The following is a 72089-nucleotide window of genomic DNA, read 5'->3' as shown; positions in this document are numbered from 1 at the left end:
AATTACCTTGGCCAGATCCATTCTCAACCCACTGGAATTAGCCTTCTTCCAATTAAGTATTTTTACTCTAGATTGCTCCCTGTCCTTTTCCATAGCTAATCTAAACCTTATGATACTGTGATGACTGTTCCCTAAATGTTGCCCTACTGACACTTGCTCTACTTGACCCACATCATTCCCCAGAACCAAATCCAGCAATGCCTCCTTCCTCGTTGGACCAGAAACATACTGATCAAGAAAGTTCTCCTGAACACACTTTAGAAATTCTTCCACCTCTTTGCCCTTTACACTATTACTATCGCAGTCTATATTAGGATAGTTGAAGTCCACCATTATCACTATATAGTTCTTGCACCTCTCTGCAATGCCCTCCAGGACATCATCTCTCTCCAGCACTGTAACATTCCCCTTAATCAATACTGCCACACCATCACCTTTCGTTCCTCTCCTATCTTTCCTGAGCACCTTATATCCAAGAATATTTAATACCCACTCCTGCCCTTTTTTGAGTCAGGTCTCCGTTATTGACACATCATATTCCCATGTGTCTATTTTCGGCTGCAGCGCCCCGACCTTATTTACCACACTTTGTGCATTCACACACTTGTACTGTAAACCTGTCTTAGACATTCTTGTGTTCTCTCTTAGTCTGATCCTACCTAATACCGTACTATTTCTTAATCTAGTGCTATCTGTCTCTCCCAATCCTTTGTGCACCTTGTTTCTCCTTTCTAATGCTACATCCCGTACCAATTCCCCAGCCAAATTAGTTTAAAACCTTCCCAACAACACGAGCAACGCCCCCCACCCCGCGAGGATATTGCTCCCGGTTCTGTTGAGGTGCAATCCGACATATACTCGTGTTGTCATTATTCCCCACATTTCTTTCTGATAACAACAACGTGATGCGGTTCAGTTCACTTCCCTCACTCACCTAGTAAGGTTGCTAAAATCCCCACGATTCCAGTGCCCGATCCTAGCTCAATCAGTTTCTTCCCAGTAAAACTGATCTTCTCCTTCTCAAAGTACCGGCAAAGAGCAATCCCCTGAAAAGATGGAACACGTGCAGATTAGGATTATTTCAGCCGGAGAGTGCTGGGATTCCGGCGCCTGCTGTTAATGAAGTGTGTGATCTGGGCAAAAACTACTCCGTACAGAGATAAAGGAAGGTACCTGGGAAGGGTTGTCAGTCGGATACTCTCACCCACCTCCCAATGATTTCAGGTCAACACTGGCGGCTCTGATCACAGGCCGCGTACGCTTGCTCTCTCTTGCTGATGTTACGGGTCCCAGAAGCAATAAAACAAGTGAAGGATAATAACATAAACGAAGAAGCGATCTTACCTGCTACACCGCTTCGGCCCCGCCCACATAACACCCAGTCCCGCCAATTTCATCATCCAAATATCCCGAGTGCAGTCAAAGCTGCAGCAATGACTCAATGTGAAGATGCAGCACCGGTTGTGGTACCGAGTCTCAAAGAACTAGAAGGTCTCAGTTTTCAGTCCCGGTCGGCACTGCTTTACCCACCCTGGTGAACACCAGCCACTGACCTTGCTCTAAAGTGCGCGCACTGTGAGGGAAGAGTCGTTCTCAGCAACAGTGTCCGCGGCCTCTGTAGACTTTCCGCCTCAGGCCTCACACGCGTAGAATGGCCATTTATGGCGAGGAAGCAACGGGTGATTGCGGAGCAGCACAGGTCAAAAACTCCAGGAGGAGAAGGGGAAACTGGAGGGTGCAAATATAAAACACTCCAGCGGCACCAGTGAGGACAGATTATTTAATTAGCTACACTAAGCCGTCAACCCTTATTAAAACCAAGACTTGAGATCAAGGAAATGTACATTGCTCTGTGTCAAATGTGTGTGAGAAATGCAGGTTCCAGCCAGCCACACAGCGGACTGTGGACAGGATATACCAGATCGGTGATATATTCCCCAAACACCAGCATCTTGTTTCAGAAAATAAGGAAGATTCTAAACAGTAGCTTAGAACAGAGACCGAGTAAAATAAGCTGCATTTTTTCTGGTAAATACATGAGCTGTGACAGGCCGGCTTTGCCTCTATCCGATTAATCCGGTTGACTTACAGCTTCCCAGACATAAGCAGAAAATCCAAGATTAGCATTGACGAATCGAGAGATCTTGAAATTGTATCCGCAGAACTCGTATTTGTTCTCATATGTGATCCTAGTCGACTCGCAAGCCCCCTGCTTCGAGGCATCATCCCTGGAATGCTCCAGCCGCCTGACTGAGGCCATCCTTTCTAAGCTTCCTCTGGAATTCCCCTGATGGGTCCTCTGTGAGCTGCAATAGGATTCGCTCCAGGATTGAAACAGGGTGAAGATTCCTGTAAATGGTAGCACTTGCATTTATATATCGTCCCTCGAGTCCTCGGAACAACCCAAAGATCCTCACAGCCAATGAAATGTAGTCACTCCTGTTATGTCGGCACGCTCAACTACCAATTTTGCGAACAACATGTTTCCCCAAACAGCATGAGGTCAGTGCCCAGTCAGCGTGTTTTAGCGGTATTGGTTGAGAGAAGAACATTGGCTAAGACATTGGGAAATCTCTTCTTCAAGTAGTGGCATGGATTATTTTATATACACCAGAACAGATAGTTTAAGGGCTCATAAGAAAGGCGACGCTTTGAAACTGAAGAACTCTCTCTGTCCAGGAGCAAGGAGTTGACCTGGATTATTTGCTCAGGTCCGGCAGCGGGCCTGACATCCACGATTTTCTGTCAAAGTCCAGAATGCCGCCAATGAGCCAAGCTATGAACGTTGCTTGAATCACTTGTTACACCACTACTGCATTGTTTCTACCGTTATACAATTAAATTGCCCCTGATGGAAAATACTCTAAACTTTGATAGTGGTTTCCATAAAGCGGTAAGAACTTTAGTTCATATTGGAGTAGAAAGACACACGAGTAGTTCAGTTGCCTAATCCACGATGACATTCTGACTGGAATGTACTGAGGAAATTAGGAACCTAAGGATGGATGGAGACAACCGGGCCATTGCCTTCCATCTGGCCGGTTCCATTGCATAGGAAATATTATATCCCTACATACCTTACATACCACTCTTTCTCTTGAATGTGCTGATAAAATCAGGCCTCATTGCCTCACTTGGTAGACCATTCCATCTACTCACCCCCTTCTGCCTAAAATAGTTTCATTTAAACTGTCTTTTCAACCACCCTCTTCAGGCTCTGCTCTCTTGTTGGAAAATTTGGCCGTGTTATACGCATTGACGGTTATCTTGTTTATACCCATTAGGATTTGAAATACTCAATAAGACGCTCTCCACCCTCCCACCCCCAGCCATCCATTCAATGGTCACATTTATTTTTGAACAATAGGGCGCTTGCAGTGGATTTCACTTTCGGGCCACTCCCACATTTCAGCTGGTATCTCATCCCACTGTAGACAATGATAAACGGACTGTCACACAACTCATTTGGAAACAAAACAGAATCATAGGAAAGGTGATTTGTGGGAGAGAGCGCAGCCAGATATCCACCAATTATTACAATTTGCAGACGATATAACACCGTGTTGGGATGAATGTGCGCTGGTCTACTGCTCAGTTGGTGAATGTTTACTGTACGCGATAAACGTTAAAATGTGTTGAGATCGGGTCGTCCGAGATGGTTGTTTTTGTCTCTAAGAACTGGATATCCAGAGGTCCTGAATCAGGAAGCCGTGGCCAGCAGGAGACGATTATTCAGATGAGGGAGAGGGTGAGAGGGGGAGGACGTTTACATGTTTCCTTTGTAGGTCAGAGAGTCACTTTTTCGCCCAGCGCGAATTGTGGCGATTGAAATGTGTGTGACAATTACTGCAACCATAACAATTTGCACTTACATGGTGCTCCGTACGTTACATCCCTGAGTAAGGCGATAAAAACACAACATTTGTATTCTGCACTGCTCAGAGCTTTGCCCAGCAGGCAGAAGGCACAATGAGAACACATGAATCCCACATGGATTACAGCCAAGGTCACCCCTGGCATTTCATTAAAACATATGTTGTGCTACATTTATAATGATGATGGCAAAGGAAAGTACAGAACTCTGTGTCCTTAAATAAACTACTACATTTCATAGCATCATTTCCCAACCTCTTCTCTGTGCTATGGGCTAATTACTCCTCACTTTACCACTCCATTGCTGAAACATGAATTTAACAATTGCTCACGGGTGTCTTTACTGGGTAGAGGACTGGTGTCGAGAATCTCATAAACTGCAGGCCTCACACATCAACACATAGCAACACTTTGGGTTCCAATTACAGTGCTGGGGTTGCTTATGGTTGCAGTCACTGTACGTTCCATCCATAGTAACCCCTATTCCTGTCATTTCAGCATGGTGTGGAACAGGCTCAGGCCTCCAGCTGCCTGACTTGAAGGCCAGGAACAATGCCCTCCTGCTAAGTGCTGGGTCACTTGTGCTGACCATTACCTTCCACTGTTCAGTGTTGGCAGTGAACTTTGAGCTTCAGAGCAAACAGAGGTCTCTTGCTGGCTGCCGGAATTTTGTTGATAAGCGAGGTGAAGTCCTGAATCAGAGATTCCAAAGATAATGTATCGGCGGATCCAGCTATCACCTAAGCGGTTCCTGGAATTCCCTCAAGCTCATGTTGTCAAATGTCAAATGAATAAAACGACTGGCACAACTGCCAATGAGATTGTTAATGACTGATTTGAGTACCAGTCACCAAGAGCTGCATTGGTAGTTGTTTGAAAGGAGGTGCACTAAGGGTTGCGAGTCCCTGTATAGACAATAGTACCACTCACTTTGTCAAGATGGCACACTTGTCACTCCCATTGTTGATAGCCTTCCTCAGTTGGTTTGGTAATTCACACATCTATGATACTTGCATTACATCAGTACCTGCGGCAGACTCAGACAGAGCACATCATAGAACATAAGATATAAGTTATGCCATCGCCAAATCTCCCACCATCAACATCCTGTGGGTTATCATTGACTAGAAACTTAACTGGGCCAGCCACAAAAATACTGTGGCTACAAGAGCAGGTCAGAGGCTCGGTATTCTGTGGCAAGTGTCTCACCTCCTGACTCCCCAAAGCCTTTCCACCATCTGCAAGGCACAAGTCAGGAGTGTGATGGAATACTCTCCATTTGCCTGGATGAGTGCAGCTCCAACAACACTCAAAAAGTTCGACACCATCCAGGGCAAAGCAGCCCGCTTGATTGGCACCCCATCCATCAAGTTAAATGTTCACTCCCTGCACCACCTGCGCACTGTGGTTGCAGTATGTACTATCTACAAGATGCACTGCAACAACTCACCAAGGTTTCTTCGGCAGCCTCTCCCAAACCCACGACTTCTACCACCTAGAAGGACAAGGGCAGCAGGCGCATGGGAACACCACCACCTGCAAGTTCCCCTCCAAGTTACACACCATCCTGACTTGGAAATATATCGCCGTCCCTTCATTGTCGCTGGGTCAAAATCCAGGAACTCCTTCCCTAATAGCACTGTGGGAGTACCTTCACCACAAGGACCGCAGCGGTTCAAGAAGGTGGCTCACCACCACCAATCAAGGGCAATTAGGAATGGGCAATAAATGCTGGCCTTGCCAGCATTGCCCATATACCAGGAACGAATAAAAAAAATATCTCTTGCAAATGATTAACCGTCCCAGGCCCCATGCTAGTGGACAAGTATTGACCCAATATTTACATTTCAGATTGCAAGTTACGTAATCAGCTAATAATAAATCAATCTTCACAGATTCTCAATAACAAAAGAAGTTGAGCCAGCCATTCCGGTTTATTAGAGTGTAGACAACCTGTTCATTCACGAAATATGAGCAAGGACATAAAAGACTGGTGGCACAATTGATGTGAAATTAAAGACTGTTCAGTGAATTAATAGGGAAATCTGATAACGAAATGTTATAATTTCAATGTCATTCATGTTTAAATTCATAGTATTAAGTTAAGTGTAGCTCTCCAATATATTAAATTCACAATATAAAGCGGCTAGGACATCTAGACTAGATTCAGATGGAGAGTCCTTTCAACATGGAAGTTAGTTTAGAGACTCCAGTGAACACCCCATCTATTGTGATGAGGATTTTGCTTTTCATGTCAGCCCATAACGAGGTGTGTGCTGAGGCTACACTCTTGGCAGAGGGGCATCATTGCTCTGTTTGACCAGCCGACTGTTAATCCGTGAATTAAGCCATAAGTCCTGCCTTTCTACTTCCTTTCAATAGTCAGATTTTTTGAGAAAAGAGACATATGGTCAATGAGTCAGTCAGCTAAGTGGAAAGGAAGCCTGGCCTAGTGAGGCAATGCTTGGTCATCTCAAGCCCAGAGCTGGTTGAAGTCAGTCGGCTGAAAAGGAAAGGTAAAGAACACCCGCTCAGAGGGAAGCAGTAGCATTTTAGAAAATTCGTTTCCTTGTACTTTAGAAAGGTCCTGTAGTTAGATGGATGCAGATTACTGTGTATGTTGCCTTGCTGTCGGTAAAGTAAAACAACTTAATGATTTGCATCATGCCTCAGCTCAGCAAAGTGTTCCTCAGTCCACCTACTGAGATGTTAGAGAAGCACATGGACGGAATGAAATTCAAGATATTCAGTTCAGATCAGAAGGGGTGCATTGTTATGCTTTTCGGTTACGCTATTGAATATTTGGATATCATACAGTATGGCCACACTCCTGAACATAATATGCTGAGACCACTTATGAGAATGACCAGGACTGCTGTACCCAAAACGTGTAACAACTAGTGGTGGTGATGGGATCTGGCTTATACTGGTGATGAAGATGATTCAAAACTTCCAAAATTTAATAGTGAACTGAAGAATAACATTCAGATTAAAAATATGTCAAATCTAAAGAAGTCGAACTTGATCTCGTAAGATTAATTTTCAAACAAAAAGTGAAGAAGAGAGATTGTCAGCTGAATGAGCATTAGATTCAATTCCAGCTTGAGCGATTTATGCAAAAAGAAGAATAAGCTAATGGGAAGCAGAGAGGGAATCTTGCAAATTGGAGGCCAACGAGCATAAAGTGTGGTAGTATGAGGCTGGCAAGATGGAACGGCAGGGTGAGGTGAAAAAATATTCCAGTTGGAAATTTAAAACATTTAAAATATTTAGATTCCTGTCCCAGTTTTTCAGCTATCTCAAAGTTTGGACCGCTAATTTTTTCTATAATTTTTCTCTCATTTGCAAGTAACCATTTTCCAGATATGGAATTTAAAATGCAAGCCCTGATCGGACAAGGACAGACTGCACAAGTATCAGGCAGAAGACAAGGTGAAATAATTTCGCAGTGCTATTGGATGGACATAGAAATTAGCATTGGCAGGGTCTTTTAAATGAGAACCCGAAACAAAGGGCCTAGCATTTCATTTAATTAAACCTGATATCCAATTGTAATAAGCGAAATGACAAAGACTTCATTTGAGCTATGAAGGAATCGGGCATACAACGGTGCTGCTCACAAATATTATTTTGGTTTAGGAGAAAGAGAGTAGGGATACTGGGCAAATACTCTAAATGACAGGATGTGACTAGTGGTGTCCTGCAGCGATCTGTGTTGGGTCCTCAACTATTTACTGTATTGATTGAAGACTTAAATGATGGAATAGAAAGCCACATATCCAGATTTGCAGATGACACAAAGGTATACGGCGTTGTAGACAGTATAGATGGAAGCATAAAATTATAAAGTGAAATAGAATAAGTGAATGGGAAATACTGTAGCAAATTGATTTCAATATAGGCAAATGCGAGGTCATCCACTTTGGACCAAAAAAGGATAGAACAGGGTACTTTCTAAATGGTGAAAAGCTAGAAACAGTGGAGGTCCAAAGAGACTTGGGGGTCCAGGTACAAAGATAATTAAAATATCATGAACAGGTACAGGAAATTATCAAAAAGGCTAATGGAATGCTGGCCGTTATATCCAGAGGACTAGAATACAAGGGAGTGGAAGTTAGAAAGCCCTGGTTAGACCACACCTGGAGTACTGTGAGCAGTTCTGGGAACCACGCCTTAGAAAGGATATCTTGCCCTTGGAGGGAGTGCAGTGTAGGTTTACCAGAATGATACCCAGACTCCAAGAGTTATATGACGAGGAGAGATTACACAAACTAGGGTTAAATGCTAAGGTTAAGGGGTGATTTGATCGAAGTTTTCAAGATATTAAGGGGAACTGATAGGGTAGACAGAGATAAACTAATTCTGCTGGTTGGGGAGTCTAGGACACGGGAGCATAGTCTACAAATTAGAGCCAGGCCTTTCAGGAGTGAAATTAGGAAACACTTCTACACACAAAGGGTGCTAGAGGTTTGGAACTCTCCTCCGCAAACGGCAGTTAATGCTAGATCAATTGTCAATTTTAAATCTGAGATTGATAGATGTTTGTTAACCAAAGTTATTAAGGGATATGGGGCAAAAGCGAATATATAGAGTCAGGTCGCAGATAAGCCCCGATCTCATTGAATGGCAGAACAGGCTCGAGGGGCTGAATGGCCTCTTCCTGTTCCTACATTCTTATGTTCAACTAATGTAATTTTGCCTGCTTAGTTTGAGCCGGGATTGTGGACGTTTCCAATAAATACCCAAGTCAGTCAAAAACGTTCAGCAACCACGAAAAATCAAACATTTCATTAAATGCATTTCCCTCTATCACAGCTGCTCTGCAGCCAGAAGAAAGTTAATAGACGGATTTGTGTGAAGGAATTGCGAGTAGGTGAATTTGTTTCTGCAGTAATGGGCAGCAAACGCACTGTCAGAGGAACTGCAAGCAGTCTGCATCAGAAACAGTAAGGGTAGTGCTGTCTTTGCTTTTCTGACAGTGCGATGTGGACAGTGGGTGGAGGGGGGTGAAAACTGGGGTGTGGACAGTGGGGTGGGGACAGTGGGGTGTGGACAGGGGGTTGGGGACAGTGGGGTGGGGACAGTGGGATGGGGACAGTGGGGTGTGGACAGTGGGGTGGGGCAGTGGGATGGGGTCAGTGGGATGGGGACAGTGGGGTGTGGACAGTGGGGTGTGGACAGTGAGGTGTAACTGCAACCTGGTTAGCCACAGGCTTCTCAAATCAGTTCTACCTCAATATATTCAGTTGTTGACGGTACAGTGGCGAGATAAGTAATTCCCAATGCGGGTCATTCAGCTTCAGTAGAGCCTGATTGTTTCCCGCTAAAGCTATTGTTGCTTCTGCTATTCCACCTCCCATGACCAACTATATATTGGGAAGAAGAAAGCCATTGTCTTCAGTCCCCACCATCAACTTCATTCCCAAGCTACCGAGTCCATTTCTCATCCTGGTCACTTTCTGAGGCTGAACCAGATCGTCCACAATATTAGCATCACATTTGACTCATAGAGCAGCTTCTGACCACATACCTGCTCCATCACACAGACTGCCCACTTCCATCTCTGTAACATCGCCCATCTCTGATCCTGCATCAGCTCATCTCCAACTGAATATCGGGAAGACCAAAGTCATTGTTCCCACCGTCTCCACCCTCTCCCTAGCATCTTTCTGAGTACTCAACCTTGGTTTCATACTTTACCCTGAAATGAGCTTCCATCCACATATCCATGTTATAACTAAAACCGCCTATTTCCACCTCCATAACATCGACTGGCTCCGCCCCTGCCTCAGCTCATCTGCTGCTGAAACCCTCAACCATGCCTTGGTTACCTCTAGACCTGACTATTATAATGTACTCCTGACTGTCCTCCCTCGTTCTACCCTACATAAACTTGAGGTCATCCAAAACTTTGCTGCCTGTGTCCTAACTCGCACCAAGCCCTGTTCACCCATCACCCCTGTGCTCACTGACCTACATTGGCTCCCAGTTAAGCAACACCTCAATTTTAAAATGCGCATCTCTTTTTTCAAATCCCTGCATGGCCTCACCGCTCCCCATCTCTGTAATCTCCTCCAGCCCCACAGCCCTCTGATACATCTGCACTCATCTAATTCTGGCCTTTTGTGCATTCCTGATTTTAATTGCTAATCCATTGGCGACTGTGCCTTCAGCTGCCACAGCCCGAAGCTCTGGAATTCCCTCCTTAAACTTCTTCGCCTCTCTAACTCTCTTTACTCCTTTAAGACGCTCCTTAAAACCTACCACTTTGACCAAGCTTTTTGTCATCTGTCCTAATATCTCCTTATGTGGCTTAATGTCACATTCTGTTGTATAATACTCCTGTGAAGTGCCTTGGGACGTTTTACTACATTAAAGGCACTATATAAATACAGTTATAACAGCAAAATACTGCGGATTCTGGAAATCTGAAATAACAACAGAATAAGCTGGAAATACGCAGCAGGCCAGGCAGCATCCATGGAGAGAGAAACAGAGTTAATTTTTCAGGTCTGGGACACTTCATCAGAACTGGAAAAAGCTGGAAATGTAACAGATATTAAGCAGGTGCAGAGGTGGCGGGGGGGGGGCAGTTAGCAGGGGAGGAAGGAATTGAAAGAACATCCTGTACTTTTGTAAGAGGCAGGAAAGATAAAATGTTGCAAATGGGAGTGGCAAAAATCATACTGCATGAAAAATGGGGGCAGGGATAATTATCCAGGTGAAGCAGCGATTTGCTTGTACTTCTTAGAATGTAATGTGCTGTGTTTGCTGCTCGCGGTGCGGTCTCCTCTGCATTGGGGAGACCGAGCGCGGATTGGGCGGCCGCTTTCCGGGGTGCCTCCGTTCAGTCTGTGGGGGTGGCCCTGGGCTTCCAGTCACCTGTCAATTTAGTTCACCGCTTCACTCCCACTCTGATCTCTCTGTCCTCGGCCTATTACATTGTTCCAGTGCGGCTCGATGTGGGCTCGGGGAACAGCGCCTCGTCTTTCGATTGGGTGCTTTGCAGCCTGCCGGACTCAACATTGAGTTCAACAATTTCAGATAATTATCCCTGCCCCCATTTTTCATGCAGTATCCTTCCTCCCCTCCTAACTCCCCGCCCCCCCACCCCCCGTCTCTGCACCTGTTTAATATCTGTTACATCTCCAGCTTTTTCCAGTTCTGATGAAGGGTCGCAGACCTGAAACGTTAACTCTGTTTCTCTCTCCACGGATGCTGCCTGGCCTGCTGAGTATTTCCAGCTTTTTCTGTTGTTATATAAATAAAATTGTTGTTGTTGTTGCTAAAACACTTATCCTTTGCTACCTCTAGACTTGACTATTCTAATGCCTCGATTTTAAAATTTTCATCCTTTTAAAATCCCTCCATGGCATCACCCCTCCCCACCTCTGCAACCTCTTCCAGCCCTACAAACCTACGAAATCTCTGTGCTCTTTCATATCTGGCCTCTTCCGAATTCCCGATTTTAATCACCCCACCATTGGTGTCCCTACCTTCAGCTGCTTGGGTCCGAGGCTCTGGAATTTCTTCCCTAAACCTCTCTGCCTCACTCATCTCCTGTAATACGCTTCTCAAAAGAGGCCAGTGTCAGGAGGAGCAGAGAGCGGCAGTACAGTGAGTACTTAAACTCACATTCGTGGGCTTTTTTACAGAGGCCAGTGTCGGGAGAAGCAGAGAGCGGCGGTACAGTGAATACTTAAACTCACTTTCGTGGGCTCCTATACAGAGGCCAGTGTTGGGAGGAGCACAGAGCAGCAGTACAGTGAGTACTTAATCTCACTTTTGCGGGCTTTTTTAAAGAGGCCAGTGTCAGGAGGAGCAGTGAGCGATGGTACAGTGAGTACTTAAACTCACTTTCATGGGCTTTTTTTTACAGAGGCTTACCAATCTCACAGACTGGCAGCAGCATTCTGGAACCACGTCATGATTCAAAATGTGATGCGGGCAAGAGGATGCAGCTGATTGGGTGAGTACGGACAGGTGAGTCTGTATACTACTCTATAGTTTGACAGTTAAGATTAATAGTTTATAAAATTTAGAAGGTCTTAATTTTTGTGGTTATAGTTTCTAAGGTATCCGTTGTGTATCAGGGCGTGCTAGTAACCAAGGGCCCTTGAGTATATCATTTAATTGTAGTGTAATTAGTTGTATTGATTTGATTTAATTTAATTTAAATTAATTAAACGGTAAGTCATGGCAGGACAGCCCGGCCCCGTGGCATGCTCCTCCTGCGCTATGTAGGAAATCAGGGACACTTCCCGTGTCCCTGACGACCATGTGTGCAGGAAGTGTATCCAGCTGCAGCTACTGACAGACCACATTGCGGTGCTGGAGCTGCGAATGGATACATACTGGAGCATTCACAATGCTGAGGACATCGTGGATAGCACATTTAGGGAGTTGGTCACATCGCAGGTAAAGGCTGCACAGGCAGGAAGGGAATGGGTGACCACCAGGCAGAGCAGTAGGCGCAGGCAGGTAGTGCAGGGGTCCCCTGTGGCCATCCCACTCTCAAACAGATATAACACTTTGGATATTGTTGAGGGAGATGGCTTATCAGGGGAAGGCAGCAGCAGCCAACTTCCTGGCACCATGGGTGGTTCTGCTGCACAGGACGGGAGGAAAAAGATTGGGAGAGCTATATTGATAGGGGATTCTATTGTAAGGGGAATAGATAGACGTTTCTGTAGCCGGAAATGAGATTCTAGGATTGTATATTGCCTCCCTGGTGCAAGGGTCAAGGATGTCTCGGGGCAGCTGCAGGGCATTCTGGAGGGGGAGGTTGAACAACCAGATGTCGTGGTGCATATAGGTACCAACGATATAGGTAAAAAATGGGATGAGGTCCTTAAAGCTGAATATAGGAATTTAGGAGGTAAAGAAAAAAATAGGACCTCAAAGGTAGTAATCTCAGGATTGCTACCAGTGCCACATGCTAGTCAGAGTCGAAATAGAAGGATATTTCAGATGAAGATGTAGCTAGATAAATGGTGCAAGGGGGAGGGATTCAAATTGTTGGGACATTGGAACTGGTTCTGAGGGAGGTGGGACCAGTACAAACTGGATGGTTTGCACCTGGGCGGGACCGGGACCGATGTCCTAGGGGGAGTGTTTGCTAGTGCTGTTGAGGAGGGTTTAAACTAAAATGGCAGGGGGTTGGAAACCTGTGCAGGGAGACAGAGGAAAGGGAAGCAAGGATAGAAACAAAAGACAGGAAGGACAAAAGCAAAAGTGGAAGGCAGAGAAATCAAGGGTGTAAATCAAACAGGGCTGCAGTAAATAATAGTTCTAAAAGGACTAATTTGTTAAAAAAAACAAGCCTGAAGGCTTTGTGTCTTAATGCGAGGAGCATTCGTAATAACGTGGATGAATTAGCTGCGCAAATAGATGTAAACAGATATGATATAATTAGAATTACGGAGACATGGCTCCAGGGTGACCAAGGCTGGGAATACAACATCCAGGGATAGTCAATATTCAGAAAGGACAGGCATAAAGGAAAGGTAGGTGGGGTAGCATTGCTGGTTAAAGAGGAGATTAACACAATAGTAAGGAAGGATATTAGCTCTGATGATGTGGAATCTGTATGGGCAGAGCTGAGAAATACCAAGGGGCAGAAAACGTTAGTCAGAGTTGTGTACAGATCCCCAAACATTAATACTGAGGTTGGGGATGGCATTAAATGGGAAATTAGAGTGGCGTGCAATAAGGGCACAGCAGTTATCATGGGTGACTTTAATCTACATATAGATTGGGCTAACCAAATTAGTAACAATACTGTGGAGGAGGAATTCCTAGAGTGTATACGGGATGGTTTCCTGGACCAATATGTCGAGGAACCAACTAGAGATCAGGCCATCTTAGACTGGGTATTATGTAATGAGAAAGGATTAATTAGCAATGTTGTTGTGTGAGGCCCCTTGTGGAGGAGCGATCATAATATGATAGAATTCTTCATTAAGATGGAGAGTGAAGTAGTTGACTCAGAGACTAGGGTCCTGAATTTAAATAAAGGAAACTTTGAGCGTATGAGACGTGAGTTTGCTGGGATGGATTGGGGAACGTTACTTAAAGGGTTGGTGGTGGGTAGGCAATGTCAATCATTTAAAGATTGCATGGATGAACTACAGAATTTGTTCATCCCTGTTTGGCATAAACATAAAACAAAAAACTTGACTCAACCGTGGCTAACAAGGGAAATTAGGGATAGCATAAGATCCAAGCAGAGGACATATAAATTGGCCAGAAAAAGCAGCAAACCTGAGAATTGGGAGCGGTTTAGGATTCAGCAAAGGAGGTCAATTGCCTTAATTAAGAGGGGGAAATAGAATATGAGAATATGTAAAAGCTTCTATAGATACGTGCATAGAAAAAGGTTGGTGAAGTCAAGCATAGATCCCTTGCAGTCAGAATCAGGGGAATTTATAACGGGGAACAAAGAAATGGCACACCAATTAAATACATGCTTTGGTTCTGTCTTCACAAAGCAGGACACAAACAACCTTCCAGAGATATCGGGGAACATAGGGTCTAATGAGAGGGAGGAACTGATTGAAATCAGTATTTGTAGGGAAATGGTGTTAGGGAAAGTGATGGGATTGAAGGCCACAAAAATCCCCAGGGCCTGATAATCTACATCCTAGGGTAATTAAGGAAGTGGCTCTAGAAATACTAGAGGCATTGCTGGTCATCTTCCAAAATTCTATAGACTCTGGAATAGTTCCCATTGATTGGAGGTTAGCTAATGTAACCCCACTATTTAAAAAAAGGTGGTAGAGAGAAAACGGGGAATTTTAGGTAAGCCTGACATCTGTAGTGGGGAAAACGCTAGAGTCCATTATAAAAGATGTAATAGCAGAGCACTTGGAAAACAGTGACAGGATCGGACAAAGTCAACATGGATTTACAAAAGGTAAATGACGCTTGACTAATCTACTGCAATTTTTTGAGGATGTAACTGGTAGAATAGATAAGGGAGAACCAGTTGATGTGGTGTATTTGGACTTTCAGAAGGCTTTCCATAAGGTCCCGCATAAGAGATTGGCGTGCAAATTTAAAGCATATGGGATTGGGGGTAAGGTACTGACTTGGATAGAGAACTGGTTGGCAGACAGGAAGCAAAGTGTTGGAATAAATGGGTCTTTTCCCGAGTGGCAGGCAGTGTCTAGTGGGGTACCGCAGTGATCGGTGCTAGGACCCCAGCTATTCACAATATATATAAATGATCTAGATGGGGGAATAGATGTAACATCTCCAAGTTGCAGATGACACAAAGCTGGGTGGGCATGTGTGCTGCAAGGAGGATGCCGAGAAACTCCAATATGATTTGGACAGGTTGGGTGATTGGGCAGATGCATGGCAGATGCAGTATAATGTGGACAAATGCGAAGTTATCCACTTTGGTGGCAAAAACAGGAAGACAGATTATTATCTGAATGGCAATAGATTGGGAGAGGGGGAAGTACAACGAGACCTGGGTGTCTTTGTGCACCAGTCACTGAAGGTAAGCATGCAGGTGCAGCAGGCGGTTAAGAAGGCAAATGGTATGCTGGCCTTCATAGCGAGAGGATTCGAGTACAGGAGCAAGGATGGCTTGCTGCAGTTGCACAAGGCCCTGGTGAGACCACGCCTTGAGTATTGTGTGCAGTTTTGGTCACCTTATCTGAGGAAGGATGTTCTTGCCATGGAGGGAGTGCAGTGAAGATTCACCAGACTGATACCTGGGATGGTAGGAATAACGCGTGAAGAGAGATTGGGTTGATTAGGCTTATATTCGCTGGAGTTTAGTAGAATGAGAGGGGATCTCATTGAAATTCTAACAGGACTAGACAGACTAGATGCAGGAAGGATGTTCCCGATGGTAGGGGAGTTCAGAACCAGGGTTCACAGTCTAAGGGTAAGGGGAAAGCCATTTAGGATTAAGATGAGGAGGAATTTCTTCACCCAGAGAGTGGTGAACCTGTGGGATTCTCTACCACAGAAGGCAGTTGAGGCCAACTTATTAAATATAGTCAAGAAGGAGTTAGATATATTTCTTAAGGCTAAAAGGATCAAGGGATATGGAGAGAAAGCAGGGACAGGGTAATGAATTTGGATGATCAGCCATGATCTCATTAAATGGTGCAACAGGCTCGAGGGGCCAAATGGCCTACTCCTGCTCCTATCTTCTATGTTTCTATGTTACTTCCACCTGTGCTATTATCTCTTTCCGTGGCTTCTTGTAAAAATTTCTTTGATAATGCTCCTCTGAAGCACCTTGGGATACTTTACTACATTACAGGCCTAATATAAATGTACATTTTTGTTCTTGTTTGCCCGAGCAAATCAAATATGATGGTATAATGTTCGGTGACTGAATCAGTCCAGGAACATTAAAGGGAGAGAATACTCGGTGAGGAGGACAGAAACAAATATCTGAAAGAGAGGGTGGAAGAAGGAAGGCCGGCCAGGTGTGCATTAATATAGTCACGTCTAGAGGTAACAAAGGCATGGATGAGGTTTTCAGCAGCATATGAGCTGAGGCACGGGTGCAGTCGGGCAATGTTATGGAGGTGGAAATAGGCGATCTTAATGGTGGTGCTAAGAACCGAGAGGTTATATCTATCATGAAAGCTTGACCAGGCTGGGGTTCCAATCTCTAGAAATGAGAAGTCTGAGGGGTAACCTGATAGAAGTCTTTAAGATTATGGAAAGCTTTGATGGGATAGATCTGGGGAAGATGTTTCCATTCGTGGGGGAGACCAAAACTAGGGTCCTTAAATATAAGATGGTCAGTAATACATCTAATAGGGGAGCCATTGCAAGTGATTCTCTGGCTATGGCTCAGTTGGTAAGAGTAGACCAGGCGAGGGCAGTGACATTTAGCTGGACAATGGAAGAGAGGCATTGGAGCAGGATGATGTGATTGAACATGTAGCAAGGCAGAGAAAGATGATGCGGGATAGTGTACCCCGGTAACAATCACAGAGGATGACATTTGTGACTTTGACCAGGTCTGTTTCAGTGCTGCGGCAGGGTGGAAACATGATTGCAGAGCTTCAACCATGCATTTGTGGAAGAGGTAGGCAAGGGTTTTAGAGACAACAACACATTCAGGGACTTTGGAGAGGAAATGAAGGTTCGGGGTGAGGCGGTAGTTTGCAAGGACAGAGGCGTGAAGGTTGGTGTTTCAGATGAGAGGGTTGATGAAGGCCGACTTAAAAGGGAGGGGGACAGTACCTGAGGAGAGTTAACCATTTAGTTCCAAGTTCCTCTCCAAGTCTCACACCATCCTGACTTGGAACTATGTTGCTTTTCCTTCATTGGTGCTGGGTCAAACTTCTGGAACTCCCTCCCTAACAGCACCGTGGGAGTACCTTCACCTCATGGACTGCAGCGGTTCAAGAAGGTGGTTCACCAGCACCTTCTCAAGGGCAACTAGGAATGGGCAATAAATACTGGCCTTGCCAGCGACGCCCACATCCCATGAATGAATAAAAAATGTAGGCAAGCGTAGGGGACAGAAAGGGAGGTTGGGTGGTCAGCCATTTAGGGCAAGTAGGATTGAGAGTGCAGGAGGTGAATCTCATGCTCAAAATTAGCTCAGAGAGGGCATGAGGGGAGATAAGAGACAAACTAGTGAAATATGAATGGTCAGAGCTAGGGAAGGGGCTACCTTGGGGGAAGCTAGAGTTGGTAGGCAAGGGGAAGGGCGGGAAGCGGCATAGTAAGCTGAACAGATGCTCTCACTCTAGTGATATAGCAGTACATGAGCTCCTTGCACTTGTTGCTGGAGGTGAGGGTGAAGGGGTAGTGGAGAGGATGATTGATAGAGGCGAAAAGCAACAAGTTTTTATCTTTGTATGCCAGGATGATCAATTTTGGCAGAGATATTCAGGGCAATATAGTGCTTGATGTGGTCCTGCGATATCTTGCGATGTATGGCTCAACTGGATATACTTTCAAGTCTGTGCCCCTTGGACTTAAAAGAATGAAGATGGGGGCTTTACCAGGGGCAGGGACAAGAATGGGAGACAGTTAAGCTTGGGGACAAATACATCAAAGGCGGCAGTGAGGGAGTGATTGAGCAGATCGATAGCTGTAAAGGTAACTCCGCTTGCGAGCATAAAGTTTACACACTGGTTCAGCGAGGTTGGGATTTCGGGACCAAAGTTGTTTCTAACAACCGTCCTAGGGCAATCTTCAATTTTAGAACACTGACGTTAGGTTTCATCTCCTCTTAGACTGACTTAGGTTTCAAAAGTTCACAGGTCAGTTAAATAAGCAGGAACAGTAAACTGGCCCATTTAATCGAATAACCTCCCAGCCCAGTTAATGATCCTATTGGTATTTTCCCACTCGTAACCTGCTTCTGTCGTCAGAAATTGCATTGCAAACCTATAGCCTCCACCCCCCACACGGAGAGGCCCCTGTTGCACAGGAGGTCCCCAGTGTCCTTCTATGGATGCAGAGTATCACCTGTTGTCGTTTTCAGCTCAGAAATTTGTAACAAAATATTCGAATGTGTTTAAATGACACAGGATGCAGCTATTTTCGCTGATGGATCTGCGAGTTAATCCATAAGTAACTGACCCATATGAATCAGAAATGGCCCCTGTCTTTGGAGTGATTATGTGAAGAGCGAAGTCGGGGATAGGGAGAGATTATAAGGCCCCTGCCCCCCATAGACCGATATTGTTAGGTGAGAAGGTAAGTGATAGCATAATGTAAGGTGCCTGTGGGCTAAGGAGGGAAGATCCGCAATATTAGGAGGTTTTCCTTCAGACAAAGAGTGATCATTACAAAGAATAGTAGATGTGAAAATGCTGTAATTATTTAACAACCAATTTAATGCTGCAATGGGGCCAGACATTCGGGTAATTCTGGTCTTCCTGATCTGTAATTACCTTGGAATTACACTCCCCCCACTCCCGATGGATACCACTCTTGTATGGACTTGGGCGGAGAGCAAGTTCTTTAGCTCTCATGAATCTATTCAGTTCGACTTAGTTGAAGATGGAGCCGCAAAAATTGAATCAAATACGTACCTATTCGGCTGTCAGTCAAACATATGGGTCAAAAATCCCACAAGATACTTCTGGAAAAAAGTTAAACATTTATATTTTGGATCAATTGTGATACATTTTCCCTATAAAGAACTTGGCTATCTATTACATCCTGAATGAATCCATTTTGGCCGTTTCGTACAGACACATTCAACAAAACATAGAAACATAGAGATAGGAACAGGAGTAGGCCATTCGGCCCTTCGAGCCTGCTCCGCCATTCAATGAGATCATGGCTGATCTTCGTCTGAGATCATAGCTGATCTTACCAGTTCAGTACCCCGTCCCCGCCTTTTCTCCGTAACCCTTAATCCCCTTAGCCTTCAGAAATATATCCAATTCTCTCTTGAAAATATTTATTGAATTAGCCTTCACAGCCCTCTGTGGCAGGGAATTCCACAGGCTCACCACTCTTTGAGTGAAGAAATTCTTCCTCATCTCTGTTTTAAATGATTTGCCCGCTATTTTTAGACTGTGGCCCCTGGTTCTGTGCTCCCCGGCCATTGGAAACATTCTCTCTGAATTCAGCCTGTCCAGGCCTGCCATAATTTTATATGTTTCGATGAGATCCCCTCTCAATCTTCTAAACTCCAGTGAGTACAAGCCCAAACTATTTAATCTCTCTTCGTAGGTCATTCCCGCCATTCCAGGTATCAGCCTGGTGAATCGCCGTTGCACTCTTTCCATGGCAAGAACATCCTTCCGCAGATGGGGCGACCAAAACTGTACACAATACTCCAGATGCGGTCTCACCAGCACCTTGTACAGCTGTAGTAAGGTATCCCTATTCCTATACTCGAACCCCCTTGATATGAAGGCCAACATACCATTTGCCTTCTTGATCACCTGTTGCACCTGCATGCTCTCCTTCAGTGACTGGTGCACAAGAACACCCAGGTCCCTCTGCACTTCCCCATCTCCCAATCTATTGCCATTTAGATAATAATCTACCCTCCTGTTTTTACCCCCAAAGTGGATAACCTCGCATTTATCCACATTATAGTGCATCTGCCACGTATCTGCCCATTCCCCCAACCTGTCCAAATCGCACTGTAGCCTCCTGACATCCTCATCAGAGCCCACCCCTCCTCCTAGTTTAGTGTCGTCAGCGAATTTGGAAATATTGCATCCAATTCCCTGATCCAGATCATTTATATATATTGTGAACAGCTGGGGTCCCAGGACAGATCCTTGCGGCACCCCGCTGGTCACTGCCTGCCACTCCGAAAACGAGCCGTTTATTCCAACTCTCTGTTTTCTATCCGCCAGCCAGTTCTCTATCCACGTTAATACTTTGCCCCCAATCCCATGAGCCTTAATTTTGCATGATAATCTTTTGTGTGGAACCTTATCGAAGGCTTTCTGGAAGTCAAGGTACACCACATCCACTGGCTCTCCCCCATCTATTTTACCAGTTACTTCCTCAAAAAATTCCAGCAGATTAGTCAAACACGATTTACCCTTTGTAAATCCATGTTGACTCTGTCCGATCCTTTCCCCATTTGTCAAGTGCTCCGCTATTTTATCCTTAATAATGGACTCTAGCATTTTGCCCACAACCGATGTAAGGCTTACTGGTCTATAATTCCCTGCTTTCTCTCTACCCCCCTTTTTAAATATTGGGGTAACATTAGCTACCCTCCAATCCACGGGTACTGTTCCCGAGTCAATGGAGTTCCGGAAGATGATCCTTAGAGCATCTGCTATCTCCAGGGCCACCTCCTTAAGTACCCTAGGATGTAGTTTATCAGGCCCCGGGGATTTGTCGGCCTTCAGTCCCCTCAACTTACCCAACACCATATCCCTAGAGATACTAATTTCTGTCAGCTCCTCCCTCTCATTAGTCCCTATGTTTGCCGATATTCCTGGGAGGTTATTTGTGTCCTCCTTTGTGAATACAGAACCAAAGTATGAGTTTAATTGGTCTGCCATTTCCTTATTCTCCATTATATATTCTCCCGAATCGGACTGCAAGGGACCGACTTGGGATTTTACCAGTCTTTTCCTCCTGATATACCGATAAAAGCTTTTGCAGTCTGTCTTTATGTTTGCTGCAAGTTTACTTTCGTATTCTATTTTCCCCTTCCTGATTAATCCCTTTGTCCTCTTTTGCTGTATCTTGTACTGCCCCCAATCTTCCGGTCTGGTGCTTTTTTTTGCCAGTTGATATGCCCTTTTTTTTGATTTTATGCTGTCCCTAATTTCCCTCGTTATCCACGGTTGAGTCACCTTTTTAGGTTTATTTTTATGCCAAACCGGTATAAACATGTTCTGGAATTCTTCCATTCTATCTTTGAATGCTTGCCATTGTCTCTCCACTGTCAATCCCCCCAGAAACACCACCCAATCAATCTTACCCAATTCCCGTCTCATACCCTCGTAATTCCCTTTATTTAAGTTCTGGACCTTAGTCTCTGATTCAATTTCCTCACTCTCCATCTCGACTGAGAGCTCGATCATATTATGATCGCTCTGACCCAAGGGGCCTCGTACAAGAAGATTGCTGATAAGTCCCTTCTCATTGCACAATACCCAGTCTAAAATGGCCTGATCTCGAGTCGGCTCCTCGACATATTGGTCCAGATAACCGTCCCGAAAACATTCCAGGAATTCCTCCTCCTCAGAATTTTTACTAATTTGGGTAGTCCAATCAATATGTAAATTAAAGTCACCCATGATGACAGCTGTGCTCTTATCGCACGCTTCTCTAATTTCCCTTTTTATGCCTTCCCTCACCTCCATATTACTATTTGGAGGCCTATATATCACACCCACTAACGTTTTCCTCCCCTTGCTATTTCTCATTTCTACCCATACAGATTCCGTTTCATCCGAGTTAATATCCTTCCTTTCCATTGCATTAATCCCCTCCTTTACCAGCAATGCTACCCCACCTCCCCTACCTTTTTGCCGATCCTTCCTAAATATTGTATATCCCTGGATGTTAAGTTCCCAGCCTTGCCCACCCTGCAGCCACGTTTCTGTAATCCCAATCAAATCATACTTGTTTACCTCTATTTCCACAACTAATTCATCCACCTTGTTCCTAATGCTTCTAGCATTAAGATACAAAGCCTTCAGGCTTGCTTTTTTCACACTCTCATTATGAATTAGTTTGGCCCTTTGTGTTTCTCTCCTTTGCTTATTGCTTCTCACCTTTCTACCATCTATTTCTGACTTCATATGACTTCCCTCTTTTCCACTACCTAGGTTCCCATCCCCCTGCCAAATTCGTTTAAATCCTCCCGAACCGCCCTAGAAAATATTACCCCGAGGACATCGGCTCCCTCACAGTTCAGGTGTAGACCGTCCCCTTGGTACAGGTCACTCCTCCCCAAGAACTGGTTCCAATGCCTCGAGAATTTAAATCCCTCTCCCTTGCACCACTGCTCAAGCCACGTATTTAGCTTATCTATCTTACTCTCTCTAAACTTATTAGCTCGTGGCACTGGTAGCAATCCAGAGATTACTACCTTTGAGGTCCTACTTTTCAATTTAGCTCCTAACTCCCTAAATTCAGCTTGTAGGACCTCCTCCCTCTTTTTACCTACATCGTTGGTACCTACATGTACCACGACAACTGGCTGATCCCCCTCCCCCTTCAGAATGCTCTGCACCCGCTCCGAGACATCCTTGACCCGTGCACCAGGGGCCAAATAAACAGAGCAAATCGTGAAAGAGTTTTAATATAATGCAAGTACACAATGATGTCGCCTTGATTCCGACAGCAGAATTGCCGTCTGTTCTGTGCCTGCTGTGCATCGACCACCGGGATCATTTTCTCCCAGTGAACCTGGTTAAACCCAGGCGCAAGCGGACTTGATGCGTTCACTGTCGCATCAGGGAGCGAGAAGCAGGTTCATAACCTTTCTCTTCTCCAATTCCTGTTGATATTTGGAATGTATTCGCCTTGAGACAGACATCTCTAGGGTCTCGGAGTTTGTCTTTTCCAGTGCTTTCTGATGTTTCATTTGGCCCTGGAGTAATAATTATACATAAACTGACTGAAATAGAAAGACGCAGGAACAGTGGGGATGCCCGTGTGAACAAACTGCAGCACTGCAAAAACATTTATTATTCAAGAGTTATTATCTAGTTTCTTACTTTAACGTGAACACGTACTGGACAGGACGCAGTTCAATCTGTTACATACAGTTACTTTATTTCATTTCATCTACGCATTCATTTCAACATTACAACAGCACTCCATCAGTTGGAGTCAGTTTAAGGTGTTAGACAATTTACAACAGTATATATTATATACATTAGCTGCTTTCAACTTCAAATAACTGTACATGCTGGCCAGAGTTAGCTTTTGCCGTCTATACATTAACAGTAGTAACATTAAGTGTATAACCTGGATAACATTAATTGAAGCCAATTACCCTCCCCCTCCCTCCCCCTCCCTCCCCCCTCCCTCCCCCTCCCTCCCCCCTCCCTCCCCCTCCCACCCCCCCTCCCTCCCCCTCCCTCCCCCCTCCCTCCTCCCCCCTCCCCTCCTCCCTGCTCTCTCTCTTCCCCCCTGTCGCTCTCTCTCTTCCCCCCCAGTCGCTCTCACTCTTCCCCCCCAGTCGCACTCTCTCTTCCCCCCCAGTCACTCTCTCTCTTCCCCCCCAGTCGCTCTCTCTCTTCCCCCCAGCCGCTCTCTCTCTTCCCCCCAATCGCTCTCTCTCTTGCCCCCAGTCGCTCTCTCTCTTCCCCCCAGTTGCTTTCCCTCTTCCCCCCAGTCACTCTCTCTCTTCCCCCCAGTCGCTCTCTCTCTTCCCCCCAGTTGCTCTCTCTCTTCCCCCCAGTCGCTATCTCTCTCTCTTCCAACAACAACATGCCCTCAAAAGACCCTCGGCACTGCCGGGCACTTCAGCTAGTATTATATATATTAGCTGCTTTCAACTTCAAATTACTGTACGTGCCGGCCAGAGTTACCTTTTGCCGTCTATACATTAACAGTAGTAACATTAAGTGTATAACCTGGATAACATTAACTGAAGCCAATTAATCGAAGCTGGTTGATTAGATGGCAGATAAACAGTTGTATACAGATTATTCACCTTTGGAATATGAGGCTCATTAGTTCTCTGTTATTTTCTTTTCCGTTTAGCTGGGGTTTTATACTGTACAAAAAGGATAGCCTTCAGGGTGATATGATCAAAGTATTTTAAATGCTGAAAGGACTAGATAGTTTCCATTTGGATAGATTATTTGAATTCGATAGGTTAGGGGGAAAGATGGGACATAAGAACATAAGAAATAGGAGCAGGAGTAGGCTATTCGGCCTCTCGAGCTTTCTCCGCCATTCAATAAGATCATGGCTGATCTTCTACTTCATTTCCACTTTCCTGCATTATCCCCTCATCCCTTGCTTCGCTTAATATCCAAAAAATCTATCAAATTCTGTCTGAAATACACTCAACGACTGAGCCTCCACAGCCCTCTGGGGTGAGAATTCCATAGATTTACCACCCTCTGAGTGAAGAAATTTCTCCTCATCTCAGTCCTAAATGGACAACCCCTATATTTTGAGACTGTGACCCCTGGTTCTAGACTCCCCAGCCAGGGAAAACATCCTTCCTGCATCTACCCTGTATTGTATGTACCTTTAAGGGGAGAACTACTTTTACAGCTCCTGTATACTGTAGTACCGGCAGTGACCACACCTGTATATAAACCCTGAGTTGGGATCTGTACAGTTAGTTTAGAGTAACCCTCATCCAGTAAACACCTGTTGATTGTTCCCTGCAGTCTCTTGTCTAATTATTGAAGGACACACAACATCAAGATACACGGATCTAACATTGGCGATGAGAAGATTCAAACCTACCTGCAACTCTGCATCACCTCCCAGGGATTCGCTCCTGGAGAACAGTGAAAGAAGAAGGCCGAGTCCAGGAGCACGGGCGTTGACCATCCAGCAGAGACTTGAGCATCGCAGGGGAGGCTGTTGAGAGCTGGGCTTGGTTCTCCAGTCACGGTGGTCCAGCAAAACGGGCTGGCAACAGTTACGGCGCAGACCCTTCCCGGACAGCGGTGGCTAGAGCCGACCGACGGCACAGTAAATGTCCGAGCAGCATCGACGGAAGAAGAGAGAGGGTAGAGCACACAGGGCACAGCTGGTGATCAGGACCAAGTGGTGTCGACGGGAGAAGAGAGCGGGTAGAGTGCACAGGGCGTAGCCGGTGTTCAGGACAGAGCGGCATCAACGAGAGAGAGCAAAGCGCAGCCGGTGTTCAAGGGCCGAGCAGCGTCAATGAGAGAGAGAGGCGCGCAGGAAAATGCACAGAGCACAGTCGGTGTCCAAGGGCCGAGCAGCGTCAGTGGGGAAGAAAGGAAAGCGCGGGAGATGCCATTTTGAGCCGCAGCGGAGAAGAAGGGAGAGCGTGGGAGACGCCATTTTGAGCTGCAGCGGAAAAGAAGGGAGAGCGTGGGAGACGCCATTTTGAGCCAGTCTAAACACACCCAAAAATGCCGAAGAGTGGCAGTATCACAGCGTTCGACAATGAAGTCGAAGATTGGACGACATATGTCGAACGCATAGAAGTATACTGCAAGGCGAATGAAGTGCCAGATGACAAGAAAGCGCTGGTATTGTTGAATTCAATGGGTGAAAAAACGTATGGCTTACTAAGAAACCTAGGGCCAGAAATTCAGTGGGCTTTGCGCCCAGTTACCGCCCAAAGACGGCTTCTGTGCCAGTAGAGGAGTTTGCGCTGATATTCAGTGCTACGGTAATGGCGGCGGTAGCTGGTAGCGCTGCGCCGACACCGATGACGTCATCGGTGTGCGCAGTGCCCCGGTTCCGCCCCGCTACCGGCCCGACCCCCATATTTAGTTGCGGCCGCCTCTTCTGCAGCGGCCGCAAACAACGATGTGAAGACCGGGCCGTGCTGCAGCCTTAGTGGCGCTAGTTAAGGCGGAGGTGCGGCCGGCCGCTTTTTCGGCGGCCACCTGCCCGCACCTCCTTCCCCGGCCTCCTCCACCCCCCCCCCCGCAGCATTGCCAGCTGCTTTCCGGGAGCCCGGCACTTCTCCGTGGTGCCGGGCTCATTTGCCGGCACTAGCGAGCAGCGATCTCCGAGTTGCAGGCACCTCCCCCTTAAGAGAAGGAGGAGGCCTGCAGTACCGCAGCCTGCCGCTCCGCAGCGGGTGGCGCTGTGGCACCTACAGTGCTGAAATTCAGTTTCAGTGCCCCAAGCGGGGGCGGGCACACCCTGGAATAGCGCCCGGTTCTGACTTGGGGCGCAAAAACTGAATTTCTGGCGGGCGCAACTGGCTCCGCGCGCAGCGCTAACTTTTGGGCACTAGCCAGCTGGCGGGGCCAAAGTGAATTTCTAGCCCCTAGTAACCACAGAGAAGCCAGTAGAAAAGGATTTTGAAAACATAGTGTCAATCCTACAGGACCACTTAAATCCCACACCGCTGCTGATAGTGGAAAGATTTAAGTTTCACAAAAGGAACCAGCATAAAGATGAAAGTAATGCTGAGTTTTTAATGGAACTGCGCAAGCTATCGAAACACTGCCAGTTTGGAACAGGACTAGCAGATACTTAAGGGACAAGTTTGTGTGTGGGCTTCAAAGTGAAGGAACCCAGAAACGGCTTCTATCAGAAAAGGATCTTACGCTGGACAAGGCTTTCAGCATGGCAGTATCACACAAAGCAGCAGCACGGGGCACGGCAGAGATACAATGGAGACCGCAAGAATATGGCACAAATGAAATGTCATGCGGAACAGTGAAGTGCTATCGCTGCGGCAGAACAACACACGACCATAAGAATTGCTGGTTCAAGGACCAAGGGTGCAGACAGTGTGGAAAAGTAGGACACATAGCAAGAGTCTGCAGGTCGGAAAAGAAAACCAGCAGCAAGAAATCCCCACAGGAGAAGTACAAGAAGGTACATAAAGTGACGGAGAGTAGTGCAGATGAACAGAAAAGTGATACAGACTCTGGAAGCAAGGAGCTGGGTTGTCTGAAACTATATAATGTGATCAAAATGGAGGATCACCAAACTATCTGGGTCACGGCCAAGATAGCCGGAGTCCAAGTGAAAATGGAATTGGACACAGGATCAGCCCTAACAGTCATAAACCGAAGGGACTACAAGCGGCTATTCTCACATATACCCTTGAGAGATACAGAGATTGTCTTGAAGACGTACACGGGGCAAAAAGTCTACCCCAAAAGAAAAATAAGGGTGAACGTTATATGTAATGGCAAGGAAACACCAAAAATGGACCTATATGTATTGCCAGATGGAGGACCACCACTACTAGGACGTGAATGGATCCGGAAGATACAGCTAGATTGGCATTCCATACAAGCACTGACTGTACATGCCAAAAAGGATGACGACGTCACACCTGGACGACTGTCAAAAAATGCCAACTGACGCACAAGAAGTGTTCCAGGAGGGACTCGGAACACTAAAAGGCATAACAGCGACGATCAAAATAGAGGAAAATGCAAGCCCAAAGATTTTTAAGGCCAGACCGGTACCTTCTGCGATCCGCCCAGCTGTTGAAGCAGAGCTGGAAGGTTTGGAACGTTCAGGAGTACTGTCCAAAGTGGACTGGAGCGAGTGGGCTACACCCATCATTCCTGTAATGAAGAGGTCATTGAGTAATATGCCTGGGGAACCAAAGAAGGTTCGCATCTGTGGGGACTTTAAGGTGACAGTGAACCCAATCCTTCACACGGTACAATATCCGCTTCCGCGGATTGAAGATATGTTTGCCTCGCTATCTGGAGGGAAACGCTTCACTAAGATTGATCTGGCCCAGGCGTACCTGCAAATGGAGGTAGAAGAAGCCTCAAAACAGTACCTTACGATCAACACTCATAAAGTTCTCTACCAATACAACTGGCTGGTGTTCGGGGTAGCATCAGCTCCGGCTATTTGGCAAAGGGCAATGGATCAAGTCCTGCAAGGGATTCCAGGGACCCAGTGTTATTTGGACGACATCCTGGTCATGGGCGAAAATTACAGTGATCACCTCGCCAACCTGGAGCAGGTGCTCACTAGATTGAAGGGATGTGGGCTACGAGCTAATCGCCACAAATGTGAGTTTTTCCAGAAGCAGATCTCGTATTGTGGCCACGTTATTGATGAAAAGGGGTTACATAAGTCCCCTGAAAAGATTGAGGCAGTAGTCAAGGCTCCAGCACCGGAAAATGTGTCACAACTGAGGTCGTTCCTCGGGCTGGTGAAGTACTACCATAAGTTCTTGCCGAATTTGTCTACAGTACTACACCCACTGAACACCCTACTGCAAACGGGGGCACCATGGAAGTGGAATGACGAATGTAAACGAGCTTTCCAGAAGTGCAAAGAATTGATCACATCAAAAGAGGTGTTGGCTCATTTCAACCCAGCACTACCAATTCGGTTGGCGTGTGATGCATCACCCTATGGTATTGGAGCGCTGCTGTCGCACAAATTCCCGGACGGCTTGGAGAGGCCAGTAGCCTTTACGTCTCGGTCACTAACCTCAGCCGAGCGTAACTATGCCCAGATTGACAGGGAGGCCCTCAGCCTAGTGTGGGGAGTGAAAAAGTTCAACCACTATCTGCACGGGCAGAAGTTCACCTTGCTGATTGACCACCAACCACTTGTCTCCATCTTTAATCCAAAGAAGGGCGTTCCGGTGATGACTGCGCAACGGCTACAAAGATGGTCCATTTTTCTAGGGGCGAACCAATATGAAATCGAGTATAAGGGCATGAAACAGCATGGAAACGCTGATGGGCTATCACGCCTGCCACTGCCTACTGACAGGAAGAACCAGCAGTGGACCCTGTCGAAATATTTTATTCGACTATAATTGAACGCTTGCCAGTAACTAAAGCTGATATAGAGAAGGAGACCCGAAATGACCCAACACTGCCTCGGGTATATGACTTGATGGTGAAGGGATGGCCAACACATGGCGACTCACTGTTGCCAGCATTCTCATCCAGAAGAGAACAGCTGTAAGTATGCCAGGGGACCTTGATGTGTGGATCCCGAGTGGTAACTCCACACAAGTTAAGGGAAGGCCGATTTTAATAGGATAAGGCAGGATCTGGCCAAAATGGACTGGGATCAGCTACTTGTAGGAAAATCCGCATCGGAGCAATGGGAGGCTTTCAGAAGGGAGATTGAGATCATACAAGGGCAACATGTTCCCATAAATGTCAAGAGTGGTTCCAAAAACCACAGGGAACCGTGGATGTCAGGGGATATACGGGAATGGATTAGGAAAAAAAGGAGGGCTTTTGGTAGATACAAAAGGCTAAAGACGGAGGAAGCCCTAGAGGAGTACAAAAAGTGCAGGGGGATACTTAAAAAAGAAATTAGGAGATCAAGGAGGGGCCATGAAATAACACTGGCGAGCAAAATAAAGGAAAATCCGAAGATGTTTTATAAGTATATTAAGGGTAAAAGGATAACTAGGGAAAAAATAGGGCCCATTAGGGACAAAAGTGGCAATCTGTGTGTGGAGCCGGAAGATGTAGGAGGGGTTCTAAATGAATTTTTTGCATCTGTTTTCACTATGGAGAAGGACGATGTAGACATAGAAATAGGGCGGGGGGACTGTGATATGCTCGAACATATTAACATCGAGAGGGAGGAGGTATTGGCGGTTATAGCTGGCCTAAAAATGGATAAATCCCCAGGCCCGGATGAAATGTACCCCAGGCTGCTGTGTGAGGCAAAGGAGGAGATTGCGGGGGCTCTAACACATATATTCAGGACCTCTCTGGCCACAGGGGATGTGCCAGAGGACTGGAGAACCGCTAATGTAGTACCATTATTCAAGAAGGGTAGTAGGGAAAAACCGGGGAACTACAGGCCAGTGAGCCTAACATCAGTGGTAGGAAAATTACTGGAAAAAATCCTGAGGGACAAAATTTGTCTCCACTTGGAGAGGCAAGGATTAATCAGGGATAGTCAACATGGCTTTGTCAAGGGAAGATCATGTCTGACTAATTTGATTGAATTTTTTGAGGGGGTGACTAGGTGTGTGGATGAGGGTAACGCAGTGGATGTGGTATACATGGATTTCAGTAAGGCCTTCGATAAAGTCCCGCACAGGAGACTGGTCAAGAAGGTAAGAGCCCATGGAATCCAGGGTGCCTTGGCACATTGGATACAAAACTGGCTTAGTGGCAGAAGGCAGAGGGTGATGGTCGAAGGTTGTTTTTGTGACTGGAAACCTGTGGCCAGTGGGGTACCACAGGGATCGGTGCTGGGTCCCTTGCTGTTTGTGGTCTACATTAATGACTTGGATATGAATGTAAAGGGTATGATCAGTAAATTCGCGGATGATACTAAAATTGGTAGGGTGGTAAATAGCGAGGAGGGTAGCCTCAGTCTGCAGAACGATATAGATGGGTTGGTCAGATGGGCGGAACAGTGGCAAATGGAATTTAACCCGGAAAAGTGCGAGGTGATGCACTTTGGGGGGTCTAACAAGGCAAGGGAATACACAATGAAGGGAAAGACCCTAGGCAAGACGGAGGGTCAGAGGGATCTGGGTGTGCAGGTACACAGATCCCTGAAGGCGGCGGAACAGGTGGATAAGGTGGTAAAAAAGGCATATGGGATACTTGCCTTCATTAGCCGAGGCATTGAATATAAGAGCAAGGAGGTTATGATGGAGCTGTATAAAACACTGGTTAGGCCACAGCTGGAATACTGTGTGCAGTTCTGGTCGCCACACTACAGGAAAGATGTGATCGCGTTAGAGAGGGTGCAGAGGAGGTTCACCAGGATGTTACCAGGGCTGGAGCGCTTCAGCTATGAAGAGAGACTGGGCAGATTGGGTTTGTTTTCCTTGGAGCAGAGGAGGCTGAGGGGGGACATGATTGAGGTGTACAAAATTGTGAGGGGCATAGATAGGATGGATGCTGAGGAGCTTTTCCCCTTAGTAGAGGGGTCAATAACTAGGGGGCATAGATTCAAGGTAAAGGGCGGGAGGTTTAGAGGGGATTTGAGAAAGAACTTTTTCACCCAGAGGGTGGTTGGAGTCTGGAACTCACTGCCTGAAAGGGTTGTGGAGGCAGAAACCCTCACAACATTTAAGAAGCATTTGGATGAGCATTTGAAATGCCATAGCATACAAGGCTACGGGCCAAATGCTGGAATATGGGATTAGATTAGACAGGGCTTGATGGCCGGCATGGACACGATGGGCCGAAGGGCCTCTATCCGTGCTGTATTACTCTATGACTCTATGACTCTAAGGGAAAGAGTGCTCAATGAGCTTCACGAAGGCCATCTGGGAGGGGTGAAAATGAAAAGCCTTGCTCGGGCTTATGTGTGGTGGCCGGGGATCGATCAGCAAATTGAGGACCTGACAAAGAGCTGCTCAGGATGCCAGAAGGTCCAAAATGCACCACCACATGCCCCTCTACACCCATGGGAGTGGCCCTCATCTCCATGGCAACGGGTGCATATTGATTTTGCTGGTTCATTCATGGACTCAATGTTTTTAGTAGCCGTGGATGCAGACTCGAAATGGCCTGAGGTGATCAAAATGTCCTCCACCACCACGGAGAAAACTATTGCAGTCCTACGGACCATATTTGCCAGGAACGGCTTGCCAGAGCAGATTTGCTCTGATAACGGACCACAGTTTGTGTCCGAAGAGTTTCAAAGATTTATGAAAAGGAATGGGGTAAGGCATTACACATCCGCCCCGTATCATCCAGCCACAAATGGATTGGCTGAGAGGTTCGTACAAACCTTTAAAAAAGCAGTAAGGGCCATGTGCGATGACGACATTCCACTGCAGCATAAGGTGGACAATTTCCTGTTAGGCTACAGAAATGCAACATATGCAGTCACCAACCAGACCCCGGCCATGATGTTCTTTAACCGAAGGTTGAGATCTCATCTGGATTTGCTCAGACCAAATGTACGAAGAAATGTTGAGAATAAGCAATTCCAGCACATCAATGAGAAGCCGACAAGGAGCTTCAATGTAGGGCAACCAGTCTTGGCCCGCGACTACCGAACAGAGAAATGGCAACCAGGAACGATATGCACACGGCAGGGGCCACTAATGCACACAGTGGATGTTGGGGAGAGCATTGTGAGATGCCATGTTGACCAGATCCTAGAGTCACAGGAACGAGTCAACCCCATGTCTCGCGTACCTGGTGATGAACCCGACATACAGGTAGCATCTACCCCAGAAACAGTAGCATCGGAAGCTGATGAACCAACCGACGACAGGGGGCCAGAATCGCCTCCGCACCAAGTGCAAGACACTCAGGAAAGGCGCTATCCAGAAAGGATCAGGAAGCCTCCCCAAAGACTGAATTTATAAATAGACTATTTTCAGTTAATGTTGCATGTTAAAAGTGTTAATTGTAATTAGTTGATATTTAATTGTTAAATGAATGTTATGGTACTGTTAATCTAAAAGGGGAGGAATTGTAGTGTATGTACCTTTAAGAGGAGAACTACTTTTTACAGGTCCTGTATACTGTAGTACCGGCAGTGACCACACCTGTATATAAACCCTGAGTAGGGATCTGTACAGTTAGTTTAGAGTAACCCTCATCCAGTAAACACCTGTTGATTGTTTCCTGCAGTCTCTTGTCTAATTATTGAAGGACACACAACATCAAGATACACGGATCTAACATACCCAATCAAGCCCTGTAATAATTCTGTATGTATCAATGAGATCAACTCACATTCTTCTAAACTCTAGAGAATATAGAGATAGTCTACTCAATCTCTCCTCATAGGATAATCCCCCCATCCCAGGAACTAGTCTGGTTAAACGTCATTGCACTCCTTCTATGGCAAGTATATCCTTCCTTAGGTAAGGAGACCAAAACTGTACACAAAACTCCAGGTGTGGTCTCACCAGGGCCCTATTTAATTGCAGTAAGACGTCTTTACTCATAGGCCTAGAAATTTGGTGGCGCCCCATTTGGGGCGGCAGTCTCGCCAGGGTGCCGGAAGTACCGCCCCAGAAGGAATCATGAGCGCCCGCCGGAAATTCAGTTTGAGCACCCTAAGCGGAAGCGTGGTGCTACTCGAGGCGCCCCACATCCATCTTGGGGCGCTGCAACTGAAGTTCACAGTGCAACGTGTTGCAGTGCCACATGCTGCGGCACGGCGTGCTGCGGTACTGCAGGCCTTCCTACCCTTCTTAAAGGGGAGGGGCCTGCTGCAGCACGATCTGAGATCACAAGTGCTGGCAAAAGAGCCCAGCACTGAGGAGAAGTGCCGGGCTCTTGAGATACAGCCGGCAGAACACGGGGTGGGGGGGGTGGCTCAGGAGGCCGGGGACGGCTGCGCGAAGAGGTGCTGGCAGGCGGCCATCAAAAATAAAATGGGCACCCCGCACCTCAGCGCCTCTACCAACACAGGTAGGCCCCTCTGAACCGGTCGCAAATTGCGACCGGTGTTACAGTGGGGGGCGCTACCAAATTTTGCGATCGGGGCGGTAGCGGGGCACTGCGCACACCGATGACGTCATCGGTGGCGGTGCAGTGCTACCGGCTAATGCCGCCATTAGTGCCCGCTAAATTTCACGGGAGGCGTGGCCAGTGGCGCTCAATCCACTAAGTGCCCTCTTTGGGCGCTAACTGGTGGCGCAGCCCACCGAATTTCTAGGCTCAAATTCTCTTGTAATAAAGGCCAACATATCATTTGCTTTCCTAATTGTTTGCTGTACCTGTATGTTAACTGTCAGTGATTCGTGTACAAGGAAACCCAGGTCCCTCTGTGCACCAACATTTCCCAATCTTTCACCATTTAAAAATACTCTGCTTTTCTATTTTTCCTACCAAAGTGGTTAACATTTCACCGCATTATATTCCATTTGCCATGTTCTTCCCCACTCATTTAGCCTGTCTATATCCCCTTGAAGCCTCTTTGCATCCTCCTCACAACTTACATTCCCATCCAGCTTTGCATCATCAGCAAACTTGGATATATTATATTTGGTCCCCTCATCCAAATCATTGATATAGATTGTAAAAAGCTGAGGCCCAAGCATTGATCCTTGTGGTACCCCACTAGTTACAGCCTGCCAACCCGAAAATGACCCATTTATTGCCATTCTCTGTTTTCTGTCCGCTAACCAATTCTCAGTCTATGCTAGTATATTACCCGCAATCCCATGAGCCCTAATTTTGTTTAATAACCTCTTGTGTGGCACCTTATCGAATGCCTTCTGAAAATCTGAATACACCACATCTACTGGTTCCCCCTTATCTATTCTGCTAGTTAAAACCTCAAAAATCTCTAACAGATTTGTCAAACATGATTTCCTTTTTATAAATCCATGTTGACTCTGCCCAATCCTATTATTATTTTCTAAGTGACCTGTTACCACGTTTTTAATAATAGATTCTAGCATTTTCCCTACTACTGATGTCAGGCTAACTGGTCTGTAGTTCCCCATTTTCACTCTCCCTCCTTTCTTAAATAGTGGGGTTACATTTGCTACCTTCCAATCCATGGGAATCGTTCTAGAATCTATGGAATTTTCGAAGATGACAATCAATGCATCCACTATCCCTATAGCCACCTCTTTCAAAACCCTAGGAAGTAGGCCATCGGGCCCATGGGATTTATCGTCTATCAGTCCCATTAATTTCTCCAGTAATTTTGTTTATTAATACTAATTTCTTTCAGTTCCTCATTCTCACTAGACCCATGGTTCTCCACTAGTTTCAGGAGGTTTTTTTGCGTCTTCTTCTGTGAAGACAGACAAAAAGTATTTGGTTAATTTCCCTGCCATTTCATTATTCCCCATTAAAATTTCTCATGTCTCCGTCTGTAAGAACCGCACATTTACTTTCGCTAATCTTTGCCTTTTTACATACCTATGGAAGCGTTTATAGTCTGTTTTATGTCTCTCGCTAGTTTACTCTCATATTTCCCTTACTTTATCAATTTATTGGTCCTCATTTGCTGAATTCTAACATTCACCCAATCCTCGGGCTTTATGCTCTTTTTGTAACAGTATAAGCCTCTTCCTTTTATCTAATACCATCTTTAACTTATCTTGTTAGTCACAGTTGGACCTCTTCTTGTGGGTTTTTTGTGCCTTAAAGGAATGCATATTTGTTGCAAATTATATATTAATTCATTAAATGCTAGCCATTGCTTGTCTACCATCATACCTTTTAATGTCGTTTCCCAATCTACCTTAGCCAACTCACCCCTCATACCTACGTAGTTTGCTTTGTTTAGATTTAAGAGCCTCGTTTCGGATTTAACTAAATCACTTTCAAACTTAATATAAAATTCTACCATATTATGGCCACTCTTCCCTAAAGGCACCTTTACTGCAAGGTTATTACTTAACCCTTTTTCATTGCACAATACTAGATCTCAAATAACCTGTTCCCTAGTTGGTTCCTCAACATACTGATCTAGAAATCTATCTTGTATACATTCCATGAATACGTCCTGCACACTATTACTGCAAGTTTGGTTTGCCCAGTCCCCCATGATTACTGAATTACCCCTTGTTACTTGCGCTTTTAATGTCCTGATTTATACTCTGCCCTACATTACAACTACTGTTTGGGGGCCTATAAACAACTCCCAACAATGTTTTCAGCATCTTGCTGTTTCTTAGCTCCACCCAAACTGATTTTACTTCTTGATTTTTGTAGCTAAGATCCTTTCTCTCTACTGTCTTTATCCGATCCATTATTATCAGGGCTACCCCTCCTCCTGTTCCATCTTACCTATCTCTTCCATATATGAAGCAAGCATAGTATTAGATTGTTGGACGGGCGGTACTGAGGGAGTGCTGCACTGTTGGAGGGGCAGTACTGAGGTGATTGTTCTTATCTAAGTGGGTCTTTGAACTTTGAAATAATTTGCGGGTTCATGCAATGAGTGTGGATTGGCTGCAAACGTTCAAAGGTGGGGAGCATTGACAACCATGATGCTTAGTTGCAACATGACTGAATGGGCCAAGCTCAGTGAATGAGATAGACTTTTCCGTCAGTATTTTTGGTATGTTCGTACTTGATAAAGTGTCCAGCTTGAGCGCAGGGAGAGTTGCTCATTGGCCGTAACTGCTTCGGTCAGGTGGTGGTTGGACAGTCAGAAGCAGTTCATGGAAGAATCCAAGTGCATCACTCAGCTAACATTCTGAGACAAAGCTGGGAGCAGTCATTGGCTGGGAACAGGAGTAGTCATTCAGCATTCGCCAGATGGTTCAGACTCTCCGCCACACAGTTCATGGGACCACATTTGGCAGAACGGGTCAGAGGTACCAGGTGCAGGAGTCGGATTCATCTTGAGGAGAGTTTCGCACGGCTTGTGTACTATTAGGTCTAGAAGGATCGCAATTCATGATGGGTTAGCAATTTTGGGTTCATAATGCGTCACAATGATTCAAAGGGCTTGCACGCTATCTTGACACATGCTTTGCCTCGATAATAAAGGGGGGACATCGTCGGGGCTACAGGGAACACAGCATCTCCTGGTGCTGGTGCGGTGTGGACCATGCGGTATGAACATTGCGGTATGGGCAGTGGTTCTGGACTATAGGTGTGGAGAGTGGGGAGTGGACAATGGGTTGTGGAGAGCAGGTTTCGGACAGTGCGGTGTGGATGGTGGGGTGTTGACAGATGGATGTGCACAGTGCGTAGACAATGTGGTGTGGACAGTGGGAGGTGGAGAGTGCAGTGTGGACATTGGGGAGTGGATGTTGGCGTGCAGAGCGTGGCTTGCGGATAATTGGGTGTAGACCGCAGTGTCTGTAATGTACGCTTGCAGACAGTGGGGTTTATGCAATGCGATTTGGTGAGTGGGGCGTGGACTGTGGTATATGGGCAGTAAGGTATAGAGATTGCAGTTGGGAGTGGACAGCGCTATCTTCTTTGTTCGGTTAGTTGAAGGTCTTAACTTCCAGATAACATCTTTAACTCACTGATGTTGGTTGCTCTTTATATCTCCCCCCACTTTAACGGCACGTTGTGCATCTTCTATATAGTTAATATGTAGTTGTACTAATACGCAAAGCAACTAAAGGAAAGAATCCTTGTTTAATATCTTAAATCGCTAATCTAGTTTCTTAGAAATGTGAGTCAATCCACCAATCCTACCAAGCTGACAGTTTTAACTAAAGCAGCACATATAGATCTGGAAATTTTAGCGATCCGGCTAATTTCATCTCTGAAATCAACCTCAAATATATAAAGGAAGCAAGTTATATGTACTTGTTAATAAAACTGTGTTAAAGAATGAAGAGTCCCGACATTATTTGATCATGGGAAGAAATGACAAACATTGCACTCATTGTGCCAAGTGCATTTAAAATATAAATTTGCCTTACGTATCAATATCATATAAAGAATTTAAACCCAGTCCACCATTGAGTACAATCGTACGCCAGGCAGACCAGTAAGGTGATGGGCTCAATCTCTTGCCTGTGCAGATTGAATTCAGCTCAGGACTGACAGCCGGAGGAGTAATACAATGATAGTCACTGTAGGCTGTTGCTCAACTCAGACCTTCCCTGTTGGAATATTATTTCATTTGTTTTCACGATGATCATGACCCCAGCAAGGCCCAAGCTAATGGCCAAGAGACGCATAAAATTGCGCTGCTGGAGTCCGGAGGGCCTTAAGAGTCAATCACTTAGCGTGGGGCAGGAGTCACCTGCAGCAATAGTGGGACATTTGGCTGCAATCCTCAGTTTTCCTCATCATTTTACTGGTGTCAGTCCACAACTTACCAGATATATTGCAATTAATTGCATAATTTGCCATGCTGTAATTGGAACTGAAGACCCGTGTGTTGTTAAGCTCATTACCACTTTACCAGCGCATCGTGATAAGGGTCACCTACACGATCCCTCTATCCTTATGCAGGGCAAATAGACACTTGACCGAGATATCAGAAAGTATTCAGCGCCCAGGAAGTCATGTCACGTGGTAGAAAGGGAGAAATGGGACTGGTGCTTGAATTTAAAAAAGGAATATTGACTATTTCTCCTGAAATTTAAAATGCTAGTGAGAGGGGGGCTCTTTCAATCCCAGTGTTAGGTTCAGTGATCAGAAATTATATTTTTTCAGTTAGCAGCCCATCCCTAGCACTTGTACCAATTTTGGTCATTTTGTACATGCGTCTGCTGCCATTGACCTTCTAAGTGGTAGAGGTCGTGGGTTTGGAAGGTGCTGTTGAAGGAGCTTTGGCGAGTTTTTTGCACTGCAGCAACTCGCCAAAGCTCCTTCAACAGCACCTTCCAAACCCGCGACCTCTACCACTTAGAAGGACAAGGGCAGCAGACGCATGGGAACATCACCACATACAAGTTCCCCTCCAAGCCACACACCATCCTGACTTGGACCTGTATCGCCGTTCCTTCACTGTCGCTGGGCCAAAATCCTGGAACTCCCGTCCTAACAGCATTGTGGGTGTACCTACACCATATGGACTGCAGCGGTTCAAGAAGGCAGCTCACCACCATCTTCTCAAGGGCAATTAGGGATGCGCACTAAATGCAGGCCTAGCCAGCCAGCGATGCCCACATCCCATCAATGAATAATTTTAAAAAAATAATAATAATATCTTTGTCCTCTAACCTGCCAACAACCTGACAGTTAAAATACTGAGGTAGAAGCTCCTACTGGAAAGAAGGGGAGCCATTCCTCTTTCATATTTCTGAAGAGAGGTAAATTGTACCAACTTGGTTGGCGAGATGGCGCAATGTTTCTATGAGTGCCGGGTAGGTAACTGAGCTATATACAATGTTATAAATCTCATCATTCATCAAGAAAGTGCTCATGAAATAACGCTGGACGGCCAGCTGGTGGCGCCGTCCAAGGAGTATAAATACTCAGGCGTGGGCCCAGCTTGCCTGGGACATTTTGTAAGACAAGGAACTAGTGAAGTACAACTAGACCTCCATGTTCTGAAACAAGTTGATTAAAGCCTTGCTTTATGCTCAAACCAAGTGCGTAGTGAGTTTTATTACATCAATTTAATCAACTGTGTATCGGCTCCACACTCTGAGTGATTTCGGGAACAGCCAGCTACGACTTCAACTACAGAAGGGAACTCCGGCGTAGAAATCAATCCATCATGGACAAACTACTCAGACCCGCCTGTCTTAACGTGGACCCAACTTCAACTACAACTGCTAAGGTATGGAAACACTGGTATCGTACCTTCAGCAACTTCCTCAGGGTGTGCGGTGAGAATGTTCCTGATAAATTAGAGATACTTGTCAATTATGTATCTCCTCATCTGTTTGACTATTTTGAAGACTGTGTAGACTATGACTCCGATATCCTAATATTAAAGCGACTGTATGTTAAGGCGCGAAATGAAATTTTTGATCGGCATCTATTGGCCACAACTCAACAACAACCTGGGGAAGCACTTGACGAATTCCTTCAAAAACTTCACAGGCTCAGCACGGATTGTAACCTTAAAGCTGTCACAGCTGAGCAGTACCAGAAGGAGCTAATTTGCAATTCCTTTATTAATGGAATTACATCTCCCTTCATATGCCAGCATCTGTTGGAGAATAAAACCCTTGAGTTACAGGTTGCCTATGACCAGGCGTGTTCCCTGGCCTTAGCAAAGAGGAATGCAGATACCTATCTTTTACCTCGTGCACGGGCTGCTGCTATCACTTTTAATGACTCCTTCGATAGGTCTCGGGCGGAAGCCCTCGCCAATGATGACTCTAACTTAGCGGATGACAACCCTACCCTAGAAGCCTTCACTGAGGATGACCCCGCCCTAGCAGCATCTTGGCAATCTGGAAGGAAGTGTTTCTTCTGGGGAGGTGCGTTCCATTATAGGAAATTATGTCCTGCTAATAACGCAACCTGCAATAATTGCAGCAAGAAAGGTCACTTTTCTAAGGTATGCCAGTCAAGAGCCGCTGTTAGTAAGAAAGGCCACTTTTCTAAGGTATACTGGTCGAGAGCTCCTGTTAGTTTTGCAGCTACTATCTATAAAACTGCTCCTCCCCCAAGAACCACTACTAAGGTTACAGCTGTCAAGGGTAAAACTGCCCCTCCTCCCATCACTGCTGTTTTTCCCCAAAGTCTGTCCCATGCAGCCATGAAGGTTTTGGTAAATGGACACATTTTGAGTGCACTAATCAACTCATGCAGCTCTGACATCTTCATTAGTGAGCGGGCTGCCAGTAAGTTAAAACTGCGTATTTACCCCTCGGACAGGGACATTGCAATGTCTCTGACAACACTGACCACCAATTCTTCCAGCTTTTGTCTTGTCGACCTTATTCTCAATGGCCGCACTTATTTCTCCACCCGGCTCGGGGTGCTCAAGAACCTATGCAGTGATGTGCTCCTGGGACAGGATTTCCAGAAACAACACAAAATACTCACTTTCGAGTTTGGAGGGTCAAAGCCAGAGCTTACTATTTCCAAAGTACTGTTTTGTGCACTTTTGGTGGCTTCGCTCGATGAGCCCTCCTTATTTGCCAATATTTCCCCCCCCGATGTAAACCCATAGTCACTAAATCATGATGTTTCAGCCAAGGTGATCAATCCTTTATCGAGGCAGCCTTCTAGCTGATGGTATCATTGAGCCATGTTCATCTTCCTGCCGGGCTCAAGTCGTTGTTGTTAAAAATCCTCTGAAGCAACACAAGAAACGTCTTTGCATCGATTACTCACAAACTATTAACCAGTATACCGACCTGGCTGCCTACCCACTACCACGCATCGATGACATGGTCAATAACCTTGCCAACTACAAGGTATTTTCAACTTTTGATTTAAAGAGCGCATATCATCAAGTACCGTTAAAGGCCTCTGACAAAAAGTATACGGCCTTTGAGGCCAATGGTTGGCTTTACCAGTTTTGTCGCCTTCCATTTGGGGTCACCAATGGGGTGGCCATCTTTCAATGGGCAATGGATAGCCTAGTCAAACAGGAGAACTTAATGGACACTTTTCAATATCTGGATAATATCACCATTGCTGGTCATGACCAGAAGGAGCATGATGCCAACCTCCAGAAATGTTTTGACGTTCTCTGTCATCTCAACTTAACCTTAAATGAGTCCAAATCTGTGAAATCGGCACCATCAATCAACATCCTTGGCTACTGGGTGGGCAACGGTGTCATAAACCCGGATCTGGAGTGACTTCATCTGCTTCAGGAGTGCCCTCACCCTACGAATCTTGGCTCTCTTCGTCAGGCACTCGGCATGTTCGCCTATTATGCAAAATGGATACCCCACTTCTCTGACAAGATCCAGCCCCTGCTTCACGCAAAGTCATTTCCTTTAGAGGCAATGGCTATTTCAGCTTTCAACCTCCTCAAGCGACAACTGGAAAAAGCCACGCTTCGTTCCATTGATGAAAATCTGCCTTTCGTGGTTGAGTATGATGCATCGGAAGTGGCAATCTCTGCTACCCTGAATCAAGGTGGTCGACCCGTTGCATTTCTGTCCAGAACTTTGCAGGGTAGCGAGCTCCATTATCCTCCTGTCGAGAAGGAGGCTAAGGCCATCATCGAAGCGGTACGTAAATGGAGTAATTTTCTCGCTCGTCGCCATTTCACACTTATACCCTATCTGCGCTCTGTGGCCTTTATGCCGGATAACCAGAAATGCACTAAGATCAAGAATAACAAAATACAACTCTGGAGGATGGAATTGGCTGCCTTTGGATACACCATACATTATCGACCCAGCAAAGAGAATGAGGCCCTGGATACCCTCACACGGGCATTCTGCTCTTCTATGTCAACTTCGACTTGTGCGGATCTTCATACTGACTTATGCCATCCTGGTGTTAACCATATGTTGCACTTTGTGCGATCTGATAATCTCCAATTTTTTGCGGAAGATGTGAAAAGAACATGCTCCTCCTGTAGAATAAGTGTGGAATTAAAACCACAATTCTTCCGTCCATTGGATGGCTCCCTCATACATGCTATGCAGCCTATGCAGCGACTCAGCATTGACTTTCAAGGGCCATTGCCTTCTTCAACGCGAAACACCTACTTACTGACTATGGTGCGAGCAAGCACTGAGTGCGAGTCATCAAAGAGTGCTGTGAGTTTGGGTAAGTGTGAGTTAGGGTAAGTGCGGTGTTAGGTGCTCTTTTCAAACTTTAACTCTGTCGGTTGTAGTAAGTAAGACCATTCTGGTGCAGAGTGACTGTTGGTAAACCATTTAACTGGTGTAACTAGAGGGATTGATTTAATTTAAATCCAATTAATTAAAGGGGATACTAGCATCTAAAATCGGGCAGAGGGTGTCCATAACTAACAATAAAAAATTTAATTAATTACATAGAATGGAGCAGGTGATGTGTTACTGTTGCGAGATGTGGGAGCTGGTGAACCCCATTGAGGCTCACGGTGATTACATCTGTGACAAGTGTCTGCTGCTACAGGAACTCCAGCTCCGTGTTGATGAGCTGGAGTCTGAGCTTCAGACACTGCAACACATCAGGGAGGGGGAGAAGTACCTGGACTCTGTGTATCAGGAGGTGGTCACAACTATGAAGTTAATTAATTCAGATGTAGCCCATGGTCAGGGACAGGATGGTGTGACTACGAGTGAGGCAGGTACGGGGATCCAGGAGGTAGAGCTGGAGGAGCCGCAGCCCTTGCTCTTGTCCAACAGGTTCGAGGTTCTTACTCCCTGTGGGGACGGGAGCAGGGACTGCAGGGAGGATGAGCAACCTGGCCACAGCACCGTGGAACGGGGGGCCATTCAAGAGGGGGGAGTAAACAGAAATGTTGTAGTGGTAGGGGATATTATTATTTGGGGGATAGATAGAGTTCTCTGCAGCTGAGAGCGAGAGTCCCGAAGGCTGTGTTGCCTACCCGGTGCCAGGGTTAAGGACATCTCCTCTGGGCTGGAAAGAAACTTGCAGTGGGAGGGGGTGGATCCAGTTGTCGTGGTCCATGTTGGTACAAACGATGTAGATAGGGCTAGGAAGCCGGTTCTGTTAAAGGAGTATGAGCAGCTAGGGGTCAGATTAAAAAACAGAACCTCAAGGGATTATTACCTGAGCCACGAGCGAATTTGGCTAGGACAAATAAAATTAGAGATTAAATGCGTGGCTCAAAGACTGGTGTGGGAGAAATGGGTTTTGCTTCCTGGGACACTGGCACCAGTACTGGGGCAGGAGGGAGCTGTTCCATTGGGACAGGCTTCACTTGGCCAGTGCTGGGACTAGAGCCCTGGTGGATGATATAACTAGGGCTGTAGAGAGGGCTTTAAACTAACTAGTGGGGGGGAGGTTCCAAGAGAGCAAATAATAAAAATGACAACAGAGAAGGTCATAGACTTAGGTAGCAGTGGGGAAATTAAAAACCAGAGCGTGTCAGGAAGGGGCAGAAGGTATGGAGTAAAAGGTAAAGTAATCAAAAGGGCAAAAGCAGGAACTAAGTGTCACAAAACATATTTGAAAGTTCTCTGTCTGAATGCACATAGCATTCGTAACAAAATAGACGAGTTAATGGCAGAAATAACTACATATGGGTATGATTTCGTGGCCATTACAGAAACATGGCTGCAGGGTGACAATGCCTGGGAATTAAACATACCAGGTTATTTAATGATCAGGAAGGACAGGCAGGAAGGAAGGGGAGGTGGGATGGCTATGTTAATAAAGGAAGGAATCACTGTAATACAGAGAAATGATATTGGGTCAAAAGATCAGGATAATGAACAGTTTGGGTGGAGGTAAGGAATAATAAGGGGAAAAAAACACGAGTGGGCGTAGTCTATATGCTTCCGAACAGTTGCAACTCTGTTGGACGGAGTATCAGTCAGGAAATAGTTGAGGCTTGTAATAAGGGAACATCTATAATTATGGGGGATTTTAAATATCATATTAATTGGACAAATCAAATTGGGCAGGGCTGCCTTGAGGATGAGTTCATTGAGTGTATTAGGGATGGGTTTCTTGAGCAGTATGTAACTGAACCGACCAGGGGGCAAGCAACCTTAGATCTGGTCCAGTGTAACGAGACCGGATTAATTAAAATTGTCCTAGTAAAGGATCCCCTTGGAATGAGTGACCATAACATGGTTGAATTCCATATTTAATTCGAGGGTGAGAAGGTTGGATTTCAAACAAGCGTGCTAAGCTTGAATAAAGGAAACTATGAAGGTATGAGAGTGGAATTGAGTAGAGTGGATTGGGAAAATAGATTAAAGGGTAAGACGATACATGATCAGTGGTGTACATTTAAGGAGTTATTTTACAACTTCCAAAAAATATATATTCCACTGAGAAGAAAAGGGTGTAAAAGAAAAAACAGTCAAGAAATTAAGGATGGTATTCGACTAAAAACAAGGGCATGTAAGGTAGCCAAATCTAGTGGGGGGATAGAGGATTGGGAAAACTTTAAAAGACAGCAAAAAATAACAAAAAGATTGATTAAGAAAGGGAAAATAGATTATGAAAGTAAATTAGCAAAAATATAAAAACAGAGAGTAAGAGTTTTTATAGTTATATAAAAAGAAAAAGGGTGGCTAAAGTAAGTGTTGGTCCCTTAGAGGATGAGACCAGGAAATTAATGGTGGGTAATATGGAGATGGCAAAAACACTCAATGAATATTTTGTATCAGTCTTTACAGTAGAGGACACCAAGAATATCTCAGCACTGGACAAACAGGGGGCTATAGGGGGGGAGGAGCTAAACGCGATCAAAATCACTAAGGAAGTGGTACTCGGTAAAATAATGGGACTCAAGGCGGATAAATCACCTGGACCTGATGGCTTACATCCTAGGGTCTTGAGGGAAGTGGCGGTAGGAATTGTGGATGCATTGGTAATAATTTTCCAAAACTCCCTGGACTCAGCAAAGGTCCCGGCAGACTGGAAAACAGCTAATGCAGCACCCTTATTTAAAAAGGGCAGTAGACAGCAGGCTGGAAACTATAGACCGGCTAGCCTAACATCTGTGGTAGGTAAAATTTTGGAGTCCATTATTAAGGAGACAGTAACAGGACATTTGGATAATCATAATTTAATAGGACAAAGTCAGCATGGTTTTATGAAGGGAAAGTCATGTTTGACAAATTTGCTGGAGTTCTGTGAGGAAGTAACATATAGGGTGGATAAAGGGGAACCAGTGGACGTAGTGTATTTAGACTTTCAAAAGGCATTTGACAAGGTGCCACACAAAAGATTATTGCTTCAGGTAAAAAATCAGGGGATTGAGGGTAATATTCTAGCATGGATAGAGGATTGGCTATCTAACAGAAGGCAGAGAGTTGGGATAAATGGCTCATTCTCAGACTGGCAATCAGTAACTAGTATTGTTCCGCAGGGGTCAGTGCTGGGTCCCCAACTCTTTACAATCTATATTAACGATTTGGAGGAGGGGACCGAGTGTAACATATCAAAGTTTGCAGATGATACTAAGATGGGAGGGAAAGTAGTGAGTGAGGAGGACATAAAAAACCTGCAAGGGGACATAGACAGGCTAAGTAAGTGGGCAGAGATTTGGCAGATGGAATACAATACTGGAAAGTGTGAGGTTATGCACTTTGGCAGGAAAAATCGTAGAGCAAGTTATTATCTTAATGGCCAGAAACTGGAAAGTACTGAAGTACAAAGGGATCTGGGGGTCCTGGTGCACGAAACTCAAAAGGTTAGTATGCAGGTGCAGCAAGTGATTAAGAAGGCCAATGGAATGTTGGCTTTCATTGCTAGGGGGATAGAATATAAAAATAGGGAGGTATTGCTTCAGTTGTACAAGGTATTGGTGAGACCGCACCTGGAATACTGCATACAGTTTTGGTGTCCATACTTAAGAAAAGACATACTTGCTCTTGAGTCCGTACAAAGAAGTTTCACTCGGTTAATCCCGGGGATGAGGGGATGGACATATGAGGAGAGGTTGAGTAGATTGGGACTCTACTCATTGGAGTTCAGAAGAATGAGAGGTGATCTTATTAAAACATATAAGATTGTGAAGGGGTTGGGTCGGGTGGATGCGGGGAGGATGTTCCCGATGATGGGTGAAACTAGAACTAGGGGGCATAGTCTTAGAATAAGGGGCTGCTCTTTCAAAACTGAGATGAGGAGGAACTACTTCACTCAGAGGGTGGTAGGTCCATGGAATATGCTGCCCCAAAAAGCTGTAGAAGCTGCATCATTACATAAATTTAAAACAGAAATAGACAGTTTCCTAAAAGTAAAGGGAATTAAGGGTTACGGGGAGTGGGCAGGAATTTGGACATGAGTCTAGGTTCGGATCGGACATGGCCCTGTGGGTAGCGGAGCGGGCCCAGGGGCCGTGTAGCCTGATCCTGCTCCTATTTCGTGTGTCTAATTCTGTTAGATTCAGGAGATGGTTCTGTGATAGTAGATTGGCGGTTAGGATCAGATCAGCCATGATCTTATTGAATGGCGGAGCAGGCTCGAGGGGCCGATTGGCCTACTCCTGCTCCTATTTCTTATGTTCTTATGTTCTTATACTCATGCTTTCCCTTTGCTTTCCCCTGTCCCAATATGTTTACTTCCACAGTGATCAAATGCCTTGATCAAGTCTTTTCCCTTTGCGGTACGGCCAATTTCATTCACTCTGATCGGGCTCCCTCCTTCATGTCAAGTGAACTCAAAAGTTATCTCTCCCAATGGGGAATCACCACAAGTAAAATGACACCATACATTCCCATCGGTAATGGACAGGTTAGGAGATACAATGCTGTCATTTGGAACGCTGTTCATCTTGCGCTGAAGTCATGCAACCTACCAGACCAGCAGTGGGAAACTATGCTCCCTGACGTGTTGTATTCCATCAGGTCTCTCCTTTCTACATCTACCAATGTCACACCTCATGAGCGATTCTTCAGCTTCCAGCATCGCTCCACCCATGGGACGTCTCTACCATCATAGTTGGCAGCTCTCGGCTGCATGCTGCTCCGAAGATTCGTACGATCATCTCAAAATGATCCTCTCGTCGATGAGGTAGAACTTACGGACGTCAACCCCACATATGCGCACGTGTGGTACCCTGATGGCCAGGAGTCCACTGTTTTGCTCCGGGACCTGGCTCCCTGTCCGGCTGGTTCCACGGACCCAACCGATAGAGAGACCCACGGGGATGATGCGGACACACTGCGCTCCCCCAAAGATGACTCCCTACTGGGGACATCGAGAGATCTGCCAGCTGCCCCACCAGATCCACTCGGGGAGCTGAGCGCTCCCCATGGGATGGCCACCCGAGGCCAGGACGCTGTTCAATCCCCGGCTATCCAACAGGATGAAGCCAATTCTGCGCCTGTGGAGTCACAATCTCCCCAGCCTCCCTCGGGTCGATCAGAGCAACACGGGCCCTGTCGAACCACCAGTACAGGTCAAGCGGCCCAGGGACCAAGACATGGTCTGGGGAGACGTGCCTTCTAGCCATAAACAAAAATCTAAAAGACTGCAGCTATTCGTGGTCCGCCTAATCCATTAAGAGGAAGTCATCGGACTTCCAAATCTTTTAGGCAGGAAGAATGTTATAAATCTCATCATTCATCAAGAAACTACTCATGAAATAACACTGGACGGCCAGCTGGTGGCGCCGTCGATGCAGTATAAATACTCTGGCGTGGGCCCAGCTTCCAGGGACATTTTGTTAGACAAGGAACCAGTGAAGTACAACTAGACCTCTATGTTCTGAAACAAGTTGATTAAAGCTTTGCTTTATACTCAAACCAAGTGCGTAGTGAGTTTTATTACATCATACAATATCCGATCCCAGGATGTAGTTATAGTCGGTAGGAAAGTTAGTGTGCTATTCACCCCATGTCAGGGGGCAGACTTGTATACGTTGTACGCAGGCAGTGGGGATGTTGATGGAGATGTTGTTTTCTAGTTGCTTCAGGATGTTCGGTTTATAAGAACATAAGAACATAAGAACATAAGAAATAGGAGCAGAAGTAGGCTAATCAGCCCCTCGAGCCTGCTCCGCCATTCAATAAGATCATGGCTGATCTGATCCTAACCGCCAATCCACTATCACCGAACCATCTCATGAATCTAACAGAATTAGACACACGCAATAGGAGCAGGATCAGGCTACACGGCCCCTGGGCCCGCTCCGCTATCCACAGGGCCATGACCGATCCGAACCTTGACTCATGTCCAAATTCCTGCCCGCTCCCCGTAACCCTTAATTCCCTTTACTTCTAGGAAACTGTCTATTTCTGTTTTAAATTTATGTAATGATGTAGCTTCTACAGCTTTTTGGGGCAGCATATTCCATGGACCTACCACCCTCTGAGTGAAGTACTTCCTCCTCATCTCAGTTTTGAAAGAGCAGCCCCTTATTCTAAGACTATGCCCCCTAGTTCTAGTTTCACCCATCATCGGGAACATCTTCCCCGCATCCACCCGATCCAACCCCTTCACAATCTTATATGTTTCAATAAGATCGCCTCTCATTCTTCTGAACTCCAACGAGTAGAGTCCCAATCTACTCAACCTCTCCTCATATGTCCATCCCCTCATCCCCGGGATTAACCGAGTGAACCTTCTTTGTACTGACTCGAGAGCAAGTATGTCCTTTCTTAAGTATGGACACCAAAACGGTACGCAGTATTCCAGGTGCGGTCTCACCAATACCTTGTACAACTGAAGCAATACCTCCCTATTTTTATATTCTATCCCCCTAGCAATGAAAGCCAACATTCCATTGGCCTTCTTAATCACTTGCTGCACCTGCATACTAACCTTTTGAGTTTCGTGCACCAGGACCCCCAGATCCCTTTGTACTTCAGTACTTTCCAGTTTCTGGCCATTAAGATAATAACTTGCTCTACGATTTTTCCTGCCAAAGTGCATAACCTCACACTTTCCAGTATTGTATTCCATCTGCCAAATCTCTGCCCACTTACTTAGCCTGTCTATGTCCCCTTGCAGGTTTTTTATGTCCTCCTCACTCACTACTTTCCCTCCCATCTTAGTATCATCTGCAATCTTTGATATGTTACACTCGGTCCCCTCCTCCAAATCGTTAATATAGATTGTAAATAGTTGGGGACCCAGCACTGACCCCTGCGGAACAATACTAGTTACTGATTGCCAGTCTGAGAATGAACCATTTATCCCAACTCTCTGCCTTCTGTTAGATAGCCAATCCTCTATCCATGCCAGAATATTACCCCCAATCCCGTGATTTTTTATCTGAAGCAATAATCTTTTGTGTGGCACCTTGTCAAATGCCTTTTGAAAGTCTAAATACACTACATCCACTGGTTCCCCTTTATCCACCCTATATGTTACTTCCTCAAAGAACTCCAGCAAATTTGTCAAACATGACTTCCCCTTCATAAAACCATGCTGACTTTGTCCTATTAAATTATGATTATCCAAATGTCCTGTTACTGTCTCCTTAATAATGGACTCCAAAATTTTACCTACCACAGATGTTAGGCTAAGTTTCTTAATGGCAAGAAACTGGAAAGTACTGAAGTATAGGTTCCAGCCTTCTGTCTACTGCCCTTTTTAAGTAAGGGTGTTACATTAGCAGTTTTCCAGTCAGCCGGGACCTTTGCCGAGTCCAGGGAGTTTTGGAAAATTATTACCAATGCATCCACAATCCCTACCGTCACTTCCCTCAAGACCCTAGGATGTAAGCCATCAGGTCCAGGTGATTTATCCACCTTGAGTCCCATTATTTTACCGAGTACCACTTCTTTAGTGATTTTGATCGTGTTTAGCTCCTCCCCCCCCCTTTAGCCCCCTGTTTGTCCAGTGTTGGGATATTCTTACTGTCTTCTACTGTAAAGACTGATATAAAATATTCATTCAGTGTTTTTGCCATCTCCATATTTCCCGCCATTAATTTCCCAGTCTGATCCTCTAATGGACCAACATTTACTTTAGCCACCCTTTTTCTTTTTATATAACTATAAAAACTCTTACTATCTGTTTTTATATTTTTTGCTAATTTCCTTTCATAATCTATCTTCCCTTTCTTAATCAATCTTTTTGTTATTTTTTGTTGTCTTTTAAAGTTTTCCCAATCCTCTATCCTCCCACTAGATTTGGCTATCTTATATGCCCTTGTTTTTAGTCGAATACTATCCTTAATTTCTTTGCTTAGTCACGGATGGCTGACTTTTCTTTTACACCCTTTTCTTCTTAGTGGAATATATATTTTTTGGAAGTTGTAAAATAACTCCTTCAATGTACACCACTGATCATGTATCGTCTTACCCTTTAATCTATTTTCCCAATACACTCTACTCAATTCCGCTCTCATACCTTCATAGTCTCATTTGTTCAAGCTTAGCACGCTTGTTTGAGATCCAACCTTCTCACCCTTTAATTGAATATGGAATTCAACCATGTTATGGTCACTCATTCCAAGGGGATCCTTTACTAGGACATTTTTAATTAATCCTGTCTCGTTACACAGGACCAGATCCAAGGTTGCTTGCCCCCTGGTCGGTTCAGTTACATACTGCTCAAGAAACCCATCCCTAATACACTCAATGAACTCATCCTCAAGGCAGCCCTGCCCAATTTGATTTGCCCAATTAATATGGTAGTTAAAATCCCCCATAATGATAGATGTTCCCTTATTACAAGCCTCAACTATTTCCTGATTGATACTCCGTCCAACAGAGTTGCCACTGTTCGGAGGCCTATAGACTACGCCCACTAGTATTTTTTTCCCCTTATTATTCCTTACCTCCACCCAAACTATTTCATTATCCTGATCTTTTGACCCAATATCATTTCTCTGTATTACAGTGATTCCTTCCTTTATTAACATAGCCACCCCACCTCCCCTTCCTTCCTGCCTGTCCTTCCTGATCGTTAAATAACCTGGTATGTTTAATTCCCAGGCATTGTCACCCTGCAGCCATGTTTCTGTAATGGCCACAAGATCATACCCATATGTAGTTATTTGCGCCATTAACTGATCTATTTTGTTACGAATGCTACGTGCATTCAGATAGAGAACTTTCAAAGATGTTTTGTGACACTTAGTTCCTGCTTTTGCCCTTTTGATTACTTTACCTTTTACTCCATACCTTCTGCCCCTTCCTGACACGCTCTGGTTTTTAATTTCCCCACTGCTACCTAAGTCTATGACCTTCTCTGTTGTCATTTTTATTATTTGCTCTCTAGGAACCTCCCCCCCACTAGTTAGTTTAAAGCCCTCTCTACAGCCCTAGTTATATGATCCGCCAGGACTCTAGTCCCAGCACTGGCCAAGTGAAGCCCGTCCCAACGGAACAGCTCCCTCCTGCCCCAGTACTGGTGCCAGTGTCCCAGGAAGCAAAACCCATTTCTCCCACACCAGTCTTTGAGCCATGCATTTAACTCTCAAGATAGCATCTCCAACTGATGAGAGAAAAAAAGACAGGTCCATTTCAGTTTGCCCTCGACTACTGATCCTCTATTGTGATCACAGAGCAAAAATTAACGGCGTCGCTGTATGGCAATGTGGAGTAGGTGGTACCCCTTCAGAACATGTGTGTACAGAGGCTCAATTGTAGCAGCTCGACTGACTTGTTCACACCAACAACATGTAAACATTTCTTTAAATTTGAGGTCATATTCCTCGACGCTTTGATGCAATGGCTGACGTCACAAAAACATTCAGCTCAACTGGTTCTTTGATGTATTAGATTCAGAAAGCAGTTTACACATAGAATGCCCCAAATTGGTAGAAGCAAGTTACTGACACAATGCATTTTACTTCACAAGAATTACATTTTGCAGGGATAATTATAATCTTGCAAAAAAAAACAAATGCTGAGCCCTTGGACGCGGGGATTAATGTAGCCTAGTTATATCCAATGATTTGTATCAATCACACAGCAGCAAATGGATGGGGAAGGAATCTGTCTCTCAGATCATGCCAATGGGACCCGGACCTTCTCCTCAACAGTGTAATGCAGAATTCCCTGTATATCGTTCAGCAATGTTAGAGGAACTTGGAAATATTTACAAAGCACTGCTCAACCATTCGGTCCAATAATCTTCCATTAGTTCATTACAGTAGTTTACTTTATAATTCTCACCCTTGTGTTCTAGCGCCTCCATGGCTTCGCTGCTCACTATCTCTGTAACCCTCAAGAACTTTGCGTTCTTTCAACTCCTGGGGAGTGTGCCTCACTCCCTCCGCCATAGCATTGACCACCGTGCCTTCAAATGTCTAAGCCAAAAGCTTTGTATTTCCCTGTCTAAACCTCTCAACCTCTATCTCCTGCTTTAAGACGCTTCTTTAAAACTGCTTCTTTGACCAAGCTTTTCGTCGCCCATCCTAATATCGCCCTCTTCGTTTGAGTGTCAACCAACAACAACAACTTGCGTTTATATAGCGGTTTTAACGTAGTAAAACATCCCGAGACGCTTCACAGGAGTGTTCTAAGGGAGAAATTTGACACCGAGTCACATAAGGAGAAATTAGGGCAGGTGACCAATAGCTTGTTCAAAGAGGTAGGTTTTAAGGAGCGTCTTCAAGAAGGAAAGAGAGGTAGCGATGCGGAGAGGTTTAGGCAGGGAATGTCAGAACTTGGAGCCTAGGCAACAGACAACCTTTTTCGGATAATGCTCCCGTGAATCGCCTTAGGACGTTTCACCAGTTATAGGCGCTATATAAAGGCAAGTTGTTGATGTTGTTTGCCTTCTTGCTCCCAATTGTCAGAAGCTGAGCGTTGGATTCACAGAATCGAAAACACAATGACATTGTACCACCCTGATGTCTGTATCATACTTTCTGTCATGTATGGATGTCTGTCACCAGATGCCACTTGCATGCTCAGTACTTACTGAAGCTTCAATTGCCACGTGCTGACAGAGAACCAATTAAAGTTCACCTTTTTTGCCGGCAGGCTCCGTTCTTGACCCCTTTATTCGTTGTATAATCGGATGGTGTTGGCTGGATTTAAATGAGAATTCAAATACAGCAACAACCACAACGACAACAACAACTTGTACTGAAATAATGCTTTTACTGTAGTAAAACGTCCCAAGGCGCTTCATAAGGCCGTTACCAACAAAATTTGACACCGAGCCACATAAGGGGACATAAGGCCAGGCTTGGTCAAAGAGGTAGGTGTTAAAGAGCGTCTTAAAGGAGGGAAGAGAGGTAGAGGGGCGAAGAAGTTTAGTGAGGGAAACCTTTAAATTCTGTTGTAATTTTTAATCTACCTGCAATGACAGGTGAGTTGGCAGTCCGGTTCATTGGCAAACCGCGTCTGCTCAATGTCCAATCTGCGCACAGCAAGCTCACACTTACAGCGATAGGATAAATGAACAGGCAATCTGTTTTTGGTGGTAACCTTTACAGCAAGGAGGCTGAGTCCTCTCAATCCACGTTTACCAGCGGCGAGGGAGCTTAATCAAACCATGTATCACTCTCGAACTAGTAACACCCCTTTCCGATATAGACACGCCTGCTCATTATTGTCCATATTCCTTTTTGATATCAACAAAGTGATGTGGTTCAGTTCACTTCCCACCCTTTCACTTAGCAAGTAGGCTTTCTAAAATTCCCACGATTCCAGTGCCCGATCCCAACTCGATCACTTTCTTCCCATTAAAACTGATCTTTTCCTTCTCAAAGTACCGGCAAAGAGCAATTGCCTGAAAAGATGAAACACGTATAATTTAGGGTTAAATAAATCAGAACGTGCTGCGACTCTCCTGGATCCCGACGCCTGCTGTTAACGAAAGGTGTGAACTGGGAACAAATAAATCCTTACAGAGCTAATGATCGGCTCCTGGGAACAGTTCCCAATCGGACACTCTCACCCACCTCCCAGTGGATTCAGATCAGCTCTGGCGAGTCTGATCATACAGTGTTCTGGCTTTCACCTGCTGATGCAATGGGTCCCAGAAGTGATCTTACCTGCTGCCCACCGCTTCACCCCCACCCACAATCACTCCCAGTCTCACCAATTTCATCAGCCACATATCCCGAGTGCAGTCAAAGCTGCAGCAATGACTCAATGTGAAGATGCAGCACCGGTTGTGATACCGAATATCAAAGAACTAGAACGTCTCAGTTTTCAGTCCCGGTCGGTACTGCTTTACCCACCCTGGTGAACAGCAGCCACTGACCTTGCTCTAAAGTGCGTGCACTGTGAGTGAAGAGTCGTTCTCAGCAACAGTGTGTGCGGCCTCTGTAGACCTTCCGCCTCAGGCCTCACACGCGTAGAATGGTCATTTATGGCGAGAAAGCAGCGGGTGATTGTAGAGCAGCACAGGTCAAAAACTCCAGGAGGAGAGGGGGAAACTGGAGGGTGCAAATATAAAACACCCCACCGGCACCAGTGAGAGCAGGTCATTTAATTAGCTTCACTGAGTCTTCAACCCTTATTAAAACCAAGACTTGAGACAGAGAAATGTACATTGCTCTGTGTCAAATGTGTGTGAGAAATGCAGGTTCCAGCCAGCCACACAACGGACTGTGGACAGGATATATCAGATCGGTGATATATTCCCCAAACACCAGCATCTTGTTTCAGAAAATGAGGACAATTCTAAACTGTAGCTTAAAATAGAGACAGAGTAAAAGAAGCTGCATGTTTTCTAGTAAATACATAAGCTGCGACAGGCGGGCGTAGCCTCTATCCGATTAATCCATTTGACTTACAGCTTCCCAGTCATAAGCAGAATAGCCAAGATCAGCATTTATGAATCGAGCGATCTTGTAACCATATCCGGAGAACTCATATTGGTTTTCAAAGGCGACTGTAGTCGACTTGCCAGCCCCCGCATCGCCGCTGGAATTCTCCAGCCACCGGACAGTCGTCATCCTATCTAATCTTTCTCTGGAATTCCCCTGATGGTTCCTCTGTGAGCTGCAGTGGGATTCGCTCCCAGCGCAGGATGAAGATTCCTGGGAACGGTAGAACATGCATTTATATAGCGACCCTTGAGTCCTCTGGACGCCCCAAAGTTCCTCACAGCCAATGAAGTCACTCCTGCTACGTAGGCACACTCAACTAGCAATTTTGCGAACAGCAGGTTTTCCCAAACAACAATGAGTTAAATACCCAGTCAGCATGTTTTATTGGTGTTGGTTGAGGGAAGAATGTTGGTCAGGGTATCGGGAATTCTCTGCGCTTCAGCAAATATTGGCAGGTGCTCTGTACATCCGCCTGAACAGTCAATGGTGGTCATAGTTTAAGGTCCCATAAGAAAGGTGACACGTTTCAAACTGCGGCCCTTCTTCTGTCCAGGAGCAACGTGTTGACATGCTTTATTTGCTCAGATCTGCCAGTGAGACTGGGATCCAAGCTCTTCTAAGTCAAAGCCCAGAATGCCACCACTGAGCCAAGCTATCAATGCAGCTTGAATCATTTGTTACAGCAGTGCTGTATTATTTATACCATTATATGATTAAATTGCCTCTGATGGGAATATTCTAAACTTTGCTTCGGTTTCCATAAAACGGTAAGAAATTCAATTTGCATCGGATACAGAAAGGCACATGAGTGGTTCAGTTATGTAGCCTATGGTGACTGTTTTACTGGAATGTACGCAGAAACGTCGTAACATAAGGATGGATGGGCACAATAAACCAACTCCGTCCATCTGGCCGGTTCCAGTGTCTCGGAAATATCCCTTCATTCTTCACTACCACTTCATCAAATGACCTTTCTTGAATTTGTTGACACAATCACCCCGCTTTACCCCCCTTGGAAGACCATTCAATGTACTCATTACTTTCGCCGAAAGTACTTAGATCTAGAATGTGTTTTCAACGCCCCTCTTTAGCCTGTGCCCTTATGTCATTGTAAATCTATGACCATGTTATCTTCTAAGTAGCCGTTAGGTTTTGAAATACTCCAATAAGACCACCACCACAATCCATCCCTTCAATGGTCACTTTTATTTTTCAATAATTGGGCGATCGTAATGGATTTCACTTTCGACCCCTTCCCACATTTTAGCTGATATCTCATCCCATGGTGGACAATGATAAACGGACTATCCCAAAACGAAATTGGAAACAAAACAAGCATCACAAAGTGAACTTGTTACAACAGTACTACATTATTCCTAACGTTATGCAATTAAATTGCATCTGAAGGGAACTACTTTAAACTTTGCATTGGTTTCCATAAAACAGTAAGAAATTCAATTTATAGAAAGGAACATGAGTAGTTCAGTTATGAAATCCATGGTGACAGTTTGACTGGAATGTACACAGAAAAATAGGAACTTAAGTTTGGATATGCACAACAAACCAACCCCGTCCATTTCGCCGGTTCCAGTGTACAGGAAATGTTATATCCCTTCATAGCTCACAGGCCACTCTATCAAATTATTTCTCTTGAATTTGTTGACACAATTAGCCCGCGTTACCACCATTGGAAGACAATTCCATCTACTCAACGCCTTCTCCTAAAGTAGTTAGTCCTACACTGTCTGTTCAACACCACTCTTCAGACTGTGCCTTCTTGTAATTGCAAATCTATGACTCTGTTAAACGTATTGAAGTTTATCTTGTCTGTACCTTTAGATTATGAAATATTCCAATAACTCCGCTCCCGCCCCCACCCCACCACCCCAGCCATCCCTTCAATGGCCAATGATAGCGCGATCATAGTGGATTTCACTATTTGGCCGCTTCCCAAATTTCTGCTGGTTTTTCATCTCACTGTGGACAGTGATAAATGGACTGTTCCAAATCGAAATTGGAAACAAAACAGTAGCATCAGCAAGGCAACTTCGGAGAGAAGAGCTCAGCCAGATATTCAACAATTATTATGATTTATAGACGAAATAATATCCGCTTGGGATTAATGTGTGCTGGTATCTTGCACTGTTGGGAATGCATATTCTACCTGATGAACAACTAAGATGTGTTAACATCGGGCCTTCCAAGATGGTTATGTTATTGTCTACAAACTCTATCTGCATCACCTGAATCAGGAATCCGTGGCCAGCAGGGCTATGGGTCCCGACAACATCGAGGCTGAAGTGCTGCAAACTTCTGCTCCAGAACTAGCCGTTCCCCTAACCAAGCTGTTCCAGTACAGCTACAACACTGGCATCTACCTGATAAAGTGGAATTTGCTAAGGTATGTCCTGTCCACAAAAATTAGGACAAATCCAATCTGGCCAATTATCACCCATCAGCCAACTCTCAATTATCAGCAAAGTGATGGAAGGGGTCGTTGAAATTGCCAGCAAGTGGCATTTACTCTCCTATACACTGCTCACCAAAGCTCAGTTTGTGCTCCACCAAGGCCACTCAGCCACAGGCCTCATTGCAAACTTGGTCCAAAAAGTGGCAAAAGACCTGAATTCCAGAGGCGAGTTGAGTGTGACTGGTCTTGCCCTAAAAGCAGCACTTGACTGTGTGTAGCTTCAAGGAGCCTTAGCAAAATTGAAGAGACCGCACCTGGAATATGGGATACAGTTTTGGTGTCCATACTTAAGAAAAGACATACTTGCTCTCGAGTCAGTACAAAGAAGGTTCACTCGGTTAATCCCGGGGATGAGGGGATGGACATATGAGGAGAGGTTGAGTAGATTGGGACTCTACTCATTGGAGTTCAGAAGAATGAGAGGCGATCTTATTGAAACATATAAGATTGTGAAGGGGTTGGATCGGGTGGATGCGGGGAGGATGTTCCCGATGATGGGTGAAACTAGAACTAGGGGGCATAGTCTTAGAATAAGGGGCTGCTCTTTCAAAACTGGGATGAGGAGGAACTACTTCACTCAGAGGGTGGTAGGTCCATGGAACATGCTGCCCCAAAAAGCTGTAGAAGCTACATCATTACATAAATTTAAAACAGAAATAGACAGTTTCCTAGAAGTAAAGGAAATAAAGGGTTATGGGGAACGGGCAGGAATTTGGACATGAGTCTAGGTTCGGATCGGTCATGGCCCTGTGGGTAGCGGAGTGGGCCCAGGGGCCATGTAGCCTGATCCTGCTCCTATTTCGTGTGTCTAATTCTGTTAGATTCAGGAGATGGTTCAGTGATAGTAGATTGGCGGTTAGGATCAGATCAGCCATGATCTTATTGAATGGCGGAGCAGGCTCGAGGGGCCGATTGGCCTACTCCTGCTCCTATTTCTTATGTTCTTATGTTCTTAAAATGGGAATCAGGGGGGAAACTCTCCACTGACTTCAGTCATGTCAGCAGAAAGAAAGTTGTGGTTTTGGAAGCCATTCATCTCAGTCCAGAACGTCATGGCAGGAGTTTCTCAGGAGAGTGTCCTAGGTCCAACCACATTCAGCTGCTTCATCAATGACCTTCCCTCCATCACAAGTTCAAAAGAGGGGATGTTCGCTGATGGTTGCAAGATGTTCAGCTCCATTTGTAATTCCTCAGATAATGACACATATTGTGCCCACATGCACCAAGAACTGGACAACATTCAGGCTTGGGCTGATAAGTGGCAAGTAACATTCACGCCACACAAGTGCTAGGAAATCATTGGTTCAAAAAAGCGAGAGTATAACCAACTCCCCTTGACAGTCAATGGCATTGCCATCGTCCAATCCCCGACCATCAACATCCTGGCTGTCACCATTGACCAGCAACTTAACTGGACCAGCCACATCAATACTGTGGCTTCAAAAGCAAGTCAAATGCGGGCTATTCTGCAGTGGGCGACTCACCTCCTGACTCCCCAAACCCTGTCCACCATCTACAAGGCACAAGATTGCAGGGGCTCTGAGACAGATTTTGAGAATCTCTCCGGCCACAAGGGAGGTGCCAGAGGACTGGAGAACAGCTAATGTTGTACCATTATTTAAGAATCGTAGTACAGATAAACCAGGGAAGTACAGCCCAGTGAGCCTACCATCACTGGTAGGGAGGTTATTGGAAAAAATTCTGAGGGACAGAATCAGCCTCCACTTGGAGAGGCAAGGATTAATCAGCATGGTGTTGTCAGGGGGAGGTCATGTCTAACCAATTTGATTGAATTTTTAGAGGGGGTGACTAGGTGTGTGGATGAGTGTAGTGCAATTAATGTAGTCTACATGGACTTCAGTAAGGCTTTTGACAAAGTCCCGCATGGGAGACTGGTCAAGAAGGTAAGGCCACATGGTATCCAGGGCAATTTGGCACGTTGGATCCAAAATTGGCTTAGTGGTGGGAGGCAGAGGGTGATAGTCGAAGGGTGTTTTTGTGACTGGAAGCCTGTGTCCAGTGGTGTACCGCAGGGATCGGTGCTGGGTCCTTTGCTGTTTGTAGTGTACATTAATGATTTAGATAGGAATGTAGGAGGTATGATCAGTAAGTTTGCAGAAGACACGAAAATTGGTGGAGTGGTAAATAGCGAAGATGGAAGCCTCAGGCTACAGGACGATATAGACGGGTTGGTTAGATGGGCAGAACAGTGGCAAATTGAATTTAACCCTGAAAAGTGTGAGGTGATGCATTTTGGGATGGCTAACAAGGCAAGGACCAAAACACAATGAATGGTAGGACCCTAGGAAGGGCAGAGGATCAGAGGGACCTTGGTGTGCCTGTACATAGATCCCTGAAGGCAGCAGGACAGGTAGATAAGGTGGTTAAAAAGGCATATGGAATACTTGCCTTCATTAGCCGAGGCACATAATATAAGAGCAGGGAGGTTATGATGGAGCTGTACAAAACGCTAGTTAGGCCACAGCTGGATTACTGTGTGCAGTTCTGGTCGCCACACTATAGGAAGGATGTGATTGCATTGGAGAGGGAGCAGAGGAGATTCACCAGGATGTTACCAGGGCTGGAGCACTTCAGCTATGAAGAGAGACTGGACAGGCTGGGGTTGTTTTCCTTAGAACAGAGAAAGCTGAGGGGGGACCAGATTGAGGTGTACAAAATTATGAGGGGCATAAGTAGAGTAGGTAGAAAGGAACTTTTCCCATTAGTAGAGGGGTCAATAACCAGGGGGCATAGTTTCAAGGTAAGGGGCAGGAGGTTTAGAGGGGATTTGAGGAAAAACTTTTTCACCCAGAGGGTGGCTGGAATCTGGAACTCGCTGCCAGAAAGGGTGGTAGAGGCAGGAACCCTCACAACATTCAAGATGCATTTAGATGAAACACCATAGCATACAAGGCTACGGACCAAGTGCTGGAAAATGGGATTAGAATAGACAGGGCTTGATGGCTGGCATGGACACGATGGGCCAAACGGCCTCTTTCTGTGCTGTATAACTCTATGACTCTTTGACTCTAAGTCAGGAGTTTGATATAATAATCTCCACTTGCCTAGATGAGTGCAGCTCCAACTACTCTCAAGAAGCTCGACACCACCCAGGACAAAGCAAACCACTTGATTGGCACTCCCGCTATCACCTTAAGCAATCACCACCTCCACCACTGGCGCACCATGGTTGCAGTTTGTACTATCTACAAGATGCACTGCAGCAAATCGCCAAGGCTTCTTCAACAGCACCTGCCAAACCCGCGACCTCTACCACCTAGAAGGACAAGTGCAGCAAGCGCATGAGAACACCACCACCTCCAAGTTCCCCTCCAAGTCACACACCATCCTCACTGGAAATATAACGCCGTTCCTTCATAGTTGCTGGGTCAAAATCCTGGAACTCCTTCCCTCACAGCACTGTGAGAGCACCTTCAGCACACAGACTGCAACAGTTCAAGAGGGCGGCTCACCACCACCTTCTCAATGACAGTTAGAGATGGGCAATACATGCTGGCTTGCCAGCGAAGCCCACATCCCGTGAATAAATTAAAAATGATGATTATTCAGATGGGGGAGGAGGTGAGAGGCAAAGGACCTTGCCATGTGTCCTTTGTATCAGGGCGGTCAGAGAGGCACATTTTCGCTCAGTGCAAATTGTAACGATTGAACAGTTAATTAAAGGGTATTTTGTGCTGTATTTATATTGATGATGACAAAGGAAAGTACAGAACTTAGTGTTCTTAAATAAACGAATAAATTTGACTAAATTATTTCCCAACTTTGTTGCATGTACAATGTGCTAACTACTCCTCATTGTACTACTCCATTGATGGAACATGCAGTTACCCATTGTTCACGTGTCTTTTTACTAGTTGACGGACTGGTGTCAAGGCTCTGATAAACTGTAGGCCTCACAACACTTCAGGTTGCAGTAACAGTGCTGGGGTTGCTTCAGCCGCAGTCACTGTGGGTTTGATACATTCCAACCGCTATTCCGTTATTTGGGGGTTGTGTGGAGGGGGCTCAGGCTCTGAAAGCCAAGCACAAGATCCTCCTGCTGAGCACCACTTCATTTCTGCTGACCATAACCTTCCTGTAATCAAACCTGACACTTAACCGTGAGCTTCGGACAGTACAGGGGTCCCCTGATAGCTGCCGGAAACCTGTTGCCGCGTGAGTTGTAGTCTTGAATCAAAGATTCCAATACATCTATTGTGTCGGTGCTCGATGCCCAGAGAAATGCTCCCACTGTTTTAATTGTCAGAATATCAGTACCCATCACAGCGATTACCATAGTAGTTGCCATCGACTTTGGGAAAAGCTGCTGTGCAGGCAACCTCTTCCTTCGGGATCTCTGTCTAATCCATGATGCGAAGGTCCAGCGGCAGGGACAACTCAGGAACCACCAATGAGCCGCTCAAGGATGCAAAGGAGCCAAAGGGGGGAAAATTGGGCATCTTAGCGTCTCCCATTAGCACCTCCTTGATTTAATGCTCCACTTCCTTCCTGGAGCACCAAACCTGAATGTTTTAAAAGTTGAATAACTTTAGCGCCTGGTGCTAATTTTTTCACCTTATCAAAGCTAGCGCCCCAAACAGGGTGATACCGAATTTCTCCCCCATATTAGAGATAAATATTGGGCAGGGCACCAGGAGAACACTAATGTCATTCTTTGGATAGTGCCATGGAATATTTTACATACACCTGAGATTGCAGACTTCTCAGTTTAACATCTCATCTGAACAAAACGGTCCCATCAGCAATACACTGAAGTGTCAACCTGGATTGTGTGCTGAACTCCCCAGAGTGAATCTTGAAGCAATGACCTTCTGACATAGAAGCAAGAGCTGAGGCTGACACCTGTGCAGAAGTAAAGATTTAGTAGATGTCCAAATTAAAAGAAAGCGAGCTGGCATTTGACAGATTTGCAACAGAAGAGAGAGTTGATGCAGAGTTTGAGGTTCAATTGGAACTTCAGTGACTCAGGCAGGAAGATGAGAAACACAGCACTTAAGAGAGGGAATGACATGGATTGAATGCTGAGGAGAAAGAAAATCAGGTCAATGAGTCCAAAGAGAAGGTGAAAGATAATTGTTCTGCTCTTGAACTGAAAGATATCTGTGCATTAGCTTCTCTGGCCCTTCTATGTGAGGGAACACAGCACCGACCATATCAGTAAATCAAATATGAATCCAAATTTTAAACAAGAATTTGATATTTCCAGTTTTCACTGAGCATTTGAAATGGTTAGCTGGTCACTACAAGTGGGGCAAAAGTGAACTGGGAAACCGACTCACGACTTAGTGAAACTGAAAAGCATTGCAGTGTTTCATTTATGTCCATCCCATGAAAGCTTTCATATGTTGACTTTGTGTCAGCTGTGGCTCAGTTAGTAGCTCATTCGTCTCTTAGTCAGAAGTTTGTGGGTTCAAGTCCTCACTCCAGGACCTGAGCACATAAAGCTAGAGTGACACTCCAGCGCAGTGCTAAGGGAGTGCTGCACTGTTGGAGGTGCCGTCTTTCAGATGAGACGTTAAACCGAGGCCTGGTCTGCTTCCTCAGGTGGACATAAAAGATCCCATGGCACTATTTCGAAGAAGAGTAGGGGAGTTATCCCCGGTGTCCTGGCTAATGTTTCGCCCTCAACCAACATCACGCAAACAGATTATCTGGTCATTATCACATTGCTGTTTGTGGTACCTTGCTGTCTGCAAATTGGCTGCTGCGTTTCCCACTTTACAACAGTGACTACACTCCAAAAGTACTTCGTTGGCTGTAAAATGCTTTGAAACGTTCGGCGGTCGTGAAAGACGCTATATAAATGCAAGTCTTTCTTTTCTTACTTTCACTCAGTCATGGTGAATGGGACGCATTTGAGGGGATTGCTAGAAACTGATCTAGTTTACAAACAGTGAACAGTGAAGGGCTACCATTTCATTAAGATGAACCAAGCCAGCATTCGGAGCGTGCAGATGGTCATAGAGGTACTCGGAGCTTGAGTTTGGTTGGAATATGCTGGTTATGCAGCTTATCCAGAATTTGTAAGTTATTCGTCCATGCCTCTCAATTTTATCATTGGCATTAGCATAGATGCTGATGGGTATATAGACTGGTAGCTCAGAGAAGAGTGGATCATGGAGGTAAACTATAGGATCTCCTTATTGGTCCAGTGTAGGCAGCTGTTAAAGTTGCTGTTAGAGTTGCATAAGGTCTATAGCTCCCCATAGCTGAAAAAAACTCAAGTGGCTTTGGTAGTTTTAGACAGAGAGCTTGCCAGTGCGACTCTGAGTAGCATGCAGGTGTTCCAGTTGGCAGCAAATGGTATACCAAATCATTGCAGGAGTTTCGCCATCTAGGGATGTCTGTCTAGTACAAGCTGAAGCTGAGGAGGGATGCAGAAGGTGCATATGGCTAACCATGCCTCAAGGTCTGGGCAAAACATTGACAATGCTCGTCCCTCACATCACAAAAGCAAAATACTGTGGATGCTGGAAATCTGAAGTAAAAACAGAAAATGTTGGAAATGCTGGACCAGTTGAGTATTTCCAGCATTTTCTGTTTTTACTTCACTCACATCACAGGCTGAATTAAAAGGGACACCAGACCCTGTGAGAGTGTGCTCAGTTACCTAGTGAAACACGAGGATTTTGGAAATCAGGTCTGTACCATAGCTAGTACAGGATCAGGTTGCCTAATTCATTCTTGCTCATGAGGGAGACATGGAGGGCTTGTGATTCACCATCCAGCTAAGTGCTGAGCGAGTTGTGCAGTTGGCTATGAAACGCATGGACAGGCAGAAGCAGCCCATAAGAGAAACCAACCGCAGCATCCAGCCACCATCCAGAAACGTAGCTGGAGGTCCAGGGTGGCCCAGTTGCAATGACGGTTGGCAAAATGGTTCAGAGGTACTAGGCACAGGAGTGGCACTCATCTTGTGCAGGGTTCACACAGACTGTGGACTCCAGTGCTTCCGAATGATCGCCAGTCATGGAAGATTGGCTCATTGGTGTGAACAACTGTTGAGAACAGACTTGCACGCTATCCTTCAATCCTGTGATCACGAATGAAAAAAGGGGCATGTAACCTACTGAAAAATAAATAATTTGTGTGAACTACAGGGGATTGGCTTTGGCTGTTGCTCAGAAATCATCTGTAGGTTTAGCGAGTGGAATCTCTCCTGGTTAATTCATGCCTCATCCCCAATTCGGTTTTAGTCAATACTTGGGTCAATGAAAATCGTTCTGCACTGTCGAGATACCATACATGACATAACCCATCTCCCTGCATTACTCCAGCTCTGGCACCAGAGATCGACTGAAGCTATCGTCCTCAGCCCCCGCCACAATCTCCGTGGCCTTGCCACCGATTGCATCCTCCTCCCAGCCGTTATCTCAAGTTGAAGCGCACTGTTCACACCCTTGCTCTCCTATCTGACCCCGAGTTGAGCTTCCAACCCCACATCCTCTCCATTACAAAACCACCTACTTCTAGTTCCATAATGTTACTGGTCTCCATCCCTCCCTCTTCTCTGAGCTACCAGTCTATATACCCGTCAGCATCTATGCTAATGCCAATGATAAAATTGAGAGGCATGGACGAATAACTTACAAATTCTGGATATGCTGCATAACCAGCATATTCCAACCAAACTCAAGCTCCGAGTACCTCTATGACCATCTGCACGCTCCGAATGCTGGCTTGGTTCATCTTAATGAAATGGTAGTCCTTCACTGTTCACTGTTTGTAAACTAGATCAGTTTCTAGCAATCCCCTCAAATGCGTCCCATTCACCATGACTGAGTGAAAGTAAGAAAAGAAAGACTTGCATTTATATAGCGTCTTTCACGACCGTCGAACGTTTCAAAGCATTTTACAGCCAACGAAGTACTTTTGGAGTGTAGTCACTGTTGTAAAGTGGGAAACGCAGCAGCCAATTTGCAGACAGCAAGGTACCACAAACAGCAATGTGATAATGACCAGATAATCTGTTTGCGTGATGTTGGTTGAGGGCGAAACATTAACCAGGACACCGGGGGTAACTCCCCTACTCTTCTTCGAAATAGTGCCATGGGATCTTTTATGTCCACCTGAGGAAGCAGACCAGGCCTCGGTTTAACGTCTCATCTGAGAGACGGCACCTCCAACAGTGCAGCACTCCCTTAGCACTGCGCTGGAGTGTCACTCTAGCTTTATGTGCTCAGGTCCTGGAGTGAGGACTTGAACCCACAAACTTCTGACTAAGAGACGAATGAGCTACTAACTGAGCCACAGCTGACACAAAGTCAACATATGAAAGCTTTCATGGGATGGACATAAATGAAACACTGCAATGCTTTTCAGTTTCACTAAGTCGTGAGTCGGTTGCCCAGTTCACTTTTGCCCCACTTGTAGTGACCAGCTAACCATTTCAAATGCTCAGTGAAAACTAGAAATATCAAATTCTTGTTTAAAATTTGGATTCATATTTGATTTACTGATATGGTCGGTGCTGTGTTCCCTCACATAGAAGGGCCAGAGAAGCTAATGCACAGATATCTTTCAGTTCAAGAGCAGAACAATTATCTTTCACCTTCTCTTTGGACTCATTGACTTGATTTTCTTTCTCCTCAGCATTCAATCCATATCATTCCTCAGCCATGATTTCGTCACCTGCAGACTCGATAATTCCAATGCTCTTCTGGCTCCCATTCTCCATACCTCATAAATGTAAGAAATCACACAACACCAGGTTATAGTCCAACAGCTTTATTTGAAATCACAAGCTTTCGGAGCGCTGCTCCTTCTTCAGGTGAAGTGGAGAAATGCATAAAGACACAGCTTATATAGTCAGAGAATCATGTCAGATGTTTACAGGTAACCTTTCCAACTGCCATTTATCACACCTCGGCAGAGAGATAATCACAGCAATCAAAGGTGTGAATGGTGTCCAAACAGGTCAGTCAGGGAAACATTACATCAAAGAACAATGAGGTGGGGTCACAAGGGGTCAAATATTGCAGATGCAGACCCCAGCATCTGCAATATTTGACCCCTTGTGACCCCACCTCATTGTTCTTTGATGTAATGTTTCCCTGACTGACCTGTTTGGACACCATTCACACCTTTGATTGCTGTGATTATCTCTCTGCCGAGGTGTGATAAATGGCAGTTGGAAAGGTTACCTGTAAACATCTGACATGATTCTCTGACTATATAAGCTGTGTCTTTATGCATTTCTCCACTTCACCTGAAGAAGGAGCAGCGCTCCGAAAGCTTGTGATTTCAAATAAAGCTGTTGGACTATAACCTGGTGTTGTGTGATTTCTTACATTTGTCCACCCCAGTCCAACTCCGGCATCTCCACACCATGGCTAATACCTCATAAACATCAGCTTATCCAAAATTAGGCCTCTCCTAGCCCCTGAATGTTTCACATACAAGATAGTGGAAATCTGGAACTCTCTTCCCCCCAAAAACGATAGGTGCTGGGTCAATTGTAATTCTGAAGACTGAAGTTGATAGATTTTTATTAGGTAACGGTCTCAAAGGATATGATTCAAAGGCGAGTAAATTGAGTTAAGGTGCAGATCAGCCATGATCTAATTGAATGTTGGAACAGGTTCAATGGGCTGAATGGACTGCTTCTGTTCCTATTCTGATTTCCCGATGTTCCTAATGGCTCGGTGTGGACCGTGAGGCATCACTACAGCCTGGTTAGCCGCAGTTTGCTCCAGCAATGGTCCGCTGAAATATTCGAGCTTTATAACACTAGCTAGATGATAATTCCTGCTGCGATGCCTCAGGTACAATTGAGCCTGATGTTTTCACATAAGGCTATTCTTCCTTCTTCCCTTTCATCCTCTATGACCCTGCTGGCAGAATAAATCAAAAGGCAAGATGCAATATTAGGAATTGAAGACAGCCCGGGCACTTTAAAGAGTGCGGAGAGCCGGCGCCATGTAGAGATAGATATCTGAAAGTGAGAATAGAGGCAAAAGCTATCGTTTTTTTAACTCTCTCTTTACTTTTTAAGTTAATCAAGAAGTAAGATGAACCAAGGCTTTAAACTTTTCCATCAATTATTTTTATCGACATTAAAACACAACGGTTTTACAGATAGCGATGTGTACAACCTAGTCAATTATACAACTCCAAACTCAAAATGGTCAAATTCTCCTGCTTCGGAAGACTGATCAGTTAATTCTCAGTTGACATGCTTCCTGGTGTTCTTCTGATCCGTGTCTGGTCTGTCTCGTCGAAATACTAAAGTAGCTGCGTTTATACCCTTCTTGCTGGTGCAAAAGCAAGGTGCTGGTAATTTTCCATTCTCTCTCTCTCTTTCCCATGGTTCAAACAAGCTGTTGCTACAGAAATAGCTCTGTTCACGGTTTTCCAAGGCCCAGCGAGGCAGCTGTCTTATATTTAGCTTGTCTCCGCGAAAGTATTTAATCTAAGTAGCCTTCAAAGGTCTGGAGCAATAATAATGCCTTTTGAACTGAGCCAAGCTTCTCAGCTTGACTTCTAAAGAGTAAAGTTTCTGCGTTTTATCCTTTGTTGTTAATGCATTTAACCAAATAGTGCTTTTTGAGCAGTCCAGGGTTTCGAGCCCATCCTCTTAGTTTTCTTTAAAAATGCAAAATCCTTCAAAATGAACACGCGTTTTGAACAATAAAATAAGGCAACTCTATTGAGAGCAAACCAAGACCCTGCTCCGTTGTCTTATAGTTGCCTTGCAACTATAGCTGGCTGTAAACGCAGTTCTGCTGACACCTTCTGCTGTGAGAGATTCACGCTCCGGTTCTGTGATCAGAATTCCCACCGTGCGCAATGATCATTAACAAGAGACTCCCAGCTCAGCTAGGGTTACACACACGTTCCGCGAGGTCAATGGGATCAGCAATTCTTCGCATGGTGTAAATTCACAGCTAGAGCCCCGAACGGAACCAGCTCCAATTAACTCATAGGCTACTAATCCTGCCGGAATAATATATTTTGCCATTGATTCAGTCACAATAATATTACGGTAGCATTTTATCTCCAGCATCCGCCGTAGGACAACGTTCAAACTTACGCACTGATCTTGGGTTTGGTGCTGACTTCGTGTTCACTGGGCAGTTTAGGATACGGAAACATCGAAGTGTCTAATTTATTGCAGGAAACACGCAGCCAAGTTGACGATTTTCTAATAACCTGCTCCTGTAGTTAGCAACTGCATTGGAAACCTGTAACCTCCACCCTCACACGGAGCGGCCCATTCAGCACAGCAAATTCGAGTGTCCTTCTTCGTTGAGAAGGAAGCTCCGGATGCAGAATTTCACCCATTGTCGTTCTCAGCCTAATCATTTGTAATAAAGTCGCGAATGTCATTTAAATATACGGGATGAAGGTGCACGTGCGAGTGCATCCTTAAGTAACTGATCCATGCGAATCAGGAAGTGCCCTGGGCTGTGTTTTTTTGGGAAGAGTGAAGTGAGAGAGAAAGTTGGGAAATCGGGAGAGCCCATTAAGACTTTTCACCATAGACCAGGAATGATTTTGGTGGGAGTGAAGGGAGAGGATATCAGAAGGTCTGGTGCTCCTAAGTTGAGCATGGACATTTCAGCACAGTATCCCGATAACAGGAAGTGTTTCTTCAGATAAAGCGTTATCGTCACATGAAATTGGCTCCTAGACAGAATGGTGGGCGTGAAAACCCTGGACTCGTTAAAAAATAAGCAATTGGAAGCTGAAACGTGACGGCGACTTCTCATCCGTAATTATGTTGTAATCTTTTTAACCAGTTATTGGAATCCAACCAATCCCGACAAACGTCCTTCGTGGATACCAAATGAGGGGAAATTGTTCACAAGTGCGCTATACATGGGGAAGAAGCGCTCATATTACCTGAGCTTTCAGCTGAAGTATCCCTTGTTAGGCGATGTATGGAAAGATTATCTCTGCCTCGCAACTGTGCCAAAGAACACTTACAGCTACTAACAGTTCATTTATTGTTCCCCTTAGGAATTAAAAAAATATATAAACTCGCGGCACCTCCTGCTAGCACTCAAATTTAAATTCTCTGAAGTATGGCTGTTCGCTGTTAATCGACCACGGATCTACTATCTATATCTGGCTCTCACGGCTTCAGAAGGACTGCTAACTTGAATGAAGTTAGTCAGTCCGAATTCTTTGAAAATATAGGGGCACAAAGAAAATTTAAAATGTATACTTTAAACTCGCAGATTAGCCAATGAAACATATGCCCAAAAGCCTTAAAAATATTTGTATTCGAATTGATTGGGTTGGCTCCTTGCTGGAAACGTATCAATCAGTTCCAGATATCATGGAGCAATTATGCAATGTTTTCCCATCTATGTGCAAACTTACAAACGATCTGTTCATAATTCAGTTGTGGACCCTGTTATTAAGATTGATTTAAACACATGAATAAAGTAACTGGGTAAGTGGGGTTACAATTTACGGGACTAAACACATTGATGTCTATTGGATTCCTATAGAATATATATCTTCTGTGCCCTGGCTGTTGTATATCAAGGTCTTGGGTATTTACTTTAGATGAAGCATCGTGCAAGACAAGGTGATCCATTCACTGTCACATCAGCGGGGAGGATAATCATCAACTTTCGCTTATTCAATTCCTGTTGATTTTACAATATATTTGTATTGAGGCAGAAATCTCTCGGGAGTCGGGTTTGTCTCTTCCCGTGCCTTGTGATGCCTCACTGGGCCCTGGAGTAGTCATAAATAAAATGACTGAAATCGAAGGACCCAGGAACGACTCAGATATCCGTGTGAGCAAACGGCAGCACTGCAATAATATTTATTATTCAAGAGTCATTATCGATTTGCTCACCTTAAAGGTAGCACGTGCTGGACAGGACGGATCTCAGTTTCATACAGTTACTTTATTTCATTTCAAGTTCATTGTAACATTAAAACTACACTGCATCAAATGAGATCAGTTTAATGTATAATACATTTTCCAACAGTATATACTGGATCTGCATTGGCTGGTGTGAAACACACAAAACAGTAAGTGCTTGGCAATGTAGCTTTTACATTCTGCTTGATTAACGATTATGCAGTTGGAGTGTTAAATGTATAACTTGGACAGCATTAGTAGAAGACGGTGGGTGCCGTGTCAATACAGGGCAGACAAATCGCTATGTACATATTATTCAATTTAAGATCTCCATTCGTACTCCGTCGTCTTCTTTCCCCTTGCTAGTTGAGGGTTTTTCCTTCCGTGAAACTCTAGCCGCTGATGTGCGTGTGCACTATACCTGGCCTGGAATATAACGCCAGTTTGTGTACTGTGATACAGCACATTTTACAAACGTTCTGATCTGAAAACAAAATGCCCCAACTTAAATACCTTAAGTTGTCCAAACTACAGGAATTTCTGAGACATGTGGGCCAATCCATCAAATCTTCACCACGTTGACGGTTACTAAAGTAGGACATATCCATCCATCAGTGTTAGTTACCGTAATAATTCAATCTCTGCACGGCTCTTCATATCTGTACTTAATGTAAGCAACGTACATATAATTGTTAATAAAGCTCTCTTAAAGATTTAAGTCCCAACATATTTTGATCGTGAGAGAAAACGAGGAAATTCGACCTATATCTGTTATATGACATTTCATTCATAACTGAGTCAATTACATTTCAAATACCAGCTTGCTTACGGATCAATCAATATCATATACACGATTTACCAAACAGTAACAGGCTCTAGAAAGCACACAGGCAGGATTCTGATCCACAGAGCACGCCCCCAGCAGGAACTGACCCAGTGGGTAAGGGATCAATGTGCTGAACGGGATCTCCATCCAAGCTGTGTCGCCTGAAGCTTTCACGAGGTCAAAGCAAAATAGGATCGAAGAAACTTATTTCAAGAAAAAAATGACGGCATGATGTCCACCTAGCTTCACTTATTGCTCTACGGAAACATTAATGAGTTATTTCTAACTGGTATAGGAGCAGGAGGAGTCTCCGCTGAACCCGATCTTATTCCCACCCGATGCCCACGCGTCCGCCCTGTCAGCAGCGGTCTCTAGCAATCAGGAGTAGGAATCACCGCTTCCTAACCCACGGACACAGCGGCCGGGTTGCAGCACCCCGATCAACTCGTTCACTCCAGGAACACGTGAACATTTCGTTAAAGTTATGACCATTTCCTTTGGTCCATGATCCATTATTCTATGTTAGGAAACCGTTTAGCTCTGTTGGTCTTTCCAAAATTGTGCTATAATTAAGTGCTTCGTTTTCCATTTCTGCAACTAAAAGTAATCAAAAAGCTGTTTGTAGCTTAGAATTCCCACAATTGTCAGAAACAAGGGGCTAAAAATTCAGTTTAGGGCGCCAAGCTCGCCTGGGCGCCGGAATTACCGCTGCGCGCGGAGCCACTTGCGCCATCGGGATATTCAGTTTCTGCGCCCCAAATGGAAGCGGGCCGCTAAAGGAGGCTTCCCGCGCCGCTTGGGGCGCTGAAACTGAATATCAGCGCGCAAAGTGCTGCAGCGCCACCCGCTGCGGCACGGCACGCTGCTGTACTGCAGGCCTTCCTCCCACTGTTAAGGGGGAGGTGCCTGCAACACCGCGATCCCCGCTCACGAGTGCCGGCAAATGAGCCCGGCACCAAGGAGAAGTGCTGGGCTCTCGGGAAACAGCCGGCAATGCCGCGGGGGGTGTAGGAGGCCGGGGACGGAGGTGCGGGCAGGCGGCCGCCGAAAAAGCGGCCGGCCGCACCTCCACCTTAACTAGCGCCACTACCGCCACAGGTTGGCCCCTGTGTACCGGTCGCTATTTGCGGCCGGCGCGGAAGAGGCGGGTGCGACCTAATATGGCGTTCGGGGTGGTAGCGGGGCGCTGCGCAGACCGATGACGTCATCGGTGGTGGCGCAGCGCTACAGGCTAACGCCGCCATTAGCGCCCCGCTGAATATCGTGGTGGTTGTGGCCAGTGGCGCTAAAGCCTCTGAGTGGCGTCTTTGGGCGCAAACTGGTGGCGCAAGCAACTGAATTTCTAGGCCAAAGTTACTGTTATAATTCAGTTTACTCCACAAGATTTGTTGCATCGTGCATTGATACAACCTTGATAAAACAAATGTGGAGCCCTTGGGGACTGATGCAGCCTT

General features: G+C 45.4%; 1 protein-coding gene and 1 pseudogene across 1 annotated transcript in view; both read right to left on the bottom strand.

The window, feature by feature from the left end:
- Positions 1–2287, bottom strand: part of LOC147109649 (EEF1A lysine methyltransferase 3-like) — a 24657-nt gene extending 22370 nt beyond the window's left edge. The window contains exons 1-2 of the mRNA XM_086004216.1: positions 2090–2287; positions 935–1046 (exon numbers count right to left, since the gene is read on the bottom strand). Of these exons, the coding sequence (XP_085860342.1) occupies positions 935–1046; positions 2090–2260 (283 nt within the window). The 5' untranslated portion in view covers positions 2261–2287. The remainder of the gene's footprint in view (positions 1–934; positions 1047–2089) is intronic.
- Positions 2288–37950: 35663 nt separating this feature from the next.
- LOC147109648 (EEF1A lysine methyltransferase 3-like) lies at positions 37951–54621 on the bottom strand (annotated as a pseudogene).
- Positions 54622–72089: the final 17468 nt, after the last annotated feature.

This window comes from Somniosus microcephalus, chromosome 12 (genome assembly GCF_052327205.1).
Source record: "Somniosus microcephalus isolate GS21.2 chromosome 12, FLI_Smic_1.0, whole genome shotgun sequence".
In the NCBI taxonomy this organism is placed as follows: Eukaryota; Metazoa; Chordata; class Chondrichthyes; order Squaliformes; family Somniosidae; genus Somniosus; species Somniosus microcephalus.
This window is presented reverse-complemented; position numbering and strand designations above follow the sequence as displayed.